Source organism: Cajanus cajan, chromosome 10, assembly GCF_000230855.2.
Source record: "Cajanus cajan strain Asha chromosome 10, NIPB_CcT2T_4, whole genome shotgun sequence".
In the NCBI taxonomy this organism is placed as follows: Eukaryota; Viridiplantae; Streptophyta; class Magnoliopsida; order Fabales; family Fabaceae; genus Cajanus; species Cajanus cajan.
Window position 1 is genome coordinate 44,642,701 of NC_138526.1, and position 72,089 is coordinate 44,714,789.

The 72,089-nt window shown below is 31.2% G+C and overlaps 5 protein-coding genes and 1 non-coding gene across 7 annotated transcripts in view; 4 read left to right on the forward strand and 2 right to left on the reverse strand.

Annotated features, from left to right (window-relative positions):
• The window catches only part of LOC145952678 (uncharacterized), a 2,782-nt gene extending 2,578 nt beyond the window's left edge, over window positions 1-204 (reverse strand). For both annotated transcript variants that reach the window (XM_083065570.1, XM_083065569.1), the window contains exon 1: window positions 1-204. This exon is cut by the window's left edge. The gene's annotated coding sequence lies outside the window, so the exon portion shown is untranslated.
• Window positions 205-4,239: 4,035 nt separating this feature from the next.
• LOC109817406 (Galactosyltransferase family protein) lies at window positions 4,240-8,632 on the forward strand. The gene is made up of 11 exons (XM_020382644.3): window positions 4,240-4,729; window positions 5,711-5,807; window positions 5,946-6,019; window positions 6,219-6,430; window positions 6,522-6,585; window positions 6,851-6,923; window positions 7,077-7,197; window positions 7,408-7,495; window positions 7,596-7,721; window positions 7,841-7,950; window positions 8,072-8,632. The coding sequence occupies exons 1-11, from the start codon at window positions 4,620-4,622 to the stop codon at window positions 8,218-8,220; spliced, it is 1,224 nt and encodes a 407-aa protein (XP_020238233.1). The 5' UTR covers window positions 4,240-4,619; the 3' UTR covers window positions 8,221-8,632.
• Window positions 8,633-26,843: 18,211 nt separating this feature from the next.
• TRNAN-GUU (transfer RNA asparagine (anticodon GUU)) lies at window positions 26,844-26,917 on the forward strand. Its single transcript has one exon. It is a non-coding gene; the product is annotated as a tRNA-Asn (tRNA).
• On the forward strand, window positions 26,871-43,653 carry LOC109817398 (2-alkenal reductase (NADP(+)-dependent)). Its single transcript, XM_020382634.3, has 5 exons — window positions 26,871-27,480; window positions 27,568-27,734; window positions 39,805-39,887; window positions 42,985-43,111; window positions 43,229-43,653. Exons 1-5 carry the CDS (start codon window positions 27,063-27,065, stop codon window positions 43,484-43,486), a joined length of 1,053 nt encoding a protein of 350 aa, XP_020238223.1. The 5' UTR covers window positions 26,871-27,062; the 3' UTR covers window positions 43,487-43,653.
• A 3,238-nt stretch (window positions 43,654-46,891) lies between these two features.
• LOC109817404 (2-alkenal reductase (NADP(+)-dependent)) lies at window positions 46,892-49,636 on the forward strand. Its single transcript, XM_020382642.3, has 6 exons — window positions 46,892-47,248; window positions 47,584-47,767; window positions 47,918-48,084; window positions 48,214-48,296; window positions 48,410-48,536; window positions 49,212-49,636. Exons 1-6 carry the CDS (start codon window positions 46,907-46,909, stop codon window positions 49,464-49,466), a joined length of 1,158 nt encoding a protein of 385 aa, XP_020238231.2. The 5' UTR covers window positions 46,892-46,906; the 3' UTR covers window positions 49,467-49,636.
• Window positions 49,637-57,038: 7,402 nt separating this feature from the next.
• On the reverse strand, window positions 57,039-61,090 carry LOC109817403 (transcription factor MYB101). The gene is made up of 3 exons (XM_020382641.3): window positions 60,384-61,090; window positions 58,557-59,451; window positions 57,039-57,657 (listed from the first exon to the last, which is right to left on the reverse strand). Exons 1-3 carry the CDS (start codon window positions 60,702-60,704, stop codon window positions 57,422-57,424), a joined length of 1,452 nt encoding a protein of 483 aa, XP_020238230.2. The 5' UTR covers window positions 60,705-61,090; the 3' UTR covers window positions 57,039-57,421.
• Between the last annotated feature and the right edge of the window lie 10,999 nt (window positions 61,091-72,089).

Sequence of the window (72,089 nt, forward strand, 5' to 3'; positions counted from 1 at the left end):
ATAATCCTGAAAAAATTAAACTCTCATTATTAAAACAATGAATTAACTGAATAGACAAATAAAGTAAAAAACATAATAACAATATAGCAACATAATAACTAATAAAAAAACAAATAATACACAAACAGAATGGATGGTAAACTAAAGGTCAATGCCTAAAAAAGTCTTTTCTTTAATGCATCTGGAACGGCCCGTACTGAAATTAGAGCGGGCCGTTCCAGATCAACAAATTACAAGAACAAAAATTCCAGCAGAACGGGCCGTTCTCCTTGCAGAACAGGCTGTTCTCCTTGCAGAACGGGCCGTTCCAGATGAACGTAAAACACAAAAATAAACAAAATAATGGGAAGAATATGAGAATGAAAGTTACCTCAGTGCAGACTCTTCAAGGACTTAGACTGAGAGCAATGTGTCCAAACAAGGGCCTCCGAAACTTACATACAAGAATATGAGAATTAATATGAGAGTAGAAGGCGCGCGCGGGAATATGAGAATATTGGGAGTTTTGTAGCACCAGGAGATAATTTACGTCGGCCTGGTAGTGGTCCGACGTAAATTATCAATTCTACGTCGGGCAGGTATAGAGACGACGTAGAACTGATAATTTACGTCGGACCCCTACCAGGCCGACGTAAATTATCTTCTGTTATTTACGGTTGTGCCACCGGGTTTTTATAACGTCGGTCTTTACCCATTCCGACGTAATTTAGGAGACGTAAAAGCCACTTTTTCCACTAGTGAATACTTATTAAAAGTTATACCAATGTTATTATAACTCCTTTATATATATATATATATATATATATATATATATATATATATATTTTTTTTTTTCACATTACATCTAGTTACAACTTTACCGTCATTGAATTAGTATCCCTCAATCACGTACCATTACATTTCACTTAAATGATCATTAATACTTAAGGACATATCACCTCTATTCTACATCTTTCCCACTACGTGATCTGTTCGTTCACAATACATGCAGTTGTGTTTGCATTCCATTGATTGAACAAGTAATAAAAGGTTGAGTCATATACTTTAGTCACGACCAACAGTGAAAAAGAATCTCTCATTTAATTTCCTCTATATTCACATCCTTGTTTTGAAAGACATGTTCATTTCTATTCCATATAGTCCACATTGCGAAATAGTAGACAAATCTCCACCTAATGTTTGCAGTATTGTTTCTTCCTGGCATAATGTGTTGCAAAAACTTTGCCTTTGTAGATGTAGGGGAAACAAACTGAATACCAAGCATTGAGAATAATGAACCCCAAATTCCTACAATAATATTACACACAAATAAAACATGGCTCAAAGACTATTCTTATCTTTCATAGAAAGGTCATGATAAATTCTCATCATTAACCATAATATTATCTTTATTGTCAAATTCTTATTGGTTGCTAATCTATCTAACATAATCCTCCATAAAAAGAAAGTCACTTTCGATGTCAATTGCAACTTTCATAATTAAACAAAGATTTATTCCATAAACAATGTTATATGTTTCTTAATTAATTTTTCTTTTTCTTCTTTTAAAAGTGATTTTATTTGATTTTCGTAAACAAAAAGTGATTTGTATATGTAACAACAAATTGGGACTAAAATAATAAATCAAGTACCTGAATTTAATATTGTTTTCAACAAACTAATTATATTGAATACTATTTTAAATAATACATGAATGAAAATTATAGAATATTAAAGATATAAAATTATTCATGCACCCATATTTATGTTTAATTAGAATACATTGGTAATATAAATATTTTTATTTTCATCCAATCATAATTATCATATACTATGAGAAAAAAATACTTCTTCTCTCTTTATTTAAAAATAAAAAATAATGAGTGATTATTTATAATGAAAAGTTTGAAAATTGAATACAATGAAGTAGAAAAAGAAAAAAATGAATGAATAAAAGATAATAAAATAGAAACTGATTTAGATAATTATAGGAATGAATTACTCTAATGTTTATGTATATCAAAATGACTATCTCCTTTATTAATAATATAAAATAGATAATTATAAATGGTTTACCTTTGTAATAATTATTTTAATGATACAAATTTCATTTAGAGAAAAAAATGTTTAAAAAAGGGAAAGAAAAGAAAATGGATATATAAGGTGAAAGATGATCTTCTAGGTTGTTTATATAGAAAACAAGTTGAAAGGATTAAATTTAAATATGTATATAAAATAATCTAAATATATCTCATACAAAGTGATCGAACTATGTAAATGTAAGAGTTATTTAGTCTTTTACTTAATAATAAAAGTCGTTTTTCCTATAATTTTCCTTCAATTGAAAAGGATTCAAAATATGGGCGAGTCCCACAAAATTTTCTGTTTCTTTCGATTTAAGTGATCGCCAAACTGTGGAAGGAATGGAAGATTTAATAATTTTTGCTTGTACCCTTTCATTCCTCTCTCTCTTTCGTGAATTAAATTACAAATGTTAAAAGTCATATTTTATATTAATTATTTTTAAATTATTGATAACTTTTTTTCTTACAGTAATAGTATGTAAAAATCAAATTATCTCTATACACGCAATAGTTTGAGTTTGAGTTTTGATAAGTTTTAATATTTTTGTTAAGCTTAAAAGTAGTACATACTTTCAATTATCTTGATTTAGTATACACAATATATAGACTGACGACCGAAAAACAAAAGAATATTTAGGTTTAATGTACTATATACCTATGTGAGTATGATTAGCCTAATGTATTAGTTAATATAAACAAGCTTGATTAATAGGTTAATCTAAGAGATTAATAGTTATCGTAGATAAGATTCGTTAATGTTTATTATATAAAAAGATTCGTTTATGTTTCTGAGCAATTAATGAAGTGCAGAGAGACACTGAGGCCTCGAAGCAAACTATATGTTCCCATGCATGCATTTGTTCTCTTGTCTGACAGTGATTCCATTGCTGTGAATAATTTGTAATTAAATATTAAACCCTGGACGTTGTCGTAGACTCACTGCGTAAACCCTTTTAATTTAATTTTTTTTAACCGACTACAACAACTACTAGTCTTATTTTTGTGTATATCTTTTTTAATTACCTCTTTTAGTGTTGAGGAAAAAATTCACTCCCAAATCAATAAGTCATGAAACTTGGGGAACCTTTCTAACTGGGTCACTGTCCATCATCTCTTTGCTCTTTATTCTTTAAGCTTATCAACTTTTTATCTCAAAAAATCAAAAAAGGAAATTAAAAATTCACGGATAACATGCACATGTCCTTGTCAAGGATACTAAGCCACGTAATGTTTATTACTCAAAGCAAAATGGGGAAAAAAATAAAGCACAGAACCTTTTTAAGTGTTTGCATGGTTTCATAAAAACTTGTCGCAATATATTCCTACATTTAAATAAATGATTAACATAAGTGTAATTAGAAAAGCCAGTGGTTTCATTAGTAAAGGTAAAATGATGAAGTTGTAGTAACAATTAGTGAATAATGGAATTGTCCTTCGCCAGATTCATACGCCATCAATTGCATGGAAGAACATGAACGCGTGTCAAGGGATAGTTTCCAAGGCACATATTCTGCAGAAAAGTGCCAGCGATGGAAGAGGGGGAATAAGTGCATGCATGTTCAGATTAATTTATTTTGGAAAAAAGATACTATTATTTATTTATTTTTTTGGAAATATATATTATATAAATAATTAATTAACTTTTAAATAAATTTTCCTATAATTTTATTGTGTGGAAATTTTGCGTATATATTTATATAAATATTATTAAATATTGAAAAAATCTCAACTATTAATTTAAAAAAAAAATCAAAATTTGCTTATGTAAAAATTCTTGTCATATAAAAAAAAGATTTATGGTGAACTTAGATTCTTCGATATTATCAAATTACATGATATAATAACTCAAGTGATTCACGTAGTTATATATCCTATATTCATATACTATGTGAACAATTTATTTAATAATAAAATTTATGTCATATTTTTACCGTACGCAGAAATCTTTGAAATTAGTGACGATCATAATAGTGTAAAAAAATTTGTAACTAGTAATTTGAGAGTACTTGTTATGAAATAAAATAATAAATGAGAAATTGTTAACTAACAGATATCAAACTAATCAGTAATTAGTGCATACATGAGTAGATTAGCTAGGGGTTGAAAGTGGATGTAGAGAAGGAGAGGATTGGAAAGATGAGGGTATTCATGTGACGAAGAAGAAGAAACAGTTAGTGAAGTATCATTAAATTAAGAGAGGGACGGTTTGGTAATATGGGATTATAAAACTGGGCAGTTAGGAAGTCACTCTTTCTCACTTCTCTTCTTTTCTAACGTCCCTTGCCTGCAAAGAGATTAAGAGAGAGAGAACACAAACCAAAGCATAGCATAGTATAGCATCGCGTGGCAGAGGATTTAAGAAAGGAACAAAGTAGAAGTCAGAAAAAAAAAACAGAGCACCTCTCTCTTCCCCTGCCCGCCCCATATCTTCTTTTTCTTTCCCAATTTCAAATTCTCTTCCTTTCCTGCATGCAATTCTCTTCATACTTTTGATCATGGTTTTTGCCTGCTGAGTCCCAAGTTGGAAGGTTGTGTTGGAAAATATATGATAAAACAATGACTTGGAAAAGCAGGGGAGACCTGTTTCCTAAAAGTCTCATGTCTCAGAAATGGGTCATTTTTCTCTGTATTGGAAGCTTCTGTGCTGGCATGTTTTTCACCAACAGGTACATCAATTCTCTGTTTTTCCTCTGTTTCCTAATTTTCATTGATAGTTGCTACTGAGCTTTATGGATTCTGTTTATTCCTGTTCATGTTATATTTCCTGTTTTCAGATCTTTATAATACATAAATAAATTCATCGGTTTTTCAATTGCTGAATTCATTGAGTTCAGGGGTATAAGAACAAATCTCCACAATTTTTATGAATTTTTTTAAGTCAAGTCAACTCTATTTTTCTCACTATTCTAAAAACGCATAGAAGAAGTGGAATGGATCTGAATTGGATTGTCATGAATGAATGATCCTATCCATTTCAATTTTCGGTTGAAGTATGCATTTCTTCTTTGTGTGATTGACTCCTAATGACATGTCAACTCTGTTCCAATACTTTGCCTCTGCTCAATATCTGTCAAAGTTTGTGAACAATTTAAATCCTGGTTCAGTTTTCATCATTGATGCTGGCGAATCTATTAGCAACTTTACTTGTATAATTTTTTAAAGGTTGATAAAAAGAAATTTACTGTTTTATCTTAGTTACTGCGCATATCATACCGTGTCATATCATTCTCACAAATTAACGGTGAGGAAGACCTCTGACATGTAATAATTGATTGGCACTCTTAGTCTATCCTATGGTAGTTGCAACTGAAGCACTTATTTTTATATTTACTAGTTGTTGAAACGTTGAATGATTGATCTGTTTATTTTGGGATCTGCCTTGTTGTTGAATAGTGATGGTCCAACGTACTTTGGGGGGCTTTAGTATTTTTAATTGCATCAATATTTGTCCTTGCTCATCATAATAGACACAGGATGGATCCATGAAAAGTGTGGTTTGGTAACTAAAGAAATGTAATTCAACGTTCATAGTTTCTCTAACAACTTGACATTTATTTTATCTCAGATTCTGATTTGACTATCAGGTAGCACGTTATGTACACAGTTATAGTGGTGCTTCACTTATGAGAAATTTAAATGTGTAACAGGATGTGGACTATACCTGAACCTAAAGGACTTGCACGGACAACCGCTATGGAAGCTGAAAAATTGAATGTGGTTTCAGAGGGTTGCAATTCGAGAATTGTAAGCACCGTTACATTTTTCCCTGCTTGATCAGTTTTAATAATTAGGTGGAAGTTAAGACACTGTACTTTGAATTCAATATTTCGTGTATGATGTAAATCATATGAAATCCTATGCTTGTGTGCTGGCGTTTGTTAGTTGCAAGAGAAGGAAGTGAAGCGTGAAACTAAAGGCATCTACAGTGAGGTTTTCAAGACACAAAATGTCATACAGTAAGTTACACTCATATATACCATTGGTAGTACAATAATTTATACATCATTTGTTGTGTCTATTTCTCTCTATCATATCATTTATTACATTTATTAATGATGGACATAAACAGACACAAAAAAGGATATTGTATGAATTGTTGTATGTGTATCATTGCTTAATTTTCATGCTAAACATGTGCAACTGCATGAAATGTAGAACCCTGGACAAGACTATTTCAAACTTGGAGATGGAATTAGCAGCCGCAAAGGCAGCTCAGGAGTCTATACGAAATGGTGCTCCAGTGCCAGAAGATATCAAGATGAGTGAATCATCTGTTAGGAGGAGGTACCTAATGGTCGTAGGAATTAACACTGCTTTCAGCAGCAGAAAAAGAAGAGACTCAGTTCGTGAGACATGGATGCCACAAGGTTCATAATTTCATCCTTGATTCTTTATTATTCTATTATGTTTTTTTATGTGTACTTTTCTAACGTTTTCTTGTCATAACACGGAAAATAGGTGAGAAAAGAAAGAAGCTGGAAGAAGACAAGGGCATTATAATCCGCTTTGTAATTGGTCATAGGTAAGCTATCTCATATTATCATTTGTTTTTATTTTATTGCATAATTGCCATGCTAACTCCATCATGTTTTTGTTTTAAAATCTGTTGGAAATGCCTACATTAGATCATTTAGTTGTTTTTATGTATCCAAGAAGCATAGTATAATATTGGCGAAATTATATTTTTAGTATACTATTTCACTGCAGATACTATTGTGGTCCATTCTTAGTCTATTTATATTGAATGAATTGTAAATTACACTGTTCTTTTTCCTTTCTTTCACCAGTGCCACATCAGGGGGTATCCTAGACAGAGCTATTGAAGCAGAAGATAGGAAGCATGGGGATTTCCTGAGACTGGTAATGATCCTCTTTGTCTTATTGCAGTTTTGTCCCCATGTCCCTTCTCTCATTTTTGTCGCCACTTGAATAATTACTTGACAAGATAGCATGAGCACCTGAAGGGAAAAAAAATGCAGCAGGTTTTGAAATCTTTTTGTTTTGATTCTGCAGGATCATGTTGAAGGATACCTTGAATTGTCAGCAAAGACAAAAACATACTTTGCCACTGCTGTTAACTTATGGGACGCTGACTTCTATATCAAAGTTGATGACGATGTTCATGTCAATATAGGTATTTAAAAATTTTCAATTTCTAATAATTGACCTTGCATGAGGAGTTTGTGATTGAAATTGTTGGATTTTTCTAACTTGTTCCACATGCTAACTATCATGTTTCATCCCTACCTAATGCCAGGCATGGGTTCTTGTTCATACTAAATATGCATCAGGTCATTTCTATCATAACATTTTTCTTAGCTTGTTCTATTCAATCATTTTCCAGCGACACTGGGACAGACTCTAGTGAGACACCGATCAAAACCACGGGTGTACATTGGATGCATGAAATCTGGGCCTGTGCTTTCTCAAAAGTGAGAATCATTTTCTTTTATCCTTGTGCTATTTAATGAAATGGTAGTAAATGTGTAATATTTTTCACTTCTAGCTTCTTACTTGCCCACTTTCTTGCAGAGGGGTAAGGTATCATGAACCAGAATTCTGGAAATTTGGAGAGGCTGGAAACAAGTACTTCCGTCATGCCACAGGACAGTTGTATGCCATTTCAAAAGATCTGGCTACATATATTTCAATTAACCAGTGAGTGTTTAATCTCACTTGTGGGGGAAGAAGCAATTGATATTAAATTTTTGGACCAGATTGGTGATGCAAATATTGTGACCCCCATGATTGCTTATATGTTTATGTGTTTGTCTCAGGCACGTTCTTCATAAGTATGCCAATGAGGATGTCTCACTTGGTTCTTGGTTTATTGGACTTGATGTGGACCACATAGATGATCGAAGATTATGCTGCGGCACTCCACCAGGTGATGGGTTTACCTATAATGATTTATGCTATTGACCTATATATGTGAACCATTTACATTGACAAATAATTATTTATTTGGTTTTGTTCATTTATTAATAATGGTCTACATTTTCATGCAGATTGTGAATGGAAAGCACAGGCAGGCAATGTTTGTGTTGCTTCATTTGATTGGACATGCAGTGGAATTTGTAGGTCTGCTGAAAGGATCAAAGAGGTTCACAAGAGATGTGGAGAAGGTGAGAAAGCCTTGTGGAATGCCTCTTTCTAAGTGGCACCTAAGAGTTCTTCCTATCTCAGGAGGAAATAACCCCACAGCAATGAAACTAGGCTGCAAGATTTTATTTTTCTTTTTGCATAGTTTTGGGAAAGTATAGAGAAATTCCATTTTACACAAGAGAATGAGAAAGAAAGAGGGGAGGAAAAAAAAAAACAAAAGAGAGCAAGAGAAAAAAGACTTGCCCCATGGCCCTTCTGCATTTTAATAAAGGAGATTGACCATGGTAGCTGCCATAATAGGAAGCATGGGATTGTCTCACCCTACCAATTCTTTGTTGCTTGAAGGAGCACTCTGTATTAATAGTTCCATACCTATCAGGCTCCTAATAAATGTAGATATAGATTTGGTTGGTTGTTGCTGCTTTTCCTTTCATTTAAATCTGAGTTTTCCTTTTGGTATAGCATATGTAATTCCAGAAAGCTAGTTGACTGACCACTTTTTTTTTTTTTGTGTCCTATCAACTATATCCAATAAACTCCAAACATTAGAAAGCAACCTTTATTTTTTTTACCAAATACTAATTGTATTGGAGCAATATGCAGCCACCCAACATAAAATAAATTAAAATTGGATCTAATTCCCACTCCAATTCAAAAAGGGAAAGGTAAAATTCTTCCAAGTCCCAACTTGGCCATTGCCAATTCAAGCCATTGGATTCCCATGAAAAGAAAAACCTAAACACATTGGACCTTATATTTTAAGGAGAAAGTCAGCGTTTTCTAGATTCAATTGTAGTACCTTTTACTGCGGTGGTGCACGTTTTGTAACTTATTTAAGATTTCTCCCAAGGTTTTGAAAATTGCAAGCAAATGGTTTAATGTCAAATAAAATAAATGTATGGTAGGGTTAGGTACCTCAATGGGGTGTGACATTGAATGGAAAAAAAGTCTTCTTTTTTGGGGTCAACGATTTAGAAAATTCCAAGGTGCGAAATTACTAGTATAGGGTTTTAGTTTTGTACTCGCACCAAGATGGTGGGCCCAACTACCCTACCCAATGGACACGGTACAGGAAGTAATGAAGTAGTATTAATTAACAGAATTGAAGGCATAAGCGTAAAGAAAGGGGTATAGGAAATATGGTTGAAGTTGCAACTATCATTTTCCTTCTTGAAACCATTTAGGAATAAGGTAAAAGGAACCTGTACCAAGAAGACACATGTGGTAATAAGTTAATTGATGCCATTTTCATTCATGTTATGGTACAGCTTCACTGAAGCCGCAGCCAGTAAACAGGATACGTGCAGAACCACAGAACCTAATATTTAATTTCTTAAATATGCAGCTAAAAGATTCCTTAACTTGAGTTTTGTGTCCCACAAACTCAAAGCCAATGTTTGGTTAGAAGAGTAAAAGGGCAAAAACTATAATTATGACTTATGGTGGCATGTGCATTTCTGAACAGGGATAATAACGAAACACCCAAAAATAATTGAAAAACACCGGATTTGAAAAATAATTATTTTTTATTTTATGTATTTTCACCAATAAGGGATTCTACTCATTAAAACACATAAACTAAGAACGATTTTTTTTTAATAAAATTATGGTATTTAAATTAGAGTTAATCATGTAATGTAAAGTTTTTTTTACACTTACAATCAATTATAGTCATATCATTATAAACACATTTACTTTTAACAGTAACATGACACAATTAAACGATATAATTGGTTGCCAGTGTAAAAAAACTTTACACTGACAATATATAGATGATTAACTCTTTAAATTATAACTATATACAAAATGAATGTTTTCTTTTCAATATAGTTTATTTAAATAATATATTAGAGCTTAAAATCAAAGGAAGTTTTGTTTTTGTTGAAATTATTTTAGTTTTTTCTATTTTTAAAAAGGTATTCTGCAAATAACTTCTAATATTGTTTTTAAGAAAAAAAAAATGAAATATTTAAAAAATTAAAAGAAAAAAAGCTTTTATTAAGGAAATTCAAAGTAGCAACATTAACGACAAAACCATATAGAATTCACATGAAATTATAAACCAAAATTATCAAACTTAGAGTAATCATTGACTTAGTTATAATATAAAGTTAATGTGTCAAACCCATAAACCACTTATTAGAGTAATCTTTTGTACTTCTTAAATAAGGATTAGGATTTGATTTCTGATTTGAATATAGAGTTATATCTGGAAATACCACCTACTCTGATAAAGGCTAATTTGATGGGAAGGAATTATACATTCTTAATAAAGGGGGGGAAAAAAGTAAAGTAAATTGTGAGTGAACATTGAACAATAATGTGAATGAGCTTTGGGCTGTGTCTATTACCTTACCATGTAACATAAGTCAAAAGTGGTTCAAAGCCCAAGTCAGTAACATCCGAATCAGTTCAAATATATTTTTCAATCTAATAAATTGACCAAACTAACTATGTGTCTAAGTTGGACCAACTGATTTGATCAGTTACGTTTTCCAAATCACTCACACAGGCAGGTCCCTCAACTTCACCAATGAATTCTTCCAAAATATTTCATTTTTTCTCTCTCAATATTTGCACACTTGAAACATGTCCCAACCAAACCATCTCCTAGCCCTTTGTTCAGTCCACCATGTGTCTGAAAACTTCCAAAGAAAAATGCCCCCAAAGAATAAAAACAAAGTTGTCCTTATCAAAATTAGAATTCAAGAAATAAAAATAATACCAGTTGCATTTGTTCTTCCACGATCTATGCCATACCGACACAATCTTCGACCATTGTCTCCCATGGCCAATAGAACCATCATCAGAAGATGCCCTATCGACCCATCAAAACCCAAACCATTGTAATTTTGTAGTTTGATGCTGTTCGGAATTCAAACTTTGTTACAAAATACCCACTGTGAAAACAATTTGGATTTTAAAAACATTTTTAAAAGTTAATTTTAAAACATCAAATTAAAGACTTTTTTCTTTTCGAACACATAATTCTATAAAACAATTTTTTTTTTCAAAAACCGTAATCAAACAGGCTCGTGACATTTCAATTTCTTGACAATGAGGTTTTACCATGTTTGACTTTGCTTTGTTCTAATTTAATTTCTGTATAAGTGATTAATTGTATTAGTATTACTTAAAATAAGTAATATATAAATCTTGGGCTCTCTTTTTACATTTTGGCGCTAAGTTTATAGGCTAAAATAATAATTTTTTATTTAGTACTTATAATACTTTTTATACTAATATTCTTCTGTAAAGTAAAAGAATATTAAAAAAATAAATAAATAAAATAACTGAAAGAATTATGTTTACGTACGATGCATCCTTATGTAGCTTCAGTTCTGCAGAATTTAACTACGAGGAAACTCATCAGTGATGTCAATTGCCAAATAAGGGTGATTTCAGGTAAAGGTAATGCGAGTAATATTTTTTTTCCTTTAAGCATAAAGGTAAAATATTGAAATCGATCCATAAAATTTTCACTCCCATACTTGGCTAACTGACAAGCTTTGTCGCAAACCTGTGAGAATGAAAGTTAATTTGTTTAATCTAATGTAACTTAAAATACACTGTAGGTTTGCAAATTAACAAGACCCTTACTTTCTTTCTTTCTTTCTTATTTTCTCTTATTTAGAGAGTTTATTTCACACACGACTTTTAGAATTAATTAAAAAAAATCCTCTCTATCATCTTAAACTATCATTATTTTATCTTTATATCTACTTTATCTACCTCTGAATTAAATGGTTCATTCTAACTCTAAAATATAATATATATTTATTATAATATTTAATCTAATATAATTTATATATTAAAAAAATTATTATGAAATCTACTTATATATATAAAAAAATAAACATTTTCCCTATACAATACAAGTTTTTGTTTTGAATGATTTACCTCTTTCATTTTGAAACTAAAATTGAAGCAAAATATATAATAAATATTTTATCAATGTGTATGCAGTTCCTCCAAACTATCAAGAAAAACAGTTTTCAAAAGAGTAATAATATATAGATTCCTACATTATAAACATTTCATTAATACAATTTTTTTTAATCTCTTTTCTTATTATATTATTATTGTAATACTATCTATCATATTTGTACTTCTCTTTTTTATACCTCCTTGTCTCCCAAAGTGTCAAATAGCATGGATGTATGCTATGCATGCATTATTTTTCTTTCCGAAATTAACACAAGAACCAGTAAAATGCCAATGCGAGTAGCTGCTAGCTTTTGATCCAACACCAAGTTGGGCTTCATTCTTGAGAAGGACTTCTAAAGCTAATGTGAGGGTTTAAACTTTAAGGCCACCCTGTATTTGGGATGGCTTGAGATGTGAATTTTATATTTTTACTTAATGATGTCCCTACCCTACACCCGTCATTGACTTACTTATTCACTTCTTCACCTACCATATTATATATCATTCAAAATAAACAAGAAGACATTGGAAAATTATTGGTGCTTTTTCCATAAAAAAATGAAAAATAAATAGTAGGGTCACTCTAGAAACGAAATAAATCAACTATAGATGTGCATTCATCAATTATTTCCTGCAATTGTTGTAAATGAGTTTTCCTTTTCTTTTTTCAAGTACGAAAATAACATCACATCTTTGAAAACGGTTCTGTTTTCAAAGCTTGCTCCCTACACTAAAACTAGATTATAATTTTGAAGTATCCTTAGTCTTTTTATTTTTATGTGCAAATGCATGTTGTATATTTAGAGAGGTGATGTATATAAACATCTCTGTATCTCAAATACTTTATTATATCTTTTATCATACTTCTTCTCTCTTTCTCCTTTGCAGGTGTTACATACATAACATCTGGTATACAATAATTACTAAGTATCTAAGATTTTATATCACACGTAAAGTGAAATGCGAGTATTTAAGAAAACAGAGAGGAATTGAACCCAAGAAAAACATGACAAAAGAGTAAAAGGGAGAGTGAGAGAGAGAGAGAGACAAACTATGCTTAAAGAACTGCCCAAGCCGTGTTCCACTCAGCACTGTACATCAAACATCAATAGGCACATTGTGAGGCATGAGAAGTAACGGATGCATGCATGACAAAGAACTTGCATTAGTAGACGAATATATGTTCTCATAACCAATCTTCCATACGCTTCATGTCCCTTTAGATTCCTTGTAGGACCCTGATTTTATATTCATCACAACTCAAAGAATATAATTCAGCCAAAAGGGTAACATATTATTTCGTCTTTATATATAATTGAGAGAAAATACAAGATACTCTCATGTAAAAAAACAAAAATAAAAAGTGCAAAGGACATGCAAATCAAGGTTAATCAAGTTGAATAAGAAATAAGATTCATATCTCGACTTAAAGTTAGAATTTCATTGGCAATGCATGAAGTTGTTTTAGTATCACATAAGTATTTTTTTTAAGTATTGTTTGAATTATAAGGATATGAGACATCCTGACTCAACTCACCTAAACTAAATAAAAAACAAAAGAACTTTATATACCTTTAAACCATTGATGAGAAGGTTTGTTGAGGGGTTTTAGGAGCAGTGGCACGTGATATTGGCACGGCTCAATCGAAAAGCAGGGCCTGAGAGATTTTGAGCATTGCTTTCTCATTGAACCGGACCAATATCCCGTTAAACCGGTCCACTCTTCCCCTCGTGGCAATGCACCCCATATGGTGCAAGATAATTAACGAAGCAAGAAAAATATTTGCATGAAAAGAAAAAGAAAGTTGAAAGTGCTAAACGATATAAAAGAAGAAGAAGGGGCCTTGATGTAAGGATTCATGTAAAGGGTTGATTTGAATGAGAGGTGAGGGAGGGAGTGAAAGTGATCTATGAATGGAGAAAAACATGAGTGAAGAGAGGTGGGTAGAGAGGGGTATTTAGAAGTGGTAACATTGAAGAAGTTGCATTAAATTTGCAACAACCGTTGAAGTGAGGAAGTTGGAATATTAATTAAAGGGAATCGTGATAAAGGTGAGAGGAGACAAATCTGTGAGGGCATTTATGGATTATGGGGCAGAGGGAGAGGGATGTTGGTTCTGTTCAATCTGCATTTATGTATCAAACAGTAAAAAAGAAGCTTTGCTTTTTTACTTTTGGTTTTGCTTTTTGCCACTCATACTCATATCCATCTCTCATTAGGCACTTCGTAGGTTCAGTGATTCCTTATCTCATGCTTCTGTGTATGTGTGGTTTTCTCACATGGACATGGGTAGGTACCTCCAGTTCTTATCTGCAAACAACACCATGGATGCTTAACATGTCAAAAGTCAAGCTGAACAATTTATTACTTTTCCATTTCTTTTATAAGAGTTTTTCTTTCAAATATACTCTTATTTCCTATTTAACTTTTAATTATCTTTATGTAACAAGGATACATTCATTATAGGATAAAAATGAGAAAAAAATTAAAATTATTTTATAAAAAACAAAATTCATTACATTTTTATTTTGTGTATGAAAAACTTAAATGACATTTAAGGAAACAAAAAAATGCTTTACATTCTTTTTAATTTTATCTTATTATTTCTGTTATTATAATTTTTTGTGAGTCTTATATTTTATTTAATGAATTTTTTTTTATTTAGTTGTAAGACTCATAATTTTTTTATTTTTATTTTCAACTTATGATAAAGAGAAGATTGGTAAGAAAATGTTATGGTAATGTCAATCACTGATATATCTTATAAAGGAATATCAATAGTATTTTATCTTTGGGTTGAAGTTTTATTTGCCTCTAGTAATGTTTTGAGTAAAAGCCTTAAATAGATAAAAGCTTAAATAAATTTATAGTTGTTCAAATATGAGAAAATTTATTTTTCATCTTTTAAATTTAATTTTTTTGTTATGTAATTTGAAAATTTATCATGTTAATCCATTTGCTCACATGTCTTTACTAAATTTATTAAATAAAACTTATTTGTTATTGAATGTTTCATAGAATTAATTTGTTACTGTCTTTATATTAAAAACATTATATTAATCTCAGTTAATATTGTATAGTTAACTCAATTTGTTATTGTAATTTATATTGTATAGATGTAATTTATATTAATAGTGGTCCTGAAGAATTAAAATAATTTTTTTTTTAAATTATAAATACTAAAAAATTTAGTTTTAAATTTTAGGATAAAAACATAATTACTATAAATTTAAATGATCAAAAAATATATTTAACTAATAAAGTATAACATACTTTATCAAATACACTTTTTATTGTTACTAAAAATATTATAAAATTTCATAGGCATTATTTATTATTTAATGAGTTTTATTTATGTTGTTGTAATTTTTAATAAATTAGTATTTTATTCAGCATATTTTACAGTATAAATACTTATTTTTATATAATTAAAATTCATAAATAAATATATTTTAATAGATACGTTATACTTTATATTTAAAGTGAAGATTATAAACTGTGACATACATATTTTTAGTGTTTAATTTTTATGTACTCATTGTAAAAAAAAAAAAAAAAAAAAACACTACACCATCAAGCGATTAGAAATTAGCTACAGATGACTAATGATCACCTACTAGGAGTGGAAAGAAATAAGCTATCAACTACCTGTGATTAATTCTTAAACAGCTATTATCAATCACAATATAATATATACATGTATACAACTATCGTAATAATGTTTATACATATGTATATAATTATCCAGAAACTATAAAAGAGTTTAATCATAGGTGTCGGTCAAATACATCTATACAAAACCCTCCAAAAGTAACATTTAGCTACACATCATTAGTATGACTCTACATGACATCATTTGTCTTTGGCTAATCCTACTCTACTCCAATGAAAAATCATAATCATCATAATCCAATCATTAGGAAAACATGCAAGAGTAAACTAGATTTCAAAAAGAATATAAGTTTAGGAATAAAATATTTATACTACTATTAATATCCACATGTAAACTAACAATAAACACTTAACGGTTCACAACATTCACCAATTCAACAAAACACCAACATGTTGGAAAAGCTAAACACCTAAGCAATTCAAACTTTCACCATAATCATACCATACAACAAGGTATTTACCCAATAAATATGAACAACACCACATCATGTGCTTGCACCTCAATTAATAGTCGTCATGCATTCACCTATAGGAATCTCCTAATACACTTGAACAATTTAAGTGGCTTGATCCTATCAAACCAACCTTATCGTTTTCACCCTTCATGTGTCCTCTAGATCGACAACTAAATTGGAATGTCAATCCCCATCCTCTAATTTTTTAAGTCTCGTCACTCAAACTAAAAAGTTTAATTCCACCATCAAGAATAGTTTAGCTAGGTATAAGTGTACCACGACCTTGATATACATTACCAAGTCACTTATGAAATTAACTTACTAGTTATCCTCAAGGAACCACACAACCTTCCCAATAATTAATTAAGGGTTGTAGCCCTCGACTTCATACCTTACTCCTACATTAACTAAAGACCTAGAGGAGATTCAACAAATTCACTCCAAGACCTACTCAATAAGAGTTTTCAACAATTAGCCTCCCAAAACACTACAATAATATTTTATACATGGGGTATTAAACTTTCAAATCAACATCCTCTTCTTTAATCATAAGGTAATCAACATGCTTTAATGTCTATGGCATTGTCATCATCAACACTTCAACATACATTATCTATATGCATTACCCCAAGTCAATTTATATAAAAATCCAACATCATTAAGTATAGCATACCAATGTTTCTCAATAATTTCAATCATGCAACATCTACATATATTGTCTTAGATCAACATACATAAAACTATCAACATCATTCAACATACAACATTGCAATAGATTAAACAATTCTATTTATATTCACCATTCAACTCACCAAACAACAAGTATTTTAAAAATAATTTGTGCCTGATGCCATTGAAGCAAGGAACTCTCTACCTTGCCCATGTCCAGTGTCACTTAACTCACGCTTGACGTGGCTAAGGTAGGGGGTCCTTGGAACCTCATGCTTGGCGTGGAAAAATCCCCTACTTAGCCTCACGTCAACTTGAGAATGCTCTCTTTTCACGTCTAGCACCATTCCTTTGGCACCCGACACTAATCCAACTCGAGACAATTCTCTCATCTCATGTTTGACACCATTCAAATCATATCCAATGTCATTTTAGCTCGAGATAATTCTCTATCCTTACACTTGACATTACCGATCCTACACCCAACGTGACCTAAATAGAATGCCCCTAATTGAACTGCATCCAACGCCATGAAGATACGCATAACGCGATAGTGAGTTCTACACATAGCAAACCAACAAAATTGTCCCCAAGATACTTGAAACTCAACAAACCAAGCATGAATGCACCAAATAACATGTAAATATCACTACTAGAAAAATTAAAATTAGAGAGGGAACAAAATCCGTCACTAAATATGTTAAAATCTGTCACAAAATATATTAGTGACGGAATTTGTGACGAAACTGATTTCGTCACAAAAATTGGCGCCACAAAAATTTAGTGACGAATAATTTCAGTCCGTCACAATCTGTGACGGAATTAAGGCATCACAAATTCCGTCACTAATTTATAATATTAAATGTTCATAAATTAATAAATTTCTGTCACAAATTGTGACGGATTTAGTGAGGGACTTTTTTTCGTCACAATTTGTGACGGATTTATTTCATCACAAATTTGTGACGGAATTACAAATTTCGTCACAAATTTGTGACAGATTTGTAATTCCGTCACAAATTTGTGACGGAATTTGTGACAGATTAACTCCGTCACAAATTTGTGGCGAAATTTGTGCCTCTCATTAACGCTACACGTTGGTAAATTTGTGACGGATTTGTAATTCCGTCACAAATTTGTGACGGAATTTGTGACAGATTAACTCCGTCACAAATTTGTGACGAAATTTGTGTCTCTCATTAACACTACACGTTGGTAGGGATGTTAGTCTCTCAAGAGCGGTCTATTTTACGACATTTCACTTTTTATTGTGTTTTTATCCTTGCTTGCACAATTTCTGGGAGACTTCCCAGAAGGTCACCCATCCCAACATTACTCCAAGTCAAGCACGCTTAACTGTGAAGTTCTTATGAGATAAGCTACCAAAATGTATATGCATGTTGTCAGTACAACGTGTACAAGTTAATTCATTTAAGTCATCTTCAACTATACAATCTCATACTTGTACTATAATAATAATATATAATAATTTTATATTACGCAAAATAATAATAATAATAATAATATATTTAATTAATCTTTATTTATATATACTTACTTTTATAATTAACAATTTACTTATTTCTATTTAAAATTATAATTTAAATTATTTATTTTATAATTTATAATGATAATATAATTTATAAAATTATAAGTATTTATTTATTACATACTTTTAAATTAAAATTTAAAATTTTAAATAAATTATTAAATATTTTAATATTTTATTTATCTTAAATCAATGATATAAAATTCAAAAAAAATATTTATCCTTGTTTTATTTTCTAATTATCAACCATTAATAAAATACTAACTTAAAATCTTATCTAATTATATCATAATATTTTCACATCAAATTTAAAACCATATATTAGTTATACAAATATATTAAGATCATATAGTAAATTATCAATAAGATTTAAGTTAAATAATTAAAAATAATTAATGTTTCAATTATATTGTTAATTAGCAAATAATTAATTCCAAAGCTAATTAATTTTTTCTATATTAATTATTAGTAAAATTTAACAACTTTTAATTTAACAATTGGATCGATAAAATTCAACACACACCATGAGTTATTGAGCGGAATTACGTTACCAAGAGTTATTTCGTAAATTATTTGATTGCTCCACTCTCTCTCTATATCTCTTATATCTCTCTCTTTAAGAGAGAGAATGATTATACTAATACCGGTGTAACTTTTACTAAGTATTACACACAACATAATAACTTTATATTAAATGTGAATTTTGTAAATTCAACCGTTAGATTATTATAAAAATATAATAATATATAATAATTATATTACGAATAATAATAATAATATATTTAATTAATCTTTATTTATATATACTTAATTTCATAATTAACAATCTACTTAATTCTATTTAAAATTATAATTTAAATTATTTATTTTTATAATTTATAATGATAATATAATTTATAAATTTATAAATATTTAATTATTACATACTTATAAATTAAATTTTAACATTTTAAATAAATCATTAAATAATTTAATATATTTATTTATCTTAAATCAAAGATATAAAATTCAAAAAATGTATTTATCCTTGTTTTATTTACTAATTATCAACCATTAATAAAATATAAACTTAAAATATTATCTAATTATATCATAATATTTTCGCATCAAATTTAAAATCAACTCAATCAAATATTATCTAGTAATCCTAGAAAGAAGAAGAAGGAAGACTAGCTCTAGAGTTCTTCTCCCTAGTTCTTTCTCTAAGTTTTTTTTAAGACTTGATATGAGAATCAAGTTCAAAATAAACCTTATATATTCTTTCTTCAAATTAGAGAATCATCAAAACTAACTCAACTCTTGAGAATTCCTCAATTCTCATAGTCACTCAATCACATCTCAAACATCACACAAACAATATTTTCTAAAAAGACAATAATTAAGAAAATTTACAATGTTGCAAAATGGACTAAAATATAGTTGAACTAACTTTATAAAAAAAAATTAGAAATAGTAAATTTAGTATCCTAAATTTAGTTTAGTTCGGTTTTAATAATGGTAACAGTAAATTGAATTAAACTTTTATAAAAAAAATTTAAATTTTTATTTATAATTTTTTCAATTATTAATTTGGTCAAATTTTCATTTTTATTAATTCCAGGGTCAAAAAAGATAAATTGATCTATTTTCAAATGGTATATATTCGTTAAAGAAATTTTAACTTGTTTGTTATTTATACTCCAAAAGAATGTTGGGCATACTTATTATTCCTATCGATTATTAAATTTTAATTTTAAAAATAGTGCTACCCCTGTCTGCCCCTCCAAAAAAAAACAGAAACGTGAGCGTGTCTAATTATTGATTTTGCCTATTCATGATTATTAAATAAGTGGGACCTCGGTATGAATATTCTAGAACAATCCCCGCTTTGGTCAAATTTTACGTAATAATTTAGTTTAGAGCATTCTAGAATAAGTTATACTTTTTTATTACTTAAAATCAATTTTTCACTACAAATTTTTTTAATATTTTTATAATCACATAATTTGTTTAAGAAAATAAATATAAAATACCTCTTAATTTTATTTTTATTTTAAAATTGTGATTTAATCATGTATATTATCTAAATTTATATTTTTTTCCCAAAATTGAAAATTTTATTTATTTAAAAAAACTGAATTTAAGTTTATAAAAAAGTTTCTTAAACTTAATACATCAGTTTATTTATATGTATAATATAATAAAAAAATTAATATATATATATTATCAACAATATAAATAAATAATTTTATTAAAAAAATTTATCAATATTTTTTATTACTCCAATTACATCATTGTACTCTGTGTATAAGAACTATTCATTTAATATATAAAAAAAAAAAGATTCCTTTTATCTTTGAGATGACCTCATGTACAATGTATATATTTTTTAGTTTGTTAGCATAATTATTTTAATTTGTTAAAATAAAAGTTAGTTATTTAGTATATACTAAATGAGATATAATAAGTATTTTTAAAAAATTAATAAGAATAAGATCATCTTTTTTTTTTCATTAAATGGTTACAATATGTGTGAATGTATGTCAACAATCTACATATATGATTGTGTACGAATTCTCTAACAAAAAATATTCATTTTTTTCTCTCTTTGTAGTATTGTATATATTTCTTTTAAAATATAAATTTTAATAATATTAGATAAATTATTTTTTTATCACACAAATTAAAAAATAACTTACAAAACAATATTTGAAAATAAAATTTTGACTTTTTAAAAATTATATTTATTGACCTAATTACGTTCCCCGCCCCCGCCTCCGCCTCCGATACTTGCGGGTGGTAAATCTGGGTCCCCATCCCCGCCTCCGGCAGGGTTTGGGTTTCCTCGCCCTGCCCTCGCCCCCACCGCCGCTCCTATTTTTTTTTCTTCTTTTTTTTTTCCTTTTTTTTTAAAAAATAAATATGAAAAATTTTAAAAAAATTAAAAGAAAACTAAAATAATATAAATTTTTACATATAAATATTTCTAATTTTTCTTTATGTATATATAAAAATAATTTTTTAATTATATTATTAAGCGAGGAGGGGACGAGGGCAGGGGTGGGGTGGGTATTAACATTCTCGTCCCCGCCCCGCCCTCGATTTTATCAATCGAGAAAAATCCGAACCCGAACCTAATAAACACGAGTTTTCTCCGTCCAAATCGGGGCGGGTTCGGACGAGTACCCACGGGAGCGGGTTAGATTGTCATGCCTAGACTTGACTTTTAAAAATATTAAATCAGACTTATAAAAAATTTTACGGTAGATAATAGATTAAACTCAAGTTTTAATTTTGTAATACATGTTTAACTTATATATTCAAAATTTGACCTAATTCGACTTTTTTTGATCTCTAGTCATTGTAAGCTAAATTGATAAATACTTCATTAATATATATATATATATATATATATATATATATATATATATATAATTAATAACAATTATTTTGCTTAAATTTTAAAAAGAACTTTTTTAAAAGATTAGATCGATACCACACTTTGAGTAAAAAAAAAAAAATTGATATCACATTTTATTGTTACGGAACTTACTGCAAAGACTTACTCATATAAATTATGAATCATTAATAATAACTTACTTATGCAAAGACTTTTTTATTATTATTATATTGTAGTTGATAATTCCTTTCAATTAAAGATCAAAAAGATAAAGAAAAAACATGTTGGAAGACATATTTGGGATGAGCTCGAATAAATTTTTCCATATGCATCCTGTTACAATAAATTAAAAGGAAGAGACCAGGGTGCAATTAAAACAAAACAAGAATCATAAATCATAAAGAGTTGGGTTCCACTCTTTCTTTCATCTGGCATATAGTTATGGTAACTGAACAATACTGAGTAACCATTAAGCTTGAAAATTTGGAACCATGTGAAATGAGAGATTAATTGACATGTACATAAAATATATGATAGCAGGTAAGGTAGGCACTACATGTGAGAACGACTACTCTACACTCTACACTACGCCATTAAATGTACTGCTGTCATGCATACACCACGTGAATGACAAGGCCAACCTTCATTTCCAACATAGTTCATATATATAATTTTCGAATGACATATAGTCCAATCCAATTTTATTAACTCCAAGAAAAAAGTAAAGACTAATCAAAATTATGAAAATTTAAAATGATGACGTTGGACCACATATATAATATATCTTTCTAGATAGAACTCCTAAGTCATTAAATCATTCATATTCGTGCCAGCACAGTAACATGACTAAGCATCTTCTGAGAATGTAAAACCTGCCTCTGTACTCTTTCAACGTGGAGGAGAATCTCCTTCCAATGCTCGAACGTTGGTGAGTTTTCTCAACTGTTGTTGAGAATGAGATGCACTGAGCCATTTTTGCTCCCAAAAGGGTTCTCAAATCTCTCCTCTAGCTAGACTGTGTGTTTTTCCTTAGCTTGCGTGCTACACTCGCTATGTAGTGCAGGTTTTTATAGAGAACTCATAACGTTGGGATTTTTTTGAAACACTGAAGCAAGTAAGCCACAGAACTAGAAGGTCCCACAGGTCTACTCATGACACAGCAAAGAAAATATAGCGACATGTATAAGATATTATTTCAATTCCAGCAATAACATAGCTAGAAATTAATTGTCCATACATATATATATATAAGTCTCGTACGTGGAAATAAAAAAGTAATTATGATTATTAAAAAATTGGAAAAAGTGACGTAACAAGTTTTGGCATGGACATAATGGGGTGAGAAAGAGAAGTGTAATGAGGAGTGTTGCGAGGGTGTAAGGTGTAGGATTGTGGAAATATGACTATACGAGAAGATAGGGTACACTTGGCATGGTTGAACTTGTATTTGGAAAGAAACCGTGAATGTTCCGCAGGTTTGAGTGCAATCTACCGGCAACTTCTTTCACAGTTGCTTCCTTGCATCGTCACTCTTCCGCCATGGCCGCACAAGTGGCACGTTTTGATTACTTTGGGATTCTTAAAAACGATTAGACTCGATTACTGTTTAGGGAAAATGTATATTGCACTTTTATGATTTCATTTTGTTTTTGTTTTATTGCTTTTCATGTTACTTTTAAATAATTGAAAATAAAAGAAGAAAAAATACATTGCTTTGACAATTTATTTCATAAACAATATAAATAAAAGAAAAATAAGTTTGTTGTTTAATAGTTAATTTTTTTTTTTAGATAAGAAACTAAAATAAGAAAGTTTAATGAATATATAATATCAGTGTAAAAGACTTTACACTGATAATTTATAAAAAACCAATTTTGATATGTTTATGAAAAATTCTAAAAACGCGTTATCTAATACATTCTTTTGAATGTCATATTTTATTAGTTAAAATTTGTTAAAAGTTATAAAATTTTATGAGCTTCACATTCTAATTATAATTTCATAATTTTTTTTAATGAATTTAAATACTAAAAAAAGTGTATTATATATTTTTGGTGTAAATAAAAAGGGTGTGTTAAAAGAGAATGTTACAAACACACACTTTTATAATTATTATCAAAGATAACAAATTCATAATACATAGTAATTTGTGATTATATTTTAATGAAAAAACATAATACAGTCAATGCATTTTTCATTAAGAAAAGCATTTGTCAAAGTAAATAATTATTGTTGCAAATTTTTTTATTTAACTTTTGGATTTATATATTTTTACATTCATTTTTAATTATTTTTTTACATTTTGTATAACATTATGAATTGATCATGTGATGTTATTAATTGACTTTAGTATTGCACATTATGACATGTTATGTTATATCAACAATCAATTACATTCGTTTTCTGTCCTTTACATGCACAAGGACAAGTTTGTTTTGGGCCATCGTATTATTCTTCAGTGCTAAACTTTTCCCTGGACCTTGCGGCACCCTCTAAATTAGAGCCCAATTGCGTATGAACTTAGGATTTAACATGCGGCAATGAGAGCAAATATGGCCTATATGTACGTACACTAACATTTTAGCTTAGAATTTTTTTTAATCGTGATATTTTAAAATCAGTTTTCAATATAATTTATTTCATATTCAAAATTAGAATTTAAATTTTAAACATCTAAATTAAAGAATAAAAATTATTACTACTTATCTCAACTAATTTTAATAGTTTAAGCAACATATATGATATGAGATTATTATTAAATCCGATTTTATCAAAGACCAAAAAGTACATGAGATTAGATCAACTTTATATTTTAAGGTTAAATTGAATTTTTATTTTTTTATATTATCTAACTCAAAATTGTTGCTTGCTAATTTCTAATTTTATAATTTTAGTCATCAATTTTATGAAATACATAATTTTAGTCTTATTCTTAGATATCTGTTTATTAGCTATTAAAAATATAATTTTGATTAAAATTTAAATTAAAAATATGACAAATCAATTAATATTTAATATCTTTTAGGTTAAATTATATTTTTATTTTCAATTTTATTTATTTTTCATTTTTATTCATTTTATGAGATAAAAGTAAAGAATAAAAATAATATTTAACATAAATATTAATTGTGATATTATTTACTTATGATCAATATTACAATTTTAACACTCAACAAGGTGAGGACCAAAATTGTGATAAAATATTCACATTTAACGATGAGATCAAAATTATAGATTTTATAAAATTAAGATATTGAAGTTATGAGATTGAAAATTAGATGTCAAAATCACAAGTTGACTATCATAGAAATATCAAATGTGTATTTTAATCATGTTTTTAAAAAATACATTAATATTTAAAATTATAAATAATTAAATTATTATATAATAAAAGAAGTAAAACCTTAAATCAAAATATATTTTACAATGTATATATTTAAAATAAATAATGATATAATATTTGAATTTTTATTATTACACAATTGTTAAAAAAATACTTTTTAAAAAACGTAAAAATTACATGGAGCCTAATGTACTAAGATAAATTGTTATTTTGTATATTTTTAATTTTTATTTAAAAATTATTATTTAGCAAAATAAATAAATCAAAGTGAAAATAGAAGTCTAATGTACTAAAGAATTAGATAGAAAAACTAAGAATCATGATATATACACCTCTTTTTTTTTTTTTTTTTTTCTTTCTTTCTATAAGTACACCTTTTTTTTTTTTAAAATAATTAAATTCTTAAAATATCTTTAATTTTTGTTATTTTAAATTTTATATTCTTAACAAATAATTTAATACTTTTTTATATATCTCTTTCCCTTATTTTCACTCATACCTCTTTAATTTTTCTTCACCCCCACGTATTTTGGTAAGTAATTTTAAATTTTTTTAGTTTTATATTATTCTTTTTCCTTTTCTCTTTCAATTTTCTCACTGATTTCACTATCTGCATAGTACTTTAGAATAGTGAAAATGTTTTTTTCATAACACTAAACTTAATGTTAAGGTTTTTGGAGGGGTGAAATGAAAGAAAATGTTGGAAGAAAAAATGTCTATCTAGTTTGATAGAAATTTTCGGGGAAGTTACACGTATTTACAATGTTGTCGCCTACTAGTTCTATGATTTGGGTATGTGAAAAAGTGAAAGAGGTGAGAAAATAAGAGAGTAATATAAAAATTGAGAGTACTAAAACTACTTACTGAAATAGGTGAAGATTTAAATGAAGACTAGATAATGCATGTGAAAACTGGAAAAGAGAAAGAAGGAGATGTGTTAAAAGAAAAAATAGTAAATTGAAAGTTAAAGATGTAAAATTAAAAATTTAAAGAATAAAAAAAATTATAAATATTTTAAATTTTTTTTGAGAAAAGGAGGTATACTTATAAATAAAAAAAAAGAAAAAAAAAGAGGTATATATATCATTAGCCAAAAACTAATGTTTGTATTTCTAAGATGGCAGGCAGCCTTATGGGCTTTGGGAATGCTGGTTTGGGTTTCTTGTGGGCTTTTATGGTAATGCGGGACAGTTACCATTCTCGCCTCCACCATCTCCAATGCTTGCTTAGTTCTGTATTTTATTTTTGTGGGTCCAATAATGTTTATGTAAGTTTAATAATTGTTTTTTATTAAATTTCACAATAATGTAAATGGGTTCTAAAATTAGTCTGATAATATTGGTGACAATGGTAGTAATGAAAACAGTAACAATAATAATAACAATATTAATAACAATATTAATAATGATGATGACGATAATATTAGTGATATAGTGACAATGTAGAAAAGATGATGGTAGTGCAATAATAATAATAATGTGACAACAATTTAATGGAAGTAGAGGTGGAAGTGATTGTATATAATTCAATATACTTTTTTAAAAATTTATATAAAGAAAACTTAAAATCATAGGAATTTAATTGGGGTTGTCCGCAAAAGTTGTGTGAAAAAAAAATAGGAGGTTAGAAGCTTTACGGTCTATAGTTATATAAAATATAAGAATAGTATAAATAATATCTGCTGGAATAGCTCAGTTGGTTAGAGCGTGTGGCTGTTAACCACAAGGTCGGAGGTTCAAGCCCTCCTTCTAGCGGTTTTGAAAATATGAATTTCCTTTTGGATTGAAGATATCCTGTATAAATTAAAAGGATATGTGAGTTGTGATGCAGAAAGCTTTGTTATATTATATGTATTTAGTTTTTTGGTCAAACATATCCTCTAGTGTGTGAGTTACAAGCATGGGAAGCGTGGTGGAAAGCAGAGAGTGGTACTTGGCTTCGTATTCCCCCGAGGGTGTTCCAAACTCCGATAATCTAAAACTCCGCAGCCTCAGTCTCTCACTTGACTCTCATTCAATCCCGGAAGGCCACGTGTCCCTGGAGATTGTCTTGATCTCCGTAGATCCATACCTTCGCACGAGACTCACGGGCACCCTGGACGGTCTCTACATCGCGCAATATGAGGTGAATGAGGTAATTACAGCATTTGCAGTGGGTAAGGTAATAGGATCCAGAGAGAGCAAGTACTCGGAAGGGGATGTGGTTTTGGTTCCATCTGCGCCACTGGCTGAGTACTGCATCATACCCTCTTCAACTATAGCTCGTAAAATCCACGCTGCTACTGGAATTTCGTTGCCCCATTACCTAAGCGCCTTAGGTATTATTATATTATATTATATTATATGGTTAATTAAGAATAAGAAGAATTGATTGTATGTATGGTGATGGTGCACGTGCACTGCAGGGGTACCGGGTTTTGCGGCATGGGTGGGGATCGTGGTGCTGGGAGACCCTAAGCCTGGTTCCAATGTCTTCATATCTGCTGCCTCCGGTGCGGTTGGTACAATTGCTGGCCAATTAGCCAAGATCCGAGGCTGCAGAGTCATCGGAAGTACTGGCTCCGACCAAAAGGTCACTTTCCCTAACATCTTTTTAACTTTCATCATCTTACACATCTATAGCTCAAAACGAAATCACCCAACAAATATCTTTATTCATTTTTTTCTCCTTTTATTTTACCATACCATACTTCTTTTCTACATTTTAAAAATAAAATAAAGAAAAATGCTAATGGGTTTTTTTGTTACAAAATATTATCTTTCAGATATTTTGCTGGGATAGTGTTATTTAAAAAACATTATTTCTCATACTTTTGAGTCAGTAGTCAACATCGTGTTTCTCTTTTTATCTGTTCTCACCTTTCCCGTCTTAGCATATGTGGTGCTGCATAACTCAGATTCCAATCAAGTAATGGTCAATGAAAAAGCTACTTATCAATTAAAAGGAGTATTAATTAGAACGACCGTAATTTTATAAGCAATGTTGTAAAATTGGATGCCAACTTCAACTTTAATTAAACTGTACCATCTCGGCTTATCCTGACACATACTTTCGGCCCATTTCCGATGTGATTCAAAGTGGAAGTTGCTTTAACCTTTTCGCCTCATAGGCTCAAGGCTGGAAGGTAAGTGTACTCTCTCGGTCAATTTTCGATCTGCTTTCTTTCACAGGTTGTAATCCTGGTCGGTATCCGACCTTACCCTCTCCTTGGCGATAGGCCGACTACGACCTTGGCCGACTCTTTTTCTTCGGGTCACTCGGTCTACGTCCGAGCTGGCATTTTGGCGTGAACCAGCTCGGCCCCATCCCGATTCACCTAGCCTATAGGATCCCACTCGGCCAATACCCGACCAGTCCCTCAGTATGGGTCGGGTCGGTCAGGACCTGATGTATAGTCCCCGCGTTCACCAAATATCTTCCAAATAATAACGGTTAAGGAAATCCCCGCGTTCACGGGGCCCATGAGGCCCATGAACAAGAAAGTATAAGACCCAAAACCCTAAGGCTAAGAAGGCAGATTACACTTTTGAATGTTCTGGCTTTGAGGCTTGACCTAGGAAGAAACCCTAGTCCACCCTTTGGCTGGAACATTTTGGCGCCCACCGTGGGGCTACGGTAAAACTTTTCCTGCGCCCCAAATCACTTAGAAGAACCTGCACTTTACCATGGCGAGAGGCGGCACATTGAACAACAACTCACAACCCCCTACCATGGAGGAGATGATGGCCATGATCAATGACTTAAGGGAGGAGAATGCGCGATCCAGGGAGAGAGAGGAGACCATCCAACGAGAAAACGAGGAGATCAGGAGACGAGCGGATGAGATGCAGGCCATGATAACGGTCAGCACCAGGACAGTGGAGGAAGATGTCATGATGGAAGTCCCTAGGGATTTTCGACCTTTCTCGGAAGCCATAGAGGCCGAGATCATCCCCAGGGATCATCGGGTACCCCAAGTCGAGCCTTTTGATGGAACACAGGATCCCAGTCAGCACTTGACGGATTTCAGAGCTCAAATGTTGATTTATGGAGGGAGTATGGAAGTCCGCTGCAAATTGTTCATGGGCACGCTCAAAAAGGCAGCACTTGATTGGTTTAGTAGTCTCCCTGACCGATTCATCATCGACTTCGATATCTTCAGTCGGCTCTTCATGGCACAGTTTGCCGCTAACAAGAAGAAGCCACCGATTACGTCGGACCTGTTTGATCTCAAGCAGTAACGGGAGGAGTCGTTGAAAGATTTTCTGCAAAGGTTCAATGAGGTCGCCATGAGGATAGCATCCTTGGATGAAAGGATGGCAGTCATCGCGTTCTAAAAGGGTTTAAGGTCGGGGGCTTTCGACATCGCGCTGGAAGGAGCGAATTGTCAAACGATGTCGGAGGTAAGAGCTTTTGCCCTGAGTCACATCAAGACGGAGGAAGAACAAATTAACAAAAGGGCTGCTGAAAATCGAGAGGCAGGGGGGTAGCAATAAGGAGAGCATTAAACATCTTCGATCGCGTTCAGATTGGAATAAGCGACGTGATCACTATAATATGAAGGAAGGCAATTACCGGCAGGCCGATCGGGGCGGTCGGCCAAGGGGCGAGTGGACACAAGCCAATAACGAAGAGAAGTTCACTCCACTCAACGTCCCTAGGAGGCAGATACTCCATGATGTCAACAACGCAACATTGTTCGAGTTCCCAGCAGCGACGGAGTGCCAGTTGGGTCCCTTCAAGACTGACTGGTGTGAGTTTCACAAGACTCACGGGCATTCTACGAAAAACTATTTCGTCCTTGGAAGACAGATCGAACGCTTGATCAAAGAGGGACGTCTGAAAAAGTTTGTGGTAAGAAAACCGGAAGAAGACTCATCGGATAGGCGACATAGGCATGTACAGGACGACACGAGGAGGGATAGGCATAGAGAGAGGACTCCCCCCAAGGACACTCCAGCAAAGTCATCGGAGGTCCATCATCAAGAAATTCATGGGGATTTCAACACAGTGGCAGGAGGATTTGCAGGAGGAGGAGTCACCTCGGTTGCTCGAAAAAGGTACACTCGTTCCGTCCTGTCCATGTCAAAAATCCGCCAACCATCCCAACCCACGATTTCCTTCTCGGATGCCGACTATGAAGGGGTAGCTCCTCACGAGGATGATCCTATCGTCATTTCGACGATAGTGATGGGCTATAATGTGAAGCGTGTTTTGGTCGACCAGGGGAGCTCGGTCGACATCCTCTTTTGGGAAGCTTTTGTGGGAATGAAAATCCCCAACGACCGACTAGTACCCTACACGGGAACCCCAGTAGGTTTTGCGGGAGACCAGGTTATGGCTAGAGGGTATGCCGATTTAGAAACAACCTTAGGACAGGGTTCGCAGATGAAAACGGTAACTATCCGATATTTAGTGGTGAATGCTCAGTCGTCCTACAATATACTTATCGACCGACCTACGCTGAACAAACTGGGAGCCATAGTGTCAACATCACATCTGAAGGTGAAGTATCCATTACCGAATGGGGATGTCAGGGTCCTCAAAGTAGATCAAGAGGTCGCCCGAAAGTGTTACGAGGACAGTCTGAAGGCAAGAAGGCGTTTATATACCGCTCCAGCTAAGAAACACATCCATTTCGTCGAACTGGATCCTAGAATGGGTCAGTTCGATCACAGACCCGCCCCCGCGGAGGATGTCAAGGAAGTGGAGGTGATGGAAGGGAGAAATGTAAAGATAGGTACTTCTTTAACTCCCGAGGACGAAGAAAGGCTGGTAAGGGTTCTAAACGAAAATGTGTCGACATTTGCATGGCATTCCAGCGACATGCCTGACATTGATCCAGATTTCTTGTGCCACAAACTTGCCATAGACCTTAGTGCGAAGGCGGTGATCCAGAAGAGAAGGAAGTTCGGCGAGGAAAAGCGAAGGGCCATTGCGGAAGAGACACAAAAGTTGGTAAAGGCAGGACATGTCCGAGAAATCCAGTACCCAACCTGGTTGGCAAACGTAGTCATGGTGCGCAAGAGTAACAGAAAATGGAGGATGTATACGGACTTCACTGACCTGAATAAGGCCTACCCAAAGGACTCGTACCCGCTACCAAACATAGATTGCCTGGTGGATGGAGCGTCGGGGTACGAGTTGCTGAGCTTTATGGATGCTTACTCGGGATACAATCAGATTTGAATGCATCCAGCAGATGAGGACAAGACAGCCTTCATAGCAGATCAAGCCAACTTCTGCTACAGGGTTATGTCGTTCGGTCTAAAGAACGCGGGGGCGACTTATCAGCGACTGATGGACAAGGTTCTCGTGAATCAACTAGGTCGGGGTCCAAGCGGGAAAATTCCTCGGTTTCCTACTGACTCATCGTGGCATTGAAGCAAACCCTGACAAGTGCTCGGCCATCATCAACATGAGGAGTCCATCCACAGTGAAGGAAGTCCAGCAACTCACGGGAAGAATGGCTTCTCTGTCCCGATTCTTGTCAAGGGCAGCTGATAAGGCGTTACCGCTTTTTCAATGTTTAAAGAAGAACGATCGTTTCACCTGGACGACCGAGTGCGAAGAAGCTTTCACGGAACTAAAAAGGTCACTTGCATCGCCGCCGATTTTGACAAAACCACGTCCGAACATCCCCTTGTTGATCTACATATCGGCATCCGACCAAGCTGTTAGTGCGGTCCTTGTACAAGAGCAGGAGGCTTCTCAAGTTCCTATTTACTTCGTGAGTAGGGTCTTACTAGAAGTGGAGACGAGGTATCAAAAGATTGAAAAGTTGGCTCTTGTAATATTAGTCACCGCAAGGAAATTGAGACACTACTTTCAGAGCTATGAAGTAGTAGTTCGAACCGACCACCCGATCCGGCAAGTCTTACAGAAGCCAGACCTGACAAGAAGAATGATGAAGTGGTCGGTTGAGCTATCAGAATTCTCCATCAAGTATGAACCGAGAGGAGCAATCAAGGCTCAAGCTTTGGCTGACTTCTTGATGGAACTGAATCCCCCTATTGAGGCGGAGAGTGTCGGAGACACCTAATGGATTCTATCAGTAGACGGTACTTCGAATCTCGGAGGAAGTGGAGCGGGAATTGTCTTGGAAGGTCCGGGGGGCATATTGTTGGAACAGTCACTACGCTTCGAGTTCCGGGCGAGCAATAATTAGGCAGAATACGAGGCACTGTTGGCAGGAATGGTTTTGGCAAAGGAGATGGGGGCGACGAGCTTGTCAGCTAGAAGCGATTCCAAGTTGATCACCGGACAAGTAGTTGGGACCTTCCAGGCGAAGGATCCTTAATTAGCCAAGTACTTGGAAAAGGTCAAACTCCTATCGGAAAATTTTTTAGAGTTCACACTTAACCACGTACCACGAGAGCAAAATTTGCGGGCCGATCTGCTCTCCTAGCTTGCAAGCACAAAGAAGCCAGGAGCCACTCGGTCGGTTATCCAAGAAACCTTAGCGCAGCCAAGTATTAATGAGCCACAGGGGAGTGTTCTTTTCATCCAAGAAGAGCTCGATTCATGGATGGGACCATACATCGCATACTTGACTCGGGGAGTGTTGCCAGAGGATAAGAAGGAGGCGTCACTGATACAGAGAGAGTCACCCAGGTTCGTAGTCATCAACGAAAGATTGTATCGAAGGGGTTTCAGCTCTCCCCTTTTGAGATGTTTGACCACGTCGCAAGCACAGAGAGTGATGGATGAAGTACATGACGGCATGTGTGGAAGTCATATAGGAGGACGAGCACTAGTATACAAAGTTGCGAGGGTAGGGTACTTTTGGCTGACTTTGAGAAATGACTGCGTCAATTGGGTTCAAAAATGTGATGGATGTCAATGACACGCAACATTGCACCACTCTCCAGCCGAACGACTCCATTCAATCTTGTCTCCTTGGCCATTCAACAAGTGGGGTATTGATATTCTCGGCCCATTCCCGATCGCGGTGAGACAATTGAAGTTCTTGATAGTGGTCGTAGACTACTTCAGCAAGTGGATTGAGGCGGAGCCCGTAGCAACCATTTCGGCGGAGAAGGTAAGGAAATTTTTATGGAAGAATGTGGTATGCAGATATGGTGTTCCCCAAGTACTCGTATCAGATAACGGGACGCAATTCGCGAGTGGGCGAGTTCGTGATTTCTGTAGGGAGATCGGCATCCGAATGACATTCACTTCCGTTGAACACCCCCAATCTAATGGCCAAGCGAAGTCGGCCAACAAAGTTATACTCTCCGGATTGAAGAAGCGCGTCCAAGACTCAGGCACTTTGTGGGTGGAGGAGCTTCCCCGAGTGCTATGGTCATACCACACAACCGTTCATTCGTCGACCCAAGACACCCCTTTCAACCTAGTGTACGGAACGGACGCGATGATCCCGATCGAGATCGCAGAACCCTCAGTGCGTACTACAGGCTTCTCCGAGGAGGAATTCGAACAGGGAAGACGAGTTGATTTGGACTTGATCGCAGAAATAAGAGAGAGAGAGAGCAAGGATAAATCAAGTAGCAGCGCAGCGAAGGGCAGCTTTCAAGTATAACACGAAAGTCGTCCCAAGAGACTTCGTGGTAGGAGACCTTGTCTTGAAGCGTGCTCAGCTTACTCAAATGAGGAACAAATTATCACCTAAATGGGTTGGCCCTTATAAAGTTGATGATGTGGTCGGCAAAGGAGCTTACCGATTGAAGACCCTGGACGGAGGGAACATACCGAGAACTTGGAACGCTACAAACTTGCGTTTCTATTATAACTAGTCTTTCCATTTGTATAAGGTGCACTCTTTTCCTAACTCAGTATTTTTTCCCGTAAAAATGAGAGGTGTTTTTGCTGAGCAGGTTTTTAACGAGGCACCACAAACTAATAATTTCTCAATTTTAATAAATATCATCCCCTATTAACTTCTAACATGTGTTATTTTAAAGGCAACAAGCTCGTGATTGATCGGCAAAAGTCCGACTAGGCGAGTATAAATAACTCGAAGACAAACTCGTGATTGATTGGCAAAAGTATGACTGGGCGAGTATAAATAACTCGAAAACAAACTCGTGATTGATCGGTAAAAATCCGACTGGGCGAGTATAAATAACTCGAAGACAAACTCATGATTGATCGGCAAAAGTCCGACTGGGCGAGTATAAATAACTCGAAGACAAACTCGTAATTGATCGGCAAAAGTCCGAATGGGCGAGTATAAATAACTCTGAGACAAACTCGTGATTGATCGGTAAAAATCCGATTGGGCGAGTATAAATAACTCGAAGACAAACTCGTGATCGATCGGTAAAAATCTGACTGGGCGAGTATAAATAACTCGAAGACAAAACTCGTGATTGATCGGTAAAATTCTGATTGGGCGAGTATAAATAACTCGAAGACAAAACTCGCGATTAATCGGTCAAAATCTGACTGGGCGAGTATAAATAACACATCTTATTATTCGAAATTTTGGCGATCCAAGGTGAATTAGTCGGCATTTGACCGACTCCCTTATTTGATAATGATTTCTTTTACTTGGATTCATTATTTACTTGGAAAATTTTCCACTGTGGCGCGAGACACAATTTGGGCGATTCATTAGTCAAAATTGTTTCTACTTCGAAAATGTTACACAGATTCTGAATCGGAATTTGGAAGACAATTATTCGACACACACATTGAGTCGTTCAACTTATATCAAAAACCAACGCGTAAAATTCATATCGACATTTGGGCGAGTTGATTTTAAATCTTTTTAGAAAAAATTTTCCTCGTCATTTTACTCGGGATAAGGGCGACTTGATCTTTTTAACTTAGAAAAAATTTTCCTCGTCACTTTAGTCGGGATAGGGGCGACTTGATCTTTTTAAAAGAAAAAATTTTTCCTCGTTACTTTAGTCGAGATAGGGGCGACTTGATTTTAAATCTTTTTAACTTTGAAAAAAAAATTTCGTTGCCTTAGTCGGTATATGGGCGACTTGATCTTTTTAACTTAGAAAAAATTTCCCTCGTCACTTTAGTCGGGATATGGGCGACTTGATTTTAAATCTCTTTTTAACTTAGAAAAAATAATCCTCGTCACTTTAGTCGGGATTTGGGTGAGTTGATTTTAAATCTCATTTTAACTGACAAACAATTTTCCTCGTTACTTTAGTCGGGATTTGGGCGAGTTAGCTTGGAAAACGCTCATTCCAACTTAGAAAATTTTAGTCATTGTCTAAGTTTGCTTGATTAATTTAAAGTTCAAAAATAAACGATGCGATGAGGCACATAAGCAAGACTTAGAGAAAGAAACATCAAATTTTCGAAACACCAAAGTCAACTAGTTACACACTTTAGTAAACCTAGAAAATTAAGACTAGAAAACTAAACATATGCAGAAGCTTATACAAAAAGCAAGGAGGTTGCAAAGTAGACTCAGTCGTCCTCGGGGGGGTCTACGAGTTTCCCATCTACGATCTCTTTGAAATAGCCAATGCCTTCAAAGTCGAGATCGGCGTGTAAAAACTTCACTTGAGCAGTGGCAGCATCAAAGCCTTGCGTGAACTTCTTCAGTGAGTCCATTTTGACAGCATGAAGGTCAGATTGCAACTTCTCGATCTCCGCCTTCATTATTGCCACTTCATTCTCAAGGACTTGAGTGGCGTCAGCACTTTTTTCTCGCACTAGGCGAGCCTCTTCAAGATCCTTTTCCATCACTGACTTCTCGACCGCCCAAGCTTTCCGATCCTCCTCGAAGGCACGTCGGCCCTCTAGCAATTTATCCCGCTCTTTGGCAACCCACTTCAAGTCAGCCTTACCTTTGTTGACACTCTCTTCAAGGGTACTGATTTTCTTCCCTTGCAACTTGATCTCCCTTGCCATCCCACGAATTTTATCCTCATTAATGAGGGACAAGGCCGAGAGACTATTCGTCAGAGACTCCACACCTTTGGCAATATAGAAGGCGCTCATCTTCTCTAGGTCGCCCTTGTCCCCTTCCAGCAAATCGGTCTGGCGGATGTGGGAGGAATGGTTGAACTTCTCATCCCAAAAAGATGGGACTCTCCCCTGCTCATTTCCATGGTCTACGGGCTCCCAATTTTCACCTATGCACATGCTTATGGTTCGCTCGGCCGATTGAACCTCTATGTCTTTCTCGACCTCATCTCCCCCGATCTCGGTCTCCAGGTTCACGAGGGTAATAGGTTCCTCGGTCTCCCGGCGACGCTTATGAGAAGTCTCGCCGACCACACCCTTCGGGAGGGAGCCCCCAGCGTCTCTCGCCTTTTCACCGACCACCACAGCCCCGACCTCTTTGGAGGCCTCTTGCAGTTTCCACAACTTCCTCAACTCCCGATTGCTCATGCTGGCCATGTTCTCTGCATCAACATACACTAAGCATTAGTGAAAAATGAATATAAACAGCGTAATTTAAACAATTCATAAGGTGATCGGCGAGAAATCGATTACCTATATAGATTTTCAGTTCATTAGGCCTATTTTCTAGATCAAAAAGTTTGGCGGTGTTGAAAATATTTTTGAGATCCTCAATTTTTTTTATCTCCTCCTGGTCTCTCTCGGAGAACTTCTCAGCTTGGAGCCCACCATACGACACGGCTCGCTGACTCCAATATAGGGGGTACCCTTCAAGGATGCTCTCATTACCCGGAGTGCAACGGACCCGGAAATACGCCCTCTTAAAGTCCTTATAGGACAACTGAAATAACGTTAGGAGACCCCGACCAGAAATCCCGTGGACCGATACCCAACTACTCCGTTTGGTAACTCGGCCCTCAAAGAAGTAAATTTTTTTTCAGAGGTCGGGATAATGCCTAAGGAGTTACATAAGACCTCAAACCCACGAACAAAGGCCCAACTATTCGGGTGAAGCTGAGTGGGGGCCACGTTCAATGATTGAAGCACCCCTTTCTCACAATCAGTCAGAGGCCATCTCGCCTTAAGTTTAGAAATCAAAGTGGCATAGCAAAAGGTAAAGCGCTCGGTAGGACCCCCTGACACATACAGGCTCGTTGTCTATGCAAGGTTCACAAACAATAAGATTATCCCCCTCGCCGCAAACTACATGTTCGCTACAAAAACTATCCATGGCCGCCCAAGAGTTTATTGAAGACTCACAACGGAGCACATCATCCCTAACCCATCTATATGATTCTCCATATTTTAAGGTTGCCATTTGAACAAAGATCCCCAACTTTCTAACTTAAGGGGGAACCAAAATTTCTCTATAAACAAAAAGGGCCAAGCAGGTTAGATAGGCGTACCTAAAGCCACAAAAACAACTCTTTCACACTCAACAAAAGGCCACCAAAACGTCGTACACCATCGTGCACCACCGTAGCTCAAAACGGAGCAGTGAGGGCCACCGGAGAAGAGAATGCAAGCAGAAGGAAATGCAAAGGAGTTAAAAGAAATAAAGGCCACCCCTATTTATAAGAGGCCAAGGGACGCGTGTAGGGGGGGGGGGGAGACCCAAGGGTCGCAACGCGCGTGAGACGTTGCAACCATTAACCCAAGGGGAGGGGGGACCCACACCATTAACTTTAGTAACAGGCGCCACCACGTGGCACAATCATTATTCGCACCCCTGCAACGCCGGCTTTGCAATAAATACATGTCCCTTCTCGAGTAAGGTGAAGAGACACGTCTTATCAGGCTCTGGGAAACCGCGATCCTACATGATGACATGATTCTCACCTTATCCCCGACACATACTTTCGGCCCATTCCCGATGTGATTCAAAGTGGGAGTTGCTTTAGCCTTTTCGCCTCATAGGCTCAAGGCTGGAAGGCAAGTGTACCATCTCGGCTTATCCACGACACATACTTTCGGCCCATTTCCGATGTGATTCAAAGTGGGAGTTGCTTTAGCCTTTTCGCCTCATAGGCTCAAGGCTGGAAGGCAAGTGTACCGTCTCGGCTTATCCCCAACACATACTTTCGGCCCATTTCCGATGTGATTCAAAGTGGGAGTTGCTTTAGCCTTTTTGCCTCATAGGCTCAAGGTTGGAAGGCAAGTGTACCCTCTCGATCAATTTTCGATCTGCTTTCCTTCACGGGTTGTAATCCTAGTTGGTATCCGACCTTACCCTCTCCTTGGCGATGGGCCAACTACGACCTCGACCGACTCTTTTTCTTCGGGTCACTCGGTCTACGTCCGAGCTGGCATTTTGGCGTGAACCAGCTCGGCCCCATCCCGATTCACCTAACCTATAGGATCCCACTCGGCCAATACCCGACCAGTCCCTCGGTATGGGTCGGGTCGGTCAGGACCTGATGTATAGTCCCCGCGTTCACCAAATATCTTCCAAATAATAACGGTTAAGGAAATACACGCGTTCACGGGGCCTATGAGGCCCATGAACAAGAAAGTATAAGACCCAAAACCCTAAGGCTAAGAAGGTAGATTACACTTTTGAATGCTCTGACTTTGAGGCTTGACCTAAGAAGAAATCTTAATCCACCCTTTGGCCGGAACATAAACCATTCAAATAATTGAGTTATAACTCTACGTTTTTTTTTCATTCAATTTTCAACTGGGTTTCTACAAAAAGTATTATTCAAAATAAATCTTTGTGCGTGTAATTTTTTTTAAGACGATCAGAACAATTGTTCTTTTGTTTGGTCCGTTTGGGTTCTTTTATTTTTCTCACGTGATCTCCTAATTTCCACGTAAAAAAATAAAATAAAACAACTCTATGAAAGGATGTAACCTTGTACATTTTTCTTTCCTTTTTTTGGTTCTCATTAATTGTTACCTCGTCCAGTTATTGAAATTTGTTTCAAAGTTAATGGTACGAAACCCAACTTTCCTGCCCAGGCCTATTTTCTGGGCCCGTGTTGTAGTACTGCACTGTCATCGAATCGGGCAAGTTAGGTAGCCCACACTCACTTTGAATTGAATATGTTTGTGTTTTATTTGTCACAAAAACAAATTTTTAAATAAATATTAAATTATTTATTTTTAGAAGATTGATGTAATAAAAAACAAGATTGTTTTGAATTTATATGTAAACATAAGCTTGAGAAAAGAGAAAATAACTATGGATAAATTGGTCAGTAATATCAAAATCAGATAAATTAGCTCAAACTGGCTTACTATTGAGATGACTTAATACATTACAAAATTTTGTTTTTGTAATTAGAGAAAAAATCAAAACTGTTACATCAAATTTTTTTTTTATAACAATTTTTATTAGAAATGAATTTTGCAACACTTTTAAAGAGTTTTTATATTATTATTCAATTGCATATTATTATATGCAATAATCTTGTTCACTTTTCTACTGACTAGCTTAAAAGTTATACATCATCCAATTCTATATATGAAAAAAAATCCATTTTGTTGACTTTGATTAATTAAATTGCATTTTTTTATTTCATTTAATTCTTAATCCATAATTTTGATCCTAATTTTAAACAAGCATTTTATACGGGTAAAAAACTAACATTTTACAATTCATAATCCTTACTCACCAGCCTCACTCCACATTAATGTGTAGCTGTTATTTTCTCACTTTGTACTGTCATTACTGTATAGTTTAGTACATGAGTTGTTATATGACCAGCAGCTTACACGGCTTGAATTTAGTAAAAAAAAGAGAGTTAAGTATACAAAAATAAAATTACCCCCTTTCCATAACCTTGTAGATTTTCAACTTATAGCTTAATGGTTGGTTTCTCAGGTGAAGCTCATTAAAGAAGAATTTGGGTATGACGATGGATTCAACTACAATAAGGAATCAGATTTTGATGCGGCTTTAAGCAAGTAATTTCTTTTTTCCTTCTAATGAGTAAACTCTTTATTTGATTCATCAAAATTATGTGTCTTCATATTTGTTTTTCTTAATATTGTTAAATTAACCATTTAATTTTTCCCATCACCACTTTAAAGTTTGAAAATTTTCTCATCAAATTATTCTCTTAAAGAATTTAATTCTTGAATGAGAGTGGTTTTTATAAACATTCTTCAATTAATAAAAGCATTTTTATTTTATCTTTTATGAGTGTTTTTATGTGTTATTTTCCTAATTTCATATATTTATTTCCACTTTATTATTTTAATCTTTATTTCTAAATTGAATTTTATTTTTTTAAATATCAATAGTTAAACTAATTTTATATCACAATTGTAACGACCCGTCATGGTCTCTACACTTAGTGGAATCGCACTACTACCAGTGAACTAAGATAAATAATAAAGTTTGATAGCTTATAAATACAAAAAACATGAAAAAAAAATATATGAATCATTAAATTTTTAAGTATTAGGTATTTATACAGTTATCCAAAAATATTATCTCCTAGTGTCGGTCAAGCACAAACGGCTACCCAAGGTGATAACTCTAACACGAGGATCAAAACTCCCCGTCTCGCAACGGTCACCTCAACTCCAAGCTGGCCCTGACCTGCTCCCATACAAGGTATGATCATCGCAGTCCATCCACATGGAAACAAGAGGGTAAGCTAGAGTTCAAAACCAATCATACAAGTACAGAATAAAACTATACTACACATCATCCAACTATCAATCATGAATCAAGACACCACACACTTCATCATATTAACAATCATGCAATAAATACATAATAATCATCATCACAAACGACCATGCAGTTTAACATAAAACCCAACTCGTTCATACAGCTTAGAAGCAACTTTATTACAACAACAACAATATACAACTTAATATTTAATACGTCGTCACGCATATACAACTGGAAGATCTCCAACAACTGAGGTTGAGCAGTCTAGGTGGCATAAACCCTACCGAACCCAGCGTTTGACCTATCTCCACCAGGTTAGGTATAGAATAGCTTTGGGAACTCCGAAGAGAACCAGGTATAGACAACAATAGTTGATTTCTCAGGTGTGCCACTTAGACTCGGATGTCCAGTACTACTGTCAGGACAGAAGGGTTTGGGTATGAGCCTACCACGACCTTGGCTAGCTTCACCAATCCACATGTGGAGTTAGCCCACCCACTGTCCTCTAAGTACCACGCACCCTCTAGTATCTAGTCAAAGACTGCATCTCTAACTAGATACCTTACTCAAATTGGTCATTCAACCATGATATGGATCGACTATTTCCATGTCGCCCACACAGTACTAAGGGATTCAACTTTAAAACAACTTTTAACTTTAAAACAACTTTCAACTTTAAAACAACTTTCAACTTATCACCTTAGTACTATGTATCTCAACTTCTGTCCGCTTGTAATCAGTATAGCTCGGCCTGGCCCCTATACTGTGGTCGCTTTGTACACGTGTGCCTCGACCTTGCCCACACACGGGATCAACTAAGTCCTAGAGGAGAACAATACAACATCCACTCCAAGGGACAACTTCCCAAGGAGGATTTTTCAACAAATTGGGCTCTCTGAGCACCACAACTATCTCACTCCACACAATGGGATGAGAAACTTCGTAAACATCTTCCCTAGTCTTAGTGATCAACAACTTATCATCACAGTTTAATCAGCTTATAAATCAACAACATATATCAGCTCAACAACTTAATAAGCATAACAACTTAAACAACATACAACTTTTTAGCAATAGACATCACATCAACTTTATAGCAATAGACGACTTACAACTTTATAGCAACTCACAACAATACAACTATAGACATCTTACAACAAGAAGCAACTTACAACAATAAGCATCTTTCAACAATAGGCAACATATACAACTTTAAACAACTTTTACATCAATAAACTACTTCAACTTATACATCTCAACTTATTAATAATTCAACAATAAACAACATAAAAACAACTTAGTCATTCTACACTCTAGCTTCCTTCACTTGAAGATTGGCTCAGAATAGCCAACAACTGTAACGAAATAGAATTCTCTTCCAAAGCTCAACCCGGAACTTCAATCCTCCCAAAGCAAGCTTTATAATCTGAATTTCAAGAAAAGCCAGAAGGCATTAGTGGTTTAGAGGAGAAAATGAGTCAAACAGGGAAATTTGAGAGAGAAAGGAGCTCACTAACCCAGAGACCTTCTCTCTAAAACTTCTCTCTAAAAACTCACATTTTCCTGAAGGCCCCCAACCCCTATTTATAGACTTTTTGGATTGGCCAGAACGGCCTGTACCGATACCGGAACAGCCCGTTCTGCACCCCTCAATCACGTTCAAAATTTCCATTCGGAACGGCCCGTTCTGGGGCTCATCCGGAACGGCCCGTTCTCCCTCCGGAACAGCCCGTTCTCCAACCAGAACGGCCCGTTCTCAACTACGATTTTTAGTTCAATTTAATAGCTTGGAACGGCCCGTTCCAGATTTGGAACGGCCCGTTCTGGACTACTAAATCAGTTACATTTTTTTTTTCTCTACGTTAGAACAATATAATTGTTTAACATTAATCTAAAACGTAATTTATTTTTTAAAATATTTATTCATTATAACTTTTTTTCATTTTAAAGAATTAATATGTTACCAAATAATACATCTTAACTTTCTTTTTTTAATCATTTTAGTATTCTTCAAGGAACAATATGATGCCAGTTTAAATTATAGGCAAACTTATTGAATGACACATTAAGTCTTTGGATATTTTTGAGGATGTAAAAGACTAATTTGGTGGTGAGTCTGGTGCCTATAAAGTTTGAAGGACTAACACATATACTTTAAAGGAACAAATTGATGCTTTTCTTCTTTTTCATTCAACAAATCCTTCCCTCTGATACTGCAACCATGCACAAACACTCGGTTTACCTCAGATGAATGTTTATTAACTATAAATTTGTGACTTGAAAGATTGAAATAATTTTGCATGCTCTAAATTAAAGGATATATATTATAATAATCTAGTTCAATTTTTTTCTTCTTTTTCTAATATAATAATTGTGCAGATACTTTCCTGATGGAATTGATGTTTACCTTGATAATGTTGGCGGTAAAATGCTTGAATCTGTACTTAACCATGTCAACAAGCATGCAAGGATATCACTTTGTGGAATGATATCTCAATATAATAAGGTGAAATTGGGCTTTCTATATTGGAAATTTATATTATTGTTTAACTGAATAGTTTATCTTATACGTAATTAGTTTTGGATGATTTTCAATAATTAGTAATAGTTAATGTTGGTGTAGGTTTGGACTGAAAGAGAAGGTGTGAGGAATCTTTTGAATATGGTAGGGAAGGAGGTGAGGATGGAGGGTTTTATGTTGGAATCCTATTGGCATCGTTTTGGAGATTTCGCTAAAGAAATGGAAGGATACATAAAAGAAGGGAAGGTTACGTCCAAGAATAAAATTAATGTTGGAATCGAGAGCTTCTTGGATAGCTTAGCCTCCCTCTTTTCTAGCTCTAATATTGGAAAAGTTGTTGTTCAAGTTAATGAGGCCTAGCCTTGTAATGTGCAACTTTCCTATTGTATGCTTGATCATGATCTTTTAGCACTCGATATTGAACTGTGTTCCGTATTTCAATCCTTTATTGTAAACTCGTATAAAGAGTCAAAGACCAAATATGAACGTAATTATTTATGTGAAATGTGATTAATGTTTAAGTAGAATTTGGGTTACTTAATAAAGAGTGGTTGATGATTCTAATTAACTTGAAACTTAATTTTTATATATGGTATGTTTTTATCATCATCATTACTTATTATTTATTTAAATATATTTTTATTCTTTTTAAAATAATAAGTTTTAATTTTGATTTCAATAAAATATTTTTTTTAACTTGTATTATCTAAAATTAAAAATTATTATTTTTAATCCTTACAATTATGTGATATTGTTAATGACCTATACGTTGAATAAAATATCAAGAGATCATCTTAGGTGACACTAACTAGAATCTCTAGTGTTATACTAATATGTGACACTTCAAAAGATTTTCATGGAATCTAAATAAATAAAGACTAAAATGAATATATATATATATATATATATATATATATATATATATATATATATTATATTAAAATGAATATTTAGAGACTAAAATTAGTACTTTTAAACTTTGGAAGAATGAAAATCAAATAAAAGTATTTTATAGGGATTAAAGTATTTTACTATAAAATCAAAATTAATGATTTTAAATTTTGGAGAATGAAAAATAAATAAATTTTTTATAGCGACACAAATTTAAACCTTTTCATTTTATATAGATTAAAAATATATTTGAATATAAATTTTATTTAAGAATTTGAAATTTCTAAAAAAGAACTTGTTAGCCCCTTGCATCATGAAAGTTTTCAATTTTTATAACTAGTTTCGCCTCTCATCTCATCCTCATGACATATATTGATGATGAAGTGAAAGGAAAATGGTTTGAAAATAAATTTAGGCTTTTAGTTTGCAACTGGTGAACTAAATACAATCCATTTTAATGTTCATGTCATGACACTTACAACTGCCTTACCTTGTATCCAAAAGAAAAACTTAAATTAGTTTTCTTTTTTTTTTTTTAAGAAAAAAAATATTCCGTTAACATCCCAACTGATTATTGAGGATGAGAGTGAAAACCCACTTAATAAAATTATGTAGACTTTTTTTTTCAAAATATATTAGGTAGAACAAGCACACCAATATTAATAAGGTTTAATTCACGCCAGAAACGCACTAGCGCAAAAATTATTGTGAAGCAACTGGTATGGTAATAAAATATATACTTGTACTTTATTATTATTTTTTTTGAAGCATACTTGTACTTTATTATTAAACTGCTTATACCTTTTCCATAGTTGTTACATGAAGAGTTGTAGTTGACATTTTTTTTTTCTCTTTGGTCTTTAACCCATTTTCTATGCAGAAGATTATTTGGATGTTTGCAAACTGACTGCTTCACTTAAATTCTATTTAAATAAGTTATCCATAAATACTTATGTTCAGTTTTAAGATGCATAGAGAAATTTGAAGATACATGGTCATATTGACAAATCGAATCAGATACATAAAGATCAAGTAAAAAAACACACAATATCAATTTTATATAAGATATAGGCATGCATGAATTTGAATTTAAAAATATTTTTTAAAAATTAAATAATAAAAAACAAGAATATGCGCAAGTCCCCTATATTTATCCCGGTCATGTACCAAGGAAATAGAATATATATATATATATATATATATATATATATATATAAAGAAGGTTATAATAATATTAATATAATTTTTATTAAATATTACACTGCTTAATAACTTTATATTAAATATAAATTTTATAAATTTAATTGTTAAATTGAAAATTCTTTAATCTTCAATATAATTTAATGTATTTTTAATAAAAAAAATCCTACATATTAATTCCTTAAGGCAACTCAGTTAAGAAGAACCAAAAACAAAAAAATAAAAGGAATGGTGACCTTAATTTCAGTTAAAGTTGGCGCTAATTAATTTTAGCATATACTTAATTGCATTAATTTGAGTTGCATATAGCAGCCATTAACCAAAAGCTTGTTTATTTACAGAAAATATTTTATTTTTTAATTATAAAAATATAACTTTATTTTTAGTTGTTCCTTTTTTTTAAAAAAAATTGTGCAGAAATAAGTAAAAAAAATATAAAGGTAAAAATGAGCATAGGATAGACTAAGAGTGCCAATCAATTATTACATGTCAGTGGTCTTCCTCACCGTTGATTTGTGAGAATGATATGACACGGTATGATATGTGCAGTAACTAAGATAAAACAGTAAATTTCTTTTTATCAACCTAAAAAAATTATAAAGTAAAGTTGCTAATAAATTGCCAGCATCAATCACTACTGAAAATTATAAAAATTTACGGAAAATATTATTTTTACAAATTTTTCTGCGAAATTTTAACAGCATGTAATATTTTTATAGATAATATATTTTTGTAAATTTTAAAATTTGCAAGAAATTTTCTTGCGAAATTTTTTTTGCAGGAATCTTTCAAGCAAAAAAAAATTCGCAAGAAAGTTTACTGTGAATATTTTTTTATAAAAAAATTAAAAAAATTACTATAAATTCTATCAATTTTTAAATGTTCATAATGAATTCATTCAAAATATTTGTTTCCAAACCTCCAACATGTGATAAATAATCTTTTAAATTTTAAGATTGTAGATTATAAGCGTAACACTTAACCATACAAATCAACTTGTAAGGTAAGTGTTACCTCAACTTATATACTCTTTAGTTGTTTTATTTTCAATCGATGTGGGACTTGAAGTTTTTTTTAAAATATTAAACTTATAAATTTAAATATTTTTTATTTTTCCTGTGGATTAAAATTGGTAAGAAAATCCTCATGAAAAGTTACCTGCAAAATTTTTCTACCATTTAGTAAACATTACTTGCGAATTTATTTTTGTAAGAAACAAAATAAAATTCTTACAATATTTTCTGTAAATTTTTACCATGAAAAAAAATTTCTATGATCATTAAAATTATAACAAAAATTTCTTGTAAATTATTTTTTGTAAAAAATATCTGTAAATTATTTTTCACAACTAAATTTGTAAAAAAAATTTGCAAAATTATTATTGCAAAAAAATTTTAGGAATATTTTTTTTAAGAAAATTCGAAAAAAAAATGACACTTTTTTAACGGTGAATGATGAAAACTGAACCAGGATTTAAATTGTTCACAAACATTGACAGATATTGAGCTGAGGCAACTTATGAGCATATATTAATTTAATATAAAAAAAATGATGGAATAAAATTATGGCTACGTAGACCTGTACCCCGTTTTCCCACAAAGTATTCAATATTATTAGGTAGGGGAGAGGGACTAGTCTTGTACGTGAGAATTATATTTCATTATAAAAGGAACATGTTCTCATACCAGAATGGGAAAACCAGAGAGAGAGTGCATTGTTGATTCTTTAGCAAAGAAAAAGAAAAGATTGAGACTTGAGAGAGGCATGGGTGAAGAGGTGAAAAGCACTGTTGAAGAGGAAATGTTGGTGGTGGAAAGCAAAGAATGGTACTTAGTATCGTATGCTCCACACGGTGTTCCAACTTCCGATCATCTTAAACTCCGCACTGTTCGTCTATCCCTCGCTCCAGATTCAATCCCTGATGCCCATGTTGCCGTTGAGATGTTGCTTTTCTCTATAGATCCATATCTACGTGGCAGGTTCACTGGTACCTTAGATGGACTTTATTTTCCACAGTTTCAACTCAATCAGGTATATTAACGCATGTAATCATCATAAATTCATAATTCTAGAACTAGTAATTTTGGTTAAGATTGTAAAGACAGTAAATATAATGAGGGGTCTTGTATGAAGTCAGTATAATTTTTTTTAGTTATTTATTATAAAAGTCAACAAAATAATTTGTGATTCTATTTTCTCATTTTGTTTTTGGTCAATATATATATTACACCTAGGTATATATTTTTTAATAATGGCTTGGGCCCTAGAAACTTACAATTTAACTAACGAAGTTATGATAAATAGGACTTCATATTCAAGCGTATACAAAACTTTGTGAATTTTGATTAGTAATGGGAATATTACAGGTGATCACAATATTTGGGATTGGGAGAGTAAAACGGTCCAAAGACAATAAATATAAAGAGGGGGATCTTGTCTTGAGTGCTAGTTTTCCTGTTGCTGAGTATTGTGTTATGTCCTCCAGTGAGATAGTTGCAAAAATTGATACTGCAAGTGGGATTTCATTGCCGGATTATCTAAGCTCTCTAGGTGAGTTATTAATGGATTAATTTTCTATCTCTGATGAACCAACATTTTCGATGTATATTTTGTTTTGGGTATGAGAATTAAATATCCAAAACTAGGAAAAACAAATGTTACCATGCACATGCTTACATGCATTTGCATATGGCATTGCAGGAGTACCTGGGTTTGCAGCATGGTTAGGGATAGAGGTGGTGGGAGACCCTAAACCTGGCTCAAATGTGCTCATATCTGCTGCTTCAGGTGGTGTGGGAATGATTGCTGGTCAATTGGCTAAGCTCAGAGGTTGTAGGGTCATTGGAAGCACAGGATCTGATGAAAAAGTATTACTTTTTAAATTATTTAATTTATATTCTTGGTTGGGGAAATTTTCCACAATAAGGGAATATGATGAATTTATATGGTTGACTAATCTTACTGGTATTTTTGAAATATGATGTATGATTTCTTAGGTGAAGCTAATTAAAGAGGAATTTGGGTATGATGATGGATTCAACTACAATAAGGAAGCGGACCTTGATGCCGTTCTAAGCAAGTAATGGAACCCCTTCCCCCCAATTATAGCACCAATTAGGACATTGCTATATATTTGAATTGTAGGAAGTTATAAAGGAAATCTATGACTCTTAACAACTTGGAATTTTGCAGGTTATTTCCTAATGGTATTGATGTTTACCTTGACAATGTTGGCGGCAAGATGCTTGAATCTGTACTGAATCATGTCAATAAGTTTGCCAGGATACCACTTTGTGGGATGATATCTCAATATAACCAGGTAATTAACTGCGTGTCGTGCTAGAGTTCATCACATAAGTGTAGATCGCACGTGTTCAATATACATAGTTTCTAAAGTCTATATATATAATGAACAAAGTTGACTGTTAATTCATAATAATAATATAATTAAAAAAATGTTACGAAAGGATTCAATTTATTTAATTAATAATTATTAGTGATTTTTTCATCTAATTAAAGTACATTATTTTATTTTAGAAGGGTTAATGTTGAAAACATGAGATTCAACTCTATTCAATATAAGACTTTCATCCCGTTTTTGTACATTAATAATTAGTTATCCTATGAATATATTAATTTAAATTTTAAAAAATTAAAGATGAATTAGAAAACAGGCTAGTTTCTTGATATATTTTTCATTGGTTTAAAACCAAGTTGCTTAAAGTTTTCAATTCTCATTTATTTAAATTATAGGATCACTTTTTTTATTGCATATTTAAAAAGGATTTTTGCAGACTTGTAAGTTGCATTGAGTTGGGCTAAGTTAACAAAACATTAGTCCAAAACATATACTTTCTATAGGCAAATATATTTGTCCAAAATATATTAAGCCCAATTTGGCATGGTCCGATTATAGGTCATTTTGATAGGATGATATGAACTATGGGTCTTAAGTAGGTATATTGATTTTACAATAAGCAACCTTGTGGTGCAGGTTTGGACAGAAAGAGAAGGCATCAGGAATCTTTTGAATATGGTAGGCAAGGAAGTAAGAATGGAGGGTTTTTTGCTGAAAACTCATTTCAATCGTTTCGGTGATTTTGCAAAAGAGATGGAGGGCTACATCAAAGAAGGGAAGATTAAGACCAAGACTAAAATAAACCATGGAATTGGGACCTTTCTCCATAGCTTGAACTCCTTATTTTCCAGCTCTAATATCGGAAAACTAGTTATTCAACTTAAGCCTTAGTGTGTCCTTAGACAATCAAAATGTGCTTCATCATCATGCCCTCGTATTAATTTGTGCATAATATTTTTCACCTCTCGCCCCTATTTCAATCGTTTATTTTATACTACATGAAGACGGAATATATGTAATATTTATTTGATTTGTGTGAAGGAGCTTCTAAATTTCTTTCATTAACTAGTGCAAGTAAATTTATGTGCTTACAACAAATATTACAAAATTCATGATTAATATATAGGTAAGAGACGTTTCATTTTTATGTATTTTATTTAAATAAAAAAAGAGAGAAGTTAAGATCCAAAAAAATTTTATTGATGATAACACTTTTTTTTTTATAATAAAGGTTATAAAACACATGTACTTTAAGTTAGGATAAACTTCTTTAGGCTTCAACACTGAATAATTTTTAATTTGTTAATTTCTTGATGCAAGCAATACAAAAAAATACTATTTAAACAAACTCTTTTTAGAATTCAATCAAGTAAACACTCACAAGCTGTCTTATGTGAGTCCGAATGTTCCTCACAATTGATCCTCTTCTAAATTTGTTACTAATGATTGTGAGGGTTAAATTGAAGAAAGAAAACATTTTCACATCAATAAAAGAATGAAAATGGGATGGAAGGATGAATGAAATGTCCCACATTGATCAGACTTGCAGAGGAATGAAATTGGGTCGAAAAGAGTGAAAAGTCTCACATCAATGAATTTTATAGAAAAATGAAATTGGGTTGGAAGGAGGAGTGACAAGTACCACATCGATGGTGCCATGAGTTCAACTACAATACATCCAATTTTTATAGTCAAAGATCACTGTTTATTGTTGTTTCTTTTGCTTTTACACAACGGTTATACAATATTACCGAATAAAACTAGAAGACAGAGGGACACAAAATAAACTATGACAGCACAGGTGTTAGGTGAATGTCATTTTCTTCTGTTTTCTGACAACTTTCTATTTTACTCTCTAGAGATTGTTGTATTGTATGGTTTGTCTCTTTTTTTTTGTGGGTAATATATATACAAGTGACCTAGAGACTTAGATTTGGTACATCGTAGTGGGACATTTCATTCATCCTTTCGATAACATCTCATCCTTTTCTCGAGTTATTCTTCATTCTTACTATCTATTTTCTTCTAATTATCTAATGATTTTAACAAATAACTCATTTATAATTATTAAACTAAAAGAAAATAAAGGAAGATTAAGGAGTTTCTAATCACATGCACACATAACTCTCTGAATGAATTTATTCTATACAGTACAATTCTTTATAAAGGTATTATATATTTAAAACCAATAAATCACAGCGTTAAATTTATGCATATAATTTATATGGTTTGAACTTTATGCATGATTTATATGGATTGAACTTTTAATCTAACACACTTGAGTGCAAACGCGTGTAGTAGTGGGAATAAATATTATATTAAATTAATTTTATTCAATACAATAACAAATAATTTAAGGTTTTATAAAAAATATAAAAACAATTTATTTTTCATGTCAATATGTGTTTTTATAGCTATATAACTCTTGTAATTTTTAATTAAAATTTAGTATATATAAAATTATTAAATAAAATATCTCTACTAAAAAATTATTCTTAAAATAATTTAATTAATCTTTATAAGGAGGGGGGTAATCCTGAGGTATCTAACAATGTGAATTCTAAAAGAAATTTCTACACAAAAAAGGTAAAATATGAAAATTTAAAAAGAAAATAATATCCTATATATTATTTGGAACACAAGGGTTACATGTCCAGAGCATCATCAGCTTAAAAAGCGGAGGCGTGAGCGGAATTTCAGTAGTTTCCTTAGATTTTTGCACATGTTATGACAGTATATATAAAATGCACTGTTTCACACTTTCACTCATGCAATCTACGTGGTTGTATTTTATACAAATCACGGTTAAAATTTTTTTTATCCATTTTAAGTATATAAAATAAAATTAAAAGTAACATGACTTGTTTTTCAAAGTCAAAGCGTGTGGTTCAATGGTATATTCACACTTAAACAAGGTCAGAGGTTTAAAACTTACCTTATGTATGCAGCCGCGTTAAATTTTGGGACCAGCTATTCCACCTTTGAGAGGAGATTAGTCACTTGTGAAAAAGAAAAAAAATTATAAATGTTTAACCGTATATTAAGCAGAAAAAGTTACTCCACACCCCACAACATTTACATTATCCAGTGTCATTGTGGAGGGAAATTAATAAGCAATTATTGGGGGAAGAGTTAGTTACCATGAACCAAGCCTTCTCTTTTTCAGTTCTTTATTTTATTATATATCACAAAGTTTTCTCTATATTTATTGGTAGTTAAACTACAATCATTTTTCTAATTATAAACTATTTATGATTTAAATTCTATAACTATAAACAAAATCTATTTAAGACGTATTTGAGTAAATAATTAAATTTAATATTTACTTAATAAGTTCTATTTCAAGGTTTATGTGAGAAAATGTGATCATAAAATTTATTAAAATAAATTGAAAAAATACACACAAAAAATTATTGAGAAAAATTCTAGTAATTATGAGGTGAACAAGTACTTTGTAGGAATTATACAAGCAAAAACTAATTTCAAATACTTTTTTCTGTAAATTCTTTCAAAAGCTTTTTTCTTAATAAAAAATTTTCATCTGCATCCACTACAACAAAATTTGTTATTAACAATAATTATTTAATGACAATAATTTAATTGTTGCCATATATAAAAATATTAATGACTAATATATAATAGTCACTAAAAATGTATTTATATTACACTAAAGTTTATTATTAGGGACAATTATTTATTAGAAAAAACTTAAGTCTCACATCGATTAGAGATAAGATAATTAAATAATATATAAGTGAGTAATAACTATCACCTTACAGGTTCATTTTATAGGGTTGACTCCTAATTCATTATTCTAAATTGGTATCAAATCACCCATTATTACCAAATTCAATAGTGTTATAAAACAAGTAGATAGCAACTTTCACCTTATAAATCTCACATCTCTTAAGAGACAAGATAATTAAAAAAATAAATTAAAAAATAAATAAATAAAAGACAACCCTTATCTTACAAATCCCACATCGAGTAGAGATTAAAAAAAAAGTATATAAGTTATGAATTTAGAAAAAGAAATTATAGGAATAAATTATTTAAAGTAAAGGAGACAATTGAAAAAAATAGCTTTTAATAGTCTTTAAAATGACTACTAGAATTACCACTGAAAAAATAAGTTTTTTCGACAATTTAGTAGATCTTTACCAGCATTTTATATAAATGTCAGTAATAATATTAGCGACACTGGATACACCAACCATTATTTAAATGTTAGTAAAAAAAATAATACTCATTTATATGACTGCTAAATAATAAATTAATTGTCACAAAAAATTAATTTTAATGTAGTAATATAGTAGTTTGGATCACCTTTTGTTTTTAATCAAATATCTAGAGTCGTTTCACAGTTAGTGATTGAAGAAAAAACTCGATTCAAAGAAATTACTAATATCCAAGGAACTCCAATTTTGAAATAAGGTGAACAAAGATTATTTAGAATTGTACGTGATAAAGTGATCAGCCATTTATAATTAGTTTATCCCTAAATTTGGTATGAAGGAATAATGACATTGAAAGTACAAAGATTCAATCTAAAAGTTTAGTAGTGTCAGCACTAAAAGTGGATTAATCATGATAATTTTTGATAAATTGCTGGACTTCTTAGATCAAAACTTATTGTTTAAGTTATTCTGTATTACTAATCGTCACGAGATTTACTCTCACCAAGAAACATCACGAGAATCCAACGCAATATTCGTGTAATCAAGATGATTTTTTTATTTTATTTTTGTATTCACACAATATTCAGAATTAATAATCACCACACAATCATTAAACATTATTTTAATATGGATGAAGATAATCAAACATGTGAATTATATTAGGTCAGTTTTGTATCTCTATTTGGTTTATCATGTTTATATAATTTCTCTTTAGAATTAAATAAATTATTCCCATATCATTTTCGCGTAGTTTAAATTAAAATATGACAGTACTTTAAAACAATAATAAAGTAAGAGAAAAAATTATCTTTTATTTGATTTTTAATTACAGTGACACGAAAAGAAACTGAGAACAGAGACATATATAATTACAACCCCTACTCCGAGAATAATCGGGTATTATATTCTTTTTTAGAACTATATTCTTATTAGAATGCACTTATATATTTAAACAAAAATAAAAAATAAAAAAACGAATGTACTTATATTATAAAAGAATAAAAGGACATAAATTTGATTTCTTTTCATATGCAAGGATTTTATTAGTGAATAATCTATTAAATAAAATTTTTAAGTCTATCAGAGTATTCGATATTTAATTTATCTAAACTTTTAGTTCATCAAAAAATAAAATTATATTCTTATTATTAAATATATTAATATAAGCGACTGAGTTGGAGAACATGTTTGTTTGTTTAGTAATTGATGCATATATAATCAAACAGTTTTAGAGAGAGCACGGGATTACATCGGGTATAATTTGGATTTCACTTGTTGGTTATTTATTTTAGATTTAATACATTATGAACTTTTTAAAAATTTCGATTAAGTACTTAAGTTAAAACAATTGTAATTATTTTTTTTATCATTATAATTTAGTTCTTAAAGTTAAATTTTGTTTTATAATTCATAAAATTTCATAACATATTATTAATTTATATGGATGATGACACAAAAATAATAATTTAATATAGTTATTAATTTTGGTATGTGTATATATTAAAATTATATTCTAAAGTTTTACGGATTATAAATGATTATATATCTAACTACATGAACTTAATTATATAATTATAAAAAAAATGAAAGATTTAATTATACTTTTTTTTTAATTTAAATATTTAATTAAAAAAATTAAATAATGTATTAAACCTTTTTGAGTTTTTTCTATAAGCTAGCATCGATGGAATTCAACCACGTTGATGGATATTATTTTTTAAGGTGATGTATGTTATGCAGAAAAACCAGCCTTGATGTGTTGAGTACAAGCTATGTGTTAGAATTTATTTATATATAGTTTATCGATGTGGATTATTTAATCACAATTCGATCTTATGCATGCGTTTAAGAGAATTTGTGAAAAGAGTTAATATATAATATGTTTATGTTATTTTTTAAAAAATAAAAATAAAAATAAACCTATTTTATTTGCTGTAAAGAAAACCTTATTTTACTATGTTTTCGAGAATAATTTGTGGAAATAACTTTCAATTTACGTAAAATCAGTTTAATCTTAATTTTCTTTTGACTAAAAAAAGATAACTATTTCTCTTGACTGCAAAAAATAATTTATGAATAATTTCTTGCATGGAAAGCAATTACTATTTCATAACTATTTAATTAATCACTTATATATATACAACTTTATTTTATTTTATGACCAAATTTTAATTCATATATTCTTTCTGTTTTATGATGACTTTAGCTTTAATGATTGAAAAATGTCTCAAAATAAATTATATTATCACTTTTCAATGTAATATTAGTTAACTCTTTTATAATTTATTTTCTCTCAAATTATTTAATCATCACAATTCAAAGTAATGTATTTATTGGAAGAAAATGTTATTTTTTAAAAATTGTATAAAAAGTGATATATTTATTAATCTTCTTAAAAATCTTAAATTACAATTATTGTGGGATGTAAGGGGTATCAAATAAATATTGTTGTATTGTCAAATCCTTTATTATTTTTTTTTAAATGATACTAGACTCGATCTTCTTAACTAAGATATTGAGTTTGTCTTGTAAATGAAAAAACATAATAAGGAAGGGAAGTTACACTAAAAGTGTTCAGTTAAACTCCTAGTCTAATGTTGATTAGTCATCGACAAAATTAATAGATATTTCATATTAATAACATTGTTATATAAAAAATATTTTTTTTGACAGATAAAAAAAAATTAGATTAAAAATAATAATTTTTTATTTGCATTAAATCTTTACGTTTTGCCATAAATATCTTTTCCCATGCATTTAATTAGAGTTCACTCATTTGAAAAATAGTCAAGTCTCATTTATACCTTTCCATTTTTAAGGGTTAACAATGCATATTTTATTATTTTTTTAAAAATATTTTTCAAACTTTATTTTTTATACTAAATTTAAATATTGTTATCGTTATTATAATTTTTATGAACTAAAAAAAATTATATAGATATACTTTATAATTATTATTAATATTGTTTATTTATTTATTTTTGTATAAATCACATCTAATCTCACATAAGACAATCATATTTGAGTTTAGTGGGGAGTACTAAACACAATAAATATATTTCTCCAAATATTTAACACATTTGCGTATTTAATTAAAGGTTCAAATAAAAAATTACTAATTAAACTTAAACAATTTTTTGTCAATTGATTCATGCACTCAATGACTTGTTTAATTAACAGTATTTTTAAAAATTTCAATTAAAAGTGTATGTAACGTACAGAATTTATTTAGTATTAATTAAGTAACTTTGTCCTTTTTGTATTTCTGATTTAGTCATTAAATGAGAAATTAATGGTAACAGGTTTTTTTTTGAAAAAAAATAAAATTATATAGCAATTAAGATTGAGAACCTTCTTTATATAAAATATAAATTATATTATTATTATTATTATTATTCAATACTATGTTTAGAGAAACAAAACATTATTAATTGAAACACCTTGAGATGAATTAGCCTCTAATTATCCAATAGGGATTTCTTGGTGCAAACAAGAAAAAATTTAAATCATTATATTGATAGTATGAGTGGAACTCGAACTCAAATAACATAAAGTAAATTGAGTCTCTGTGAATGTAAAAAAAAAAATTGGTGGAAGAGAAATCTATTAAAAATAATCAGTTAAACTTTTTAAAAAAATTAGTCATCAATAATTATTTGATCCCAAATAGAAAAAAACCCATTATATTCATTTGAATCCTAATTAAGCATAATGAAAAATGTTAGTTTTACCTAAAGAAGTCATATCCTAGCTATATCCAATATAGCTAGCGCCTAGCTACATAATACTAATGTTATGTTAGTATGAATGAAACTGGATGTTTAAATATAAGTTCGAAAACTCGTAAATAAATTAATTAAAAATATTAGAAATAGAGACTTCAGTAAAAATGTTATATATATATATATATATATATATATATTAAATATTAGTCACCTATCAAGACAGACTTATAATTAACACGTGAATGGGTAAAAATCTGACTACATAAATAAAACCATAAAAACAAACATTTTATATTATTTCTACCAATGTATTTTTAAGTATAATTTCATGTTCGAGTCTCCTAAATAAATAAAAAAGTGATTAAAAATAAGAACTTCACTAAAAAAATATTTATTATAAACCCATGAATAGGTTACTACGTTAGGGCTAGGAATACGGTTACAATAAAATAATTTATCATTTTTTAACGAGTGGATGGGGAACATAATATCTTAGGTATAAAATAAAATGATCCCTACAGTTAAAATTAAGTGCAGAGTTGGCAGGCGTAAACAAAACGTTGGTGTGAATCTGTCAAAGTTATAGGCAATTAACTCGGTTTGTTTGCATCGGGCAATTGATGATGATATATATGTACAAAGCATTCAAGGATTATAAACCTTTGCACTATATTTCTAATTGCACAACACTAAAATATTTAACTACAAATGAAAAGAGTTGAATCCCACAGCAAGCCATGTTGTTTTAGAGGGGGTAGGGGGAAAGTGGCTTGTGTGCATGGATCACCCTAGCTATAGCTAACGCAATATCTCTAAATTCTAACATACTGTTTACGAAATGGCCAGGTTTTAATTTGCATGCATCCATCTACTTCACTATGTGAACTTAATTTTGGTTCTGTAATGATTACAAAACGCATAAATGTTTGTCTAGAAGCTATTTTTAGCATATGCCAGGCATGTTGTTCCAGCAAGTTCCAAGAGTCCAAGCAGATTCTTGATCAGTGGGGACAGGTGTTGAGGCTTTGGGTTGGTTTTCAAGTCCCAATGACTGACTCTCCCCTCTACGGTACCACTCAGGCATTGGCATTTCTAAGGGAAAATGGTTCAGCAGGCTGAACAAATCATCGTCCATCGCATTCATCTCTTCCAACGGATCCCACCCAATTACTCCCTTCCCTGTATTCATGCAGTCAAATCTTCACATAAGTTTAGGCTATCACCATATATATCTCCAACCATACAAAATTTTCATACAAATTAAGTCAAAATACTAACACACTTTTTAACATGTTTTCTTTTTATTCATTAAAATTTGTTCAAAACTATCAAATTATAAATATTAAATAAAATGTGAGTTTCACAAAATATTATGATTTTTTTAAAAATTAATAAATAAAGACACTACTTGTATTACTAACATATTCTTATGTGACAACTCAGAAATAATTAAATAGGTGCCAAAATTATTCATTAAGAAGGATGTAAAACATTTTCCTAAGAACAAATCTATGATGGAAATCAAAATAGGTGACAATAAACCTCGTAAAATTAACAACCAAAAAATATTTTACAAGACTACAAACAAAAATAATATTCAATATATTTAAACCAAATATAAGGAGTGTTGAGATACATTCTCTAATACGTACCTTAAATTTTGTTAAAAATTATGCGTAAGAGTTGTTAAATAAAAAGGGCTACTTAGGAAACTAAAAAACTTTCAATAAATTTTGGTCAATAATAAAAATAAAATTTAAAAAATTATATATATATATATATTAAATCTATGTTGTGTGAGAAAATTTCATTAAATAAACAGTAATCACAATATTATGAATAAGATTAGTTTCTAATTTAATAAGTTGAAAATATTTGTGATAGGATTATTGATAAAAGATTAACCTCATTTACAATATTGTGACTCTCGTTAATCTGATGGATTTTTTTGCACACAAAATAGAATATATATATATATATATATATATATATATATATATATATATATATATATATATAAAATTGTGATAGTAAAAGAAATGAATCAAATTTATGAAACACTAGTGAAAATGTGTCACCTTTTGACAATTGAGAGGAACTAATAGCATCATCCCTCTGGCTTTTATTAGTAGGGTTGCCATTGCCACTGCTGCTCTTCTTCATAGCTGACATTGTGCCCTCCTCCTCTGCATAGTCCATGATTTTTCTCTTATAAGACTTCCCAGCCAAAGTTGAACCCTCCTCACTCTTTGACTTGTCATTGTGAGAAAGTCCTTTGGCTTCCATCACCAGGGCATCCAACAGGCCACTGTTTCCCTGAGGAGACAATGGTGCAACTTCATAGCACTCATTATTATTATTAATCATGCTTGAAGCCCCCATCAAGCCATCAACACCACTAGCATAGGATGAAGCAGGGGTTGCTGTTTGGCTGGAAGAGATGTCAGTGGTGGAGCCGTGCACCAAAGGAAAGGGTTCATACGGAGACCCCGCCATGAAGCCACCATGATCACCATAGCTTTGGTAATCACGTGAATCAGTTGCAGCAGAAGCACTAGGAGGAGCAAAACTTTGGTTATTGAGAAGGTTGGAGGAGGATGATCCAAATGGAGAAAGAGGAGATAATGGCAAAGCAAGGTTTCCATTGCTTCCACTATTTTCATTGGAAAACTTGAACTGCTGGCTAGGATTGATGTAACAGTTAGCAGCATCAGGCTGGTTTTGAAGCAGGTTCGCATTGGAATGATGGGTTTGGTTTGGATCATTGAGCTTCTTGGGGTAACAAGAAGATAGAAGTAAAGAAAAAGACGGCGATGAATGAGGTTGTTGTTCTATGTAGCGATGCTGTTGTCGATGGTATGCAGTGGCTTCTGCATGAACTTCAGGAGGATAAAGGGGTAACCCTGCTCTCTGGCGCCTTTTCATTCTGGTATTCCAAAAGTTCTTGATTTCATTGTCGGTCCTACCAGGTAACTAAAACAGAAACACATTAAGGATGGTGAGAGAAACAAGTCGACAGGAAGCAAATCACGTAAAGGCATAAAGTTGAGCATATTTCAGCCTCGAAAAACAACTTTTAAGGTGGGTCCTCGTGGAAGTACATTGTTGAAAGAAAGAAGAAACAAAGATCCCAATATGATATATTCAGACAAAAAGACTGAGGTCATCTCATACAAAATCCAAAGTCTGACAATATGCACAAAACCAGAATTAATTAAAACCAAAAGGGAAAAGGGGGCAAAAAGAGACTGGATTGATGTTCAAAAGGTAAGAAAGCGAGTTTCTCTTCTTTTTTTTTTATGACAGAAACTTCTGCATTTAATGTTTTATTAATAAAATCAGAAAAAATGGTTCCGACTCGATCTCCTTCAACCAAAATGGAAGCCAAACCATGCAGAAATGCAACCCAACATAGCTTTGAAAAATCTTACCGCACCCGATCTCCTTAAATAAAAATTTCGTGAATGAAAAATATATGATCGGAATGAAACACCTCCCAAAAATAATCAATCAAATTCTAACATATATTAATCATAACTAAAATGGTAGATAAAAATAGGTATCAAAAAGAATATAACCAAAAGAAATAGATAAACACAAAGGGCAGGAAATGGATTCTCCTTCTCCTTCCCCTTTGTTTGTTGTTCAAGGCCATGGATGGATAGCTATCAAATCAAAATTAGCAGATCTCAATCCAGATCCAAATCAGGAAATGAAAAAACTATATATAAAAAATAAAAATAAAAAAGAGGTTAGAAGCCAAAATGATCCACGCCACAGGACAACACAGATAAAAGGTTCACTTCCGAAACCAAAACTACTGCATTAAAAAGCAGAAATGATGAGATGAACATGCATACACCCCCACCACAAAAAAAAAAAAAAAAAATTGTTAAGTGATATACCTGTGCGGCCATTCGGGCCCATTTGTTTCCGAGCTTGGCATGAAGGTCGATGATGATTTGTTCTTCCTCTGGAGAGAAGGCGCCTTTCTTCAAATTGGGCCTGAGATGATTGGCCCATCTGAGTCTGCAACTTTTGCCGCACCTGAACAAGCCAGAATTCTTCTGCACGGAGTTCCAATTCCCTTCGCCATGCTTCTTGACATACTCCGTCAGAATCGCGTCTTCCGCTGGGGTCCACGGCCCCTTCCTCACGCGACTTCTCACCTCGCCATCCTCCACTCTTTCATCGTTGCTGCTGTTGTTGGACACCGTTCTCGCCATAATTCCAAACACACACACACAAACACAAACAAAAACACAGGCCTAGGTGGGAGTGTGTCTGGTGTGTGGTACGAGAATGACTGAATGAATATATGTGTTTTGGTTCGAGATGAGAGATGGGTCAGACTGAGACTCGTTTGTTCTCTCTCCTCTCAGGAGAATGAGGGAGAGAAAATGGTGAAGAAGAGACAGAGAGATGCAAGGGGACAAGCCCTTCTGCCCTTTGTCTTCTCTTTGCGTTGCTCTTTGTTTCGATGTTCAGACAAAGACAGTGGATTTTAAGGGAGGAGGAGAAGAATAGAAGAAGAAGAAATAAAAGTGTGTGTGGGGCCAAGGCCAAAGCCAAAGCTCGCGTTCGAAACCTTAATTGCTGTTTGGAAAGAAACAAAGAAAAGAGAAAGAGAGGGTGAAATGTGTAATTAGATTTAGAGGTGCGACCTATTTTTTCGCTCCGACTTGCATGCTAAGTGCTACGTTCGATACGTGTTTATCATTTTCACCTTCTTTTTTTCTTTTTCATTTTTTTTAACTTGCCACGTACGTACATACATATATGTTTTTAAAACAACTGTTTTTCCTTAAATATCTAAGAAAAATGTATACATTTCGAAAGAAAGAGTGATAAAAGATGCTTGTGGTAAAGTTAATTTGTAAATCAAAACTAGTTGAGAATTTTTAAGTTATAAAGTTTAAAAGTTAAAACGTATAAGTGATTGGTTAAATTAAATTTGTATGTAAAGTTAGCTGATTAAAAAAATATTTATGATTTAAATATATTTTTAGTTCTTTAAATTAAGTTAATTTTTTTTTAATCTCTCAAATTTAAAATTATTATTTTTAATTTTTATAATTAAATAAAATATTATTTTAGTCCTTATGTTCAAATTTTGTTAAGAAATTTATTAAACATTATTGTATAAAATTTACCTATATATTAATATCCTTGTTAGTGAAAAATATCACATTAAATTCAATTGATATTGTATAACTATCTTAATTTACTATTTTTAGATATATTATTGGTAATCTGAAAGACTAAAACAAGATTTTTAAAAATTACAAGAACTAAAAATAATAGTTTTAAATTTGAAGGATTAAAAATAAATTTATCTTAAATCTGAGAGACTAAAAACATAATTAAATATATATTTATTTATTTGATAATGAGAATAAGAAAATAATATGTACCAAAAATATTTTTTAAATTAAAAAGAATGAAAAAGATTTTAAGCTTATAAAACATACTTAAAAAAATAAAGATAATTAGATCTCAGAGTTATAAACCTCTGAAATGTCTTATAAATATATACTAAAAAATTAAATATAGTAAATAATTTAATTAAAGATAACCAGTGTAAGTTATGCGTATAAATTACGCTGTATATAAATATTAGGTTGAATAATGTGTGGTTCGTAATAATTGTTGTTTTCTTTAAAATGAAACGATGAGAGTTAAATAATTAAAATAGGAGTGGAAAGTTAAGAAAGAAAGAAAGAGTGTTGTGGGAAGGCTGGGAGGAAAAAGGTGATGGCGTCACATTTTCCTTGTATTTTATTTTTTTTGCTATTGTAATATCCTTTTCAAAATAATTTTTATTTTTTTCAAAAATTAATTAAATGTTTATGCATTTTAGTCAAATTTCCGTACAAAATTTCTTCTATTCAGCAAGTAAAATTCTTTAGCTGTTAATTATGAAAAAAAATTCACCATTTTCAGTTTATTAATATATATGATTATTTAATGACTATTAAAACAGGTGTAATTAAAAAAGTAAATAGTAAATTTACTCAAATATTACGTTTTCAGGATTCAACAGTTATACCCGGTTTCAAATTGGAATATAAGTCACACTTCCATTCATAATTATATAGACTCATTATTATTGCTTTCATTAATGATATTTTCATTAAAAAAAATTATCATATTTATTACGGTTGACTCACTTTTGACTTTTATTTGTAATAGTATTTTGCATTATTTCAATAATTAATGTCTTTTCCATTTTATGTAATATTTTGACTATAATAATAATTCACAAATAAGAAAAAAAGTTTATATTTATTTCTAATCAATATTCAATAGGTGAAATATATTATAATAATATCTGTATAATAAGTTCATGTTAGGTTACTTCTAGTCTGTTGAAAATATGTTCTTAGATCAATTAAAATTAATCAGATTAATTTGATTTGAGCGCATATATTTATTTTGTATAGTTAAATTGAATCAACGTAAACTAATTCAAGTTGGTCTGAGTTGAGTATATTTCGGTCAATTTTTAATTTTTTTAAAAATCACTAAAATAGAAGATGAAAAAAAATCTACAAATATCTAAAGCTAAAGAGCTAAATCAATATAAAATCTATGAAAGTTGAATCTCCTGATTTTTCTTTCTTGGATTATAGAGAAATGCTACATATAGTGATATATAAAAAATGTCACTATAAGTACAATATATGTAGATATATATCTATTTGACATATAGTTATATATAATTTTAGTGTTGATTTTAAACAAGATTTAATAACATATTTTGTGTGTCACTATATCTTATACTCACATTTTTTTAACAATATACTAACATATATTATATTTATTGTGTAGGTAAAATTAATTTTTAGTGACACGATATGTGTCACTATACGATGTGTGTCACTATACGACAATTTTCTTATAGTGATTTGTTCATATTATTAGATTTGTTGTTGATTCAAAAACTCTTTTTCACCCCTGCGTATAAATTCTCTATAGAGTGAGGAAATGCATCTCAAAAGCATAAATCGGTTCAAAGATATTTGAAATCCTAAAAAAAATTAATTTAGGGGTGAATTGAATTAGCATTTTAAATGACTTTCTTTTTGTGAATTTTAAAAGACTTTGCAGGATTTTCATGTCTTTTAAGATTTTGTAGGATTCCACAAGACTTTCAATCGGGATTTTAATAGATTTTGCAAGATTTTTAAGTTAGGATTTTAATAGATTATGTAGAACTTTGTGAACTCTACAAAATTTCGTAGATTTTTTACATACGATAAGAGTTCAAGATTTTTTTTTCACACATTCAAACTTAAAAACAGTCAAAGACAAAAATAATAAAAAAAATAGTAATTTTTGGATAAATAATATTAATAATAATTCTCTGTAATATCATGTCCTTCTAAATAACATTTACTCACATATTCATAGTTATACTAGTCCTCTAAGCATTAGCATATTTTCACTCTTACTCTTGAGTTTTAATAATAGGCTCAAAATTATGATTTTTATTAACCGGTAATGTTGAAGATGAAGGTTTGTCCACAACTCCAATTGAAAATTCATCAAAATGACATTTTTTTATGAAGAAAGTTATGTAATGCAGCACATGCTAAAAATTATTCTAAACAACATTTCAATTTTCTTTTTATAATTTATGAATTAAAATATTTTATTTATAAATTTATAAATGATTAAAAAAATAGCGAGACAACTACTCTACTCTCTTATAACTAAATATGTCCCTTCATTTTATATTGGTATTTGAGTGAAAGTTTGTTTGTCTTTCATACACTTTTATTCATTTAAAATATCTTAGAAATTTACAAACATCAACTAGGAGAAAAAAAAAATATCTAAAATTTGTTACAGGTACAAAATAATTTTTTATATTTTAATTGCTTTCAATTATTCACTCGTGAAGAAATATTTTTAATATTGCATTCTAAGATACTGTAATGTCATGTAAATTTTCTTTTTTAAAATATAAAAAATCCTAATTTCCCAATATAAAAAATAAAAAAATAAAATTCATAGTAAAAAAAAAAAGAAATAAAATAATTGTTGAGTCATAAAAGGTGAAGGATAATAGTAACAAATTCAAGAGAGGAAGAGAGATCGTAGTTTTGAGTTGAGAGGGTTCTTCTCCTAATTAAGATCCATTCTTATCTCATTCTATTTACAAAAACCCTAACTCAAATTCATCTTTTATATATATATATATATATATATATATATATTGTTCTAATAAATCTAAATTGATTATAAGGTTTTGAAAATCTACGGTTGATTATAGAGATCATAATATCCATTTTAGCTTTCACCTTTCTCTTTTCTTGACGCGTGTTATTAAAAAAATTACTACTTAAAAGTTAAAATTAATTTCAAGCGTTTGCTGTGTTATATAATTGATGAACAATCTCAACTAAATAGAACAAAATAGAGCAAGTCAATTAAAGAGAACGAAAAGTAAAATAGAATAAGTCAATGACATTATCATTTACGTATAAAAGTTTTACCAAATAGGGGAATGAAATGAGAACAGTAGTATAATATATTATATATGAGCAATAATGCAATATTATTAGCGAGAGAAAAAAAGAGAAGGCATGAGCATAGAAAAAAAATGAAAAACTCACTTGAAAATTCTTGAAGTACTTGAAAAGTCACTTCAAACAATCATCCAAAATCTAATGATTTTGAATGAGATTGTTTTATGAATTTGGTATTTATAGATATTATTAAGAAATCCTTCAAAATCTCTCTAATACAATAGTCATTTAAAATCTCAATATTTTTGAATACCGGATTGTTTTTAAGTTGTAAAAAAGTCTCAAATGACTACCAATAGATTTTAATGGACTCTTTAAAGAATCTTGAAAATCCATATTGATCAAATACCACTAGATTATTTTTAAGTGACATAAAATCCTGATCGAATACTAATAAAACCTTTTACTTAAAAAATTTTAAAAATCTTATGAAGTCTTAAAACCAATACACCCCACTTAATATCTTCTAATAATATAAAATGTATATTTTAAAGAATGTTTAGATATTTAATTTACTATTAAATTTGTATTTGTTCGATGCACATATTAGGGTACTAGTTTAAATATATTTTTATTATTTTCAATATTAAAATATATTTCTACTAGAGAGAAAAAAGTTTTCGTTCTATAATAGTATTTTTTTTTGGGAGAAGAGATTTTCATTCAATAATACTATCTAATTTATATGTAGATAGTGATTAAATTCTTTTATATTTAAATTTTAAATAATGATTAGTAATCAATAATTCTATTTGGATGAGGAATTTTAAAGAAGTAATTTATTTTTTGAAATAATTTTAAATATTTTAAATTGAATAATATTGTTTGAATGAAAAATTTATAAAGGTTTTGAAATTCAAATATTTGTAAAAAAATTCAAAATATTAGAATTTTAATTTTTTTAAAAAAGAAGTATTTTTTATATTTTTCTTTCTCTCTCTTATCACTTTACATGGCTTTTATCTCTTTATCTTTTTTTTATTATTTTTTTAAATAGAAAATATTACAAAGATGATCTCAATGAAAATTGAATCTAGGTCCCCATAATTCTAATTATCTCAATTCGATCCCACCCAAACACAAGACTAACTCTAATGATTTTGTTTACTATTTTGAAAATCAACCATACCGACTAATTCAAAATCATTGCTAAAAAAATTACTATTAATTGATTTATATTTTAAAAATAGTTTTTATTTTATTTTAAAATATTTAATAAAGAATTATAAATTAAAATAAATTATTTTTATCAATTTTTTAATACTTCTCTTATAAAATATAATAAAATTATTTATATTAAATTATAATTAAAATATCTTAATTTTTATAATTTATATTATATTAATTGATATATTTTATTTTAAATATAAATGTGTTATTATTAATGAACATATCATTATATTTTATTAAAAACTAAACTAAATATTATATTTAATTTAAAATTTTACGTAGGTATCAAATATTAAAAACTTATGAATAAAATTTTATATTATTTTTTAGTGTTATAAAATTATGATACTATATTTATTTAATATTATTTTGTATTAATATAATTTATTAAATTATGAATAAATTTTTTTTTGTCTTTGTGAGATGAATAAATTTTAATTTTTATCTTTGTAAAATATTTTTCTTTGATTTTTTTCTTTCTAAAATCTAAAGTTACTATTTTTTATCCATAACCTTCATTTTAAGATAAATGAATAATCGTTATTTTAAGGATATTTGCAAATTTTTAAATGTATCAAACAGTGACATGATATCACTAATAATATTAATGGATAACATCTTGAATGGTTACTTAACTTATTAATAAATAAAAAGTAGTTAAAAATAACTACATAAAATAGATATTAAAGACAATAATTTCAATTTTAGAGAGATAAAAAAAATTATAAAGAATAAAATCAAAATTTATTAATTTTATAAAAATTAAAACACATATTTAAGCCTTATTTTACCAATACCAATTTGACCACAATTTAATTATTAAACTTTGAGCGAATGTTTAAATCACTCGTCCTATTTTAAAACATTATTTTTCTCTCTTACCCTCTTTTATCTTTCCTTCTCTCACTCTCTCTCCTACTCTCTTTCTTCTCTCTCTAACTTTTATTTCTTTCTTTTCTACTCTCTCTTTCTCTTTTCTCTCATCTCTCCATCTTTCTTTTCTCTCTTCTCTCTCCCTTCTCCCTATTAATTTCTCATTTGATCATCCCTCATTGTCTTCACTTTTATTTTTTCTCTGTCACTTTCTTACCCTCGTCTCCCATCTTTCAATGTTAACATAAAAATATTAATAGTTATTTTAATTATTAAATATTAAATTTTTTAAATATTAAATTTTAGTATTAATTTTTAACTATTAAATATTTAAAAATTGACTAATATTTATTTTTATAAATTCTAATTTTAAAATTATATATATATATATATATATATAATCAATTTCTCCTATGGTATAAATTAAATTGTACTATTCAAACTAAAAAATTAAATTTTGATAAGTTTGAATTATTTGTCAAAAAATAAAATATCTAATAAATGATGAAAATTAAAATTAAAGGAATTCAAATTTCTTGAATTTATAAAATTTTATTATATCATTGGCACTAATTAATTAATTATTTTAAATTTGAGTACATTATTTTTATTTCTGAACGGAAAAAATCCAACAAATTTAATTTTCATAATTAAATAAATTTATTTTATTTATTTATTAATTGATATATTTTATACATTCTTTTTTAAAATTTATACACTTTTTTTTGTTTTAACTTTAATATATACATCATTTAATATTTGAATTTAAAATCTTTGTACAAGATATAAAAGGAAAATAAATAATATTTAATTTATTTTATCATGTTACGAGAATGTTTTAGAGACATGAAAAATTATATAATTTCCATTCAATGCCTTTTTACATTTTAATAAATTCAAGAAAATTTTGAAATATATGTGACACCCTTACTACCCTAATTTATATATCGTAAAAATGCAACGCTATAAATAAATTTTTCAACATTGGTAAAAAGGGTTCACATAAAAGTTTCGTAAATGCTCTTCAATATCCACAATAATAAAAATTTAGAAAAATGAAACACAAGAGTTTACAAATTGTTTTAAAAATAATAATCATTACAATTCCAAATTCATATAAAAATTTTGTCCTAGAAATCCTCTGCCCCGATGTCACAATATCAGAGCATACCCCTAATTTAACTGTTGACATTCTAGATGTCACTCATAGCCGGATCTTCCTCACCTAAAACATCCACAAATTGTACGGTGAGAAAGAAAACATCTATATGTAAAGCACATACAAACACACAACAATGTAATCTCATTACATAATGAAATGTTTACAAGCATTTTTATATATCATAACTCTATCAATCATGCGTCATCTTTACATTCATAAGAGCACCTCCAATGGGAGGTGCTTAGTGGGTTGCTTATTGTTAAGCAACGGTTCTTATAGGAAACTCCCATTGGAGTGATCCTACATGGCACTTGAGTTGCTTAAAAAATTTTCAGTGTTGCTTGTACAAGGTACGTTGCTTAGCATTGAGGAGAGAAATTTGATTGGCTAAAATGCATCTACCTGGAAAATGGTTCAGATTTAAGAAAATAAAAAAAAATTGAAAAGAACGTGGCTCATCTTCGTCTCCTCCGACACCCTCCGCACGACAGACCACTGCGACCACCGCGTGACCAGAACGGCAACCAGAACCACCGCAACCACCGCGAGCGCCAGAACCCCTCCGCGTGCGACCAAGAACCCCTCCGCGTGCGACGCAGAACTCCTCCGCGTGCCCCTCCGCGCGTGACCCCTCAGCCCATACCACCTCCGCGTGCGACCTAGAACCCCTCCGCGTGTGACCCAGAACCCCCCGCGTGCGACGTAGAACCCCTCCGCGTGCGACCCAGAACCCCTCCGCGTGCCACTCCGCGCGCGACCCCTCAGCCCAGACCACTTTCGCGTGCGACCCAGAACCCCCCGCGGCCCCTCCGCGCGCGACACCTCAGCCCAGACCACCTCCGCGCGCTGGTCAGAGAAGAGAGAGTGAAGAGAGAATGCGGTGGGAGAAGAGAGAGTGAAGAGAGAGTGGGGTGGGAGAAGGGAGAGTGAAGAGAGAGTGCGGTGGGAGAAGAGAGTTGATAGACGTAAATAAAAAAAATAAACGTTGGAGAGCCGTTGGAGAGCTGTTGGAGACCTGTTAGAGAACTGTTGGAGTTGCATCTATAAATTCATGTGCAATATTCAATTCATTTGCATTCTATTCTTCACCTTATCTAATTTATTTGCACTCTATTGTTAAGCTTATCTAGTTCATTTCCACTCTATTGTTCAGTTTTTTTTGCATTTCATTGTCTAAGTTTACAATTTTTTTTCAAAATTTTTACTATTCACATCCAAAAAAAAATAAATTATTTTATTTTTGTTCATTTGTAATTTTTTTTATATTCTAGCACATGGATCCCAATCAATTTAATTTTCAAAGTTATTTTAATTTTTTACAAAACCAACCACCACCTCCAACCCCTTCCGATGAAAATTCTCAAAATCCTCAATTTTTTACATACCCACCACCACCACTACATTCAACCAATGATAATTCTCCAAATCCCCATTTTTTTTATGTATCCACCACCACCACCACATTCAACCAATAATAATTCTCCAAATCCCCATTTTTTTTATGTATCCACCACCAGTACCAACCAATCCCAATATATTTTTTAGGCCTTCAAATTTTTTCGAAACAGATTCACCAATTGGTTCCGTATCCGAGTCTCAAGTATGGCTAGAAAACATCACACTTGATGTTGGAGGGCAACAAGGAGAAGAAATATATACTAAAAAAAAATCACGCGTAAGTTTTTCTGTCGAAGAGGATAATTTACTTATTCAATCATGGCTCAACATTTCGAAGGATCCAATTGTTGGAGTTGATCAAACGGGAAATAGTTTCTGGATTAGAATCAAGGAGAATTACAACAACAATCGCAATCAATTTCCAGTAAGAAATCCAGGTCAGTTAAAAAGTCAGTTTTGAATCAATAAAGCTGTTCAATTATTTGTCGGATGTTATAAACAAGCTCGTGATAAAAAAAAAAAGTGGCAACTCAGAAAAAGACATCATGGAAAATGCATATAAAATTTACTCGCAAGATGTAGGTGAAAAATTCAATTTTGAGCATGCATGGCTATTATTAAGAGATGAGCAAAAATGGAAATCTGAATCAATGGAGAGCTCTTCCAAACGATCAAAGATTTCTAAATCTGGGCAATACTCAACGTCTTCTTGTAACATCCCAAATTTTATACTTTATATTTATGAAAATTATTTTTCTATAGTTATTGATTTATAAAAAGGGTTCTTTTTATATATAATATTTTAGAGATGTTAATAAATGATTATTATGTATTTATGAGATTATTAAAGGGATTTTTTAATTAAAAATAATAAAATAATTTTCTGGGCTCAGAACGGCCGTTCCCATAAAATTTTATGTTCAGTAAAATAAATAAATAAATAAATATATATATATATATAAATATATATATATATAAATATATATATATATATATATATATATATGTGTGTGTGTTAACTAATTATATTATAGATATTACTTACGAAAAATAACTTATTATAAATTTGCATGATGTCATAGACATATAAAATAAAATGGTTTAGTGGTTTAACTCCTTGGACTTAAGGACTACAAATACTGGTCCTGGGTTCCAATCCTACCATGGTCTTATATTTTTATAAAACAATTAAAATTAGGAAAAGATAAGTATAACTTTCCCATAATGAATCCGTATGCAAGCATGTTTACACCTGGTCAGCAAAGAGTCCATGTGCCACGTCAGCATGTTTACACCTGGTCAGTAAAGAGTCCATGTGGTGATGCTTGCACACGTAACAGGTAAATCATAAAATTCTTGCGTGCATCAGAGAATAACCAGCCCATACTCTATTCGCGTCCTCTTCGGGTTGATCTATACCATACTCTATTCGCGTAAGATAATATACACCAGCTAATAGTCCTCCTGGTGCTACATTATAGGCACATTGGGGCGTTTCATGCGTTTCACCTTAACGAAGAAAGAAGTGAAATAAAAATAAAATCTTGATAAACCTACATTTTAAGGTTAGGGGGAGGAGAACCTTATCTCTTTAAAATTTTATATATTATTATGTTTATTTATTTGTTATTTTCTATGTGTATTTATTCAGTGGGGTGTCCCTAACCTCATTTATTTGCTTAACTTATGATTATTTTTATCCATATTAATTATTAAGGTGTTTATATTTTATATTGTTTAATTATTCTATAATGATTGTCATTTTTATTTATATCATTGGTACTCTTAATATATTCTTTTTACGTAAATATATTTATTGTAAATATATTTATAATCAACTGTGATATAGTTGTGATATCTTGGACTCGGCTTGTTATTTCTTCACGTATTTATGAAGATAAATATTGTTCTATGGCTATATAAGATAAAATTTTGAATTATTTGTAGCTGGAGGTTTGACCTTGAAGATTTAAATGAGTAAGAAATGAAGGTGAAATATCCTATTGTTGATTAAGGTGAAATATCCTTTTATTGGTTGATGTTATGATGATGCTCATTTATCCTGACTAGTCACTACAAGTATAATTCAAATTTTATTGTATCATGAAAATTTAATATATGATCTGTATATATATATATATATTATATATATATATATATTAATATTGATTATAAATAATTTTTTATATTCTTTTAAATTATTGTATTTATTGGATATTGTTCTCACTCCTCTCTTTTCTTTATTTTTTTAAAATTAAATATATTATAAAATAGATGGATCTACTTGGAGTTCCAGATCATTTTGCAGTTGTTATAGCTGTTGTCTTCCTTGGAAGGAATTGGAATGTGGAGGCTATTTGATGAATCTATTATAATTTTATTTGTTATTGTAAATTTATTCCCACTATCAATGTAAATATTGTAATAGAAGTGAAAGAAAGAAATATTATGTAAAATAATACATTATTGTGAAT

Coding starts and splice junctions, on each gene's coding strand:
- LOC109817406 (XM_020382644.3), top strand. CDS start 4,620: ATGACTTGGAAAAGCAGGGGAGACCTGTTTCCTAAAAGTCTCATGTCT. Junction 7,722..7,840: donor ACATATATTTCAATTAACCA/GTGAGTGTTTAA, acceptor TGTTTGTCTCAG/GCACGTTCTTCATAAGTATG. Junction 7,951..8,071: donor ATGCTGCGGCACTCCACCAG/GTGATGGGTTTA, acceptor ATTTTCATGCAG/ATTGTGAATGGAAAGCACAG.
- LOC109817398 (XM_020382634.3), top strand. CDS start 27,063: ATGGGAAGCGTGGTGGAAAGCAGAGAGTGGTACTTGGCTTCGTATTCC. Junction 27,481..27,567: donor CCATTACCTAAGCGCCTTAG/GTATTATTATAT, acceptor CGTGCACTGCAG/GGGTACCGGGTTTTGCGGCA. Junction 39,888..42,984: donor TTTGATGCGGCTTTAAGCAA/GTAATTTCTTTT, acceptor ATAATTGTGCAG/ATACTTTCCTGATGGAATTG.
- LOC109817404 (XM_020382642.3), top strand. CDS start 46,907: ATGGGAAAACCAGAGAGAGAGTGCATTGTTGATTCTTTAGCAAAGAAA. Junction 47,249..47,583: donor CACAGTTTCAACTCAATCAG/GTATATTAACGC, acceptor GGAATATTACAG/GTGATCACAATATTTGGGAT. Junction 48,085..48,213: donor GCACAGGATCTGATGAAAAA/GTATTACTTTTT, acceptor ATGATTTCTTAG/GTGAAGCTAATTAAAGAGGA.
- LOC109817403 (XM_020382641.3), bottom strand. CDS start 60,704: ATGGCGAGAACGGTGTCCAACAACAGCAGCAACGATGAAAGAGTGGAG. Junction 59,452..60,383: donor GGGCCCGAATGGCCGCACAG/GTATATCACTTA, acceptor TTTCTGTTTTAG/TTACCTGGTAGGACCGACAA. Junction 57,658..58,556: donor TTCCTCTCAATTGTCAAAAG/GTGACACATTTT, acceptor GCATGAATACAG/GGAAGGGAGTAATTGGGTGG.